The sequence below is a fragment of the Trichomycterus rosablanca genome, chromosome 14, assembly GCF_030014385.1.
Source record: "Trichomycterus rosablanca isolate fTriRos1 chromosome 14, fTriRos1.hap1, whole genome shotgun sequence".
NCBI lineage: Eukaryota > Metazoa > Chordata > Actinopteri > Siluriformes > Trichomycteridae > Trichomycterus > Trichomycterus rosablanca.
Window position 1 is genome coordinate 1,812,714 of NC_086001.1, and position 72,089 is coordinate 1,884,802.

The window sequence follows — 72,089 nt, forward strand, 5'->3', positions numbered from 1 at the left end:
CATTGTAGGCAGCATGTGCATGTGTGTAGAAATGTGGTGCATGTTAGGGCTGGGCGGTGTGACCAAAGATTTGTATCACGGTATTGTTTTTTTTTTTTTAAGATTCTGACGGTTTCACGGTATATTATGGTGTGTTTTTTGTATGACTGAGGCTGATTCTACTGTCATAAGTGCATAGAATATAAAACATTTTAATTTCAGCATGTATATAATGAATATAATGGTTTTGAGGACCCACAATATGACACAATATGATAGAATCAGGACACGTGAAACATTTGCAATAATTACAATTATTATTGTTTATTTAATATTTAAGTATTGTACAATGACCCTTAGCTCTCCCTTTAACAAATCACGTTTGAAAAGTGGACGACTTTAAATATCTCCACTTCCGGTAAGACAGACCTGTAATCCAGAGTTTTAATTATCGCTCCGAAAGCTTCTTTCCCGACTCGAGGAATCGTGTCCTTGCGTATGTGGATTGTTGCTGCGTTCGCAATGTCGTTGTGGCTCGACAGACCGTGCAGTATATTTTACAGTGTTTTAGTCTGTTCTAATCTGCCGACATGCCTCATTTATTTGGCAGGTTCTCCTGGTGCATATTTGGTCTCCCTCTCTTCATCCTCCATCTGTTTTTGTTTATTTTATTCACCATATTGAGGAAACCTCTCTCATCTGTTAACACTGTCATGCTAACTGGCTAACTGCTTAATCTGCACGGCGCTCCATAGCGCTCCTAGCGGCGAACAATATTATATGATCTGCGTTCTTTTGAAGCTACAGCTGTTGTATTGACTGTGCTACGGTATGGCAGTATATGTAAAATCTGTACCGTATGAGGAATCAAAGACCGTGAATGTACCGTCATACCGCCCAACCCTAGTGCATATCCATATAATCACCTATACAGCGCATTACAGTTGTAAAGATAGCCCACATGATCGTCGTATCATCAGAGAGAGCCCCAAAGTCGAGCTAAATCTTCTGTTGTGTGCATGAAGCATTTAAAAATACATTCATGCATTGATATTGGAAGCATTTCTACCTGCAGAGCCCTGTGTATTTAGCGTGCACATGCATGCACTGCATTCACACCTCTAAATCATCATATATGTAATGTAGCAAAATACAAATGTACTTTAGGATGGTTAAAAGTTCAAGGTTAGAGCATGTCTACCTGTGGAACACTCGGTATGTAGGGGTTATGCTGTATGTGTCAAGGTTCTGTGCTGAATGGCTTTGTACATATTAAACGGAGTTTCTCCATCGGACCTTTCTGCTATTGGCGTGATTACTAGCAATGCTAGCGTATGTGAACTCAATATTTAATCGTTTTGTAGGTCGTTGAAAGCCAATGTTAATTAATGACGAAAATAAATATATACATATAGTGTTGGATGCTATAGGTTGAACGATTTAATAATGCCCTGGTTCATAAACTATACTATGTAGTTGTAGCCTAGTGGTTAAGGTACTAGTAATTGAAAGGTTGTCACTGTTGGGCCCTTGAGCAAGGCCTTTAGTCATATTATTAGCCATGTATGTACAGTAGTACTACACACCACATACATTATATAACCAAAAGTAGCCTCATGTGGCCATGAGTATTTGTATAGTGTTGCAGAGTGTTCACAAGATTTTGAAGTGTGTCTGTGAGACTTTGTGTCCATAAAGTGATCATTGACCTGCAATCCTAAAGGTGTTTGAAAGGGTTGAGATCAGGACAGGACCACTGGAGTTCCTCCATATGCTGAAAGCATATATTGTTATATAGCTGTTAGCATGGGTGTGGCTGAAACACTTCAGCAGTATAGGCTGACCATATAACGTATATGTACTCATAGAGGTACTGATCAGAAAGGGATTTGTGCACATAAGTCTTTTAAAGCTTAATGTTCCTGCAGTCATGTACACTATTAAATCAGAACATTAGGGCCATCCACCAAATATGTGCATGACAATGCTTGTGTGATAACATTGGTCCATGTGAGGGTGAGGGATCTATTAAATGTTGGGCTGATGGTAGTTCCTCACAGTTCATGTGGTTCTTGTGTTGAATTAAGCAGATAAAATCAGCCAAATAATTATGTCCAGACAATTGGGTTGAAGTATCTCAGAAATCACAAGGGATGCTCATATGCAGGCAGCCAGGGCATCGTTCACTGATGCCAAGGAACATGAAGGCTTTAAAGCAATAAAAGAGCAACTGTGGCTCCAAGTGCAGATGATTTTAATCCTGGTGATGAGGTGAATGTGTCAGAACACACAGTGCATCAAACCATTCTGTGTCAAATTAGATAGATAGATAGATAGATAGATAGATAGATAGATAGATAGATAGATAGATAGATAGATAGATAGATACTGTATATTACAGACAGACAGACAGACAGACAGACAGACATAGATAGATAGATAGATAGATAGATAGATAGATAGACAGACAGATAGATAGATAGATAGACAGATAGAGACACATAGATAGACAAACAGACAGACAGTTAGATAGATAGATAGACAGACAGACAGAAAGACAAACAGACAGACAGTTAGATAGATAGATAGACAGACAGATAGACAGACAGACAGATCGATAGATAGACAGACAGACAGATAGATAGACAGACAGATAGATAGATAGATAGCCAGACACATAGACAGACAGACCGACAGACAGATAGATAGACAGACAGATAAACAGATAGACAGACAGACAGATATATGGATGGATGGACCATTATTGTCTATACTTGATGTTTATTTAATTTACTTTTTAAGGTGATGCACGCCTCATTACATTACACATTAAATAAAAAACACATATGGAAAATAAATTGTAGTAAGAATTAGAGGAACTTTAACAACCTTTTTTCTAAAAGAAATTGATTCCTGTATTTTGCCTTTGTTTAACATATATTTTTATAACTTTATCAAATACAACAACTATTATCAGAGAAAAAGACGTCTTTGGCTAGGTTTGTGCGCCAAAGTCTTTAGTGTGTCCCAAATCACATCCTAATCACTACATAGTGCACTCGGTAGGGAGTGTTGAATCGTGTTGAAGAAGAGATCGCGCAGAATATCCAACACCATCAGTACCTTTAATATTTATTTCAGTATGTATACTCTGCAAATATCCACATGATGAATGGTTGACATTTAAAGCACATATAAATTCGTTGTAGTGTGTGAGCAGTAGGAAGCTTGGTTTAATTGAGACACAGCCCACAGAGCTTGGGTTCAAACCATTGCATTTAAAACACCTGAGGTAGAATAATTAGCCCTGTGGCGATATGTCCCGCCTACTTTAAATCGTAATGTCCAATCAGAGAAAAGGAAAACGTGTCTGTGGTGTACTGGTTGGCTAATCCGTGTGGTCATTTATCTTCTGATTGGCTAATTGGCTTGCCAGTTTATTTACACGCCTGCGTTTTTTCCCGCCAAACGTTTCGTCGTTTATGGAGCTGCGTCTGTAGTAAAAGAGCATCTTCGCTCGACGCTTTTAAGTAAAAGGTAAGAAAGGAGAGTGGACTATTTTTATTTTAAGAAATTGCTTTTTCCTAGACGATTAAAGTATATATATATTGTTTTTGCCTGGTTTCTTTGCGTGTTAAGGTAGCACAAATGCTAACAGCTTACGTCATCGACTGTTTTAACGGTTTTATTTTTTGAATTCGGCGAACGTTTAACCTTATTATATGCATTTGTTTATTAATTAAAATCATAACATTTCCAGTGCTAATGATGTCTTTATTTTACAAATGCAATTGAATAATTTACTGGTGAGTCTAATTGTTAACCGAGGTGATATTTCTGATTTTCGGTTGGCTGTGTCCCAAATGCCTTTGTGCACTCTCTCTATATGCACTTTTGTGCTTGGTTTAAAATGGCGATCTGCACTTCGTGTAGTGCCCTAGATTATAGGGAAGCATATATTTGGAATACGACCTGCGTATTTACGTACGATCTGGTTAAGTTGCGTTTAATTGAAGGGACATTAGTGTTGTTCTAGATTTTGACATCTCTACTAAATTCTGGTTTGCTTTATTTAATTTTGGTGTACTATATTATGTGGATTAAAGCATTATATCCAGTTAAGTGTGTTGAACTCAGTTTAAGGTGGGGTGCAGCCCTACAAAGGTTCCCCTATTTTAGCTTCTCTGATTAGCTGATTTAAATCAGGTGTGATGAATAATGAATGCAGCCCTGTGACCCTTAAATAGCTGCTTTCTGATCCTCTGTGCTCTGTAACAGTGCTGTATGGGGTATAGTGTATTTGACACTATAAATACACAAACAGGTCAGTTAATGATTTAATATACACCGATCAGCCATAACATTAAAACCACCTCCTTGTTTCTACACTCACTGTCCATGTTATCAGCTCCACTTACCATATAGAAGCACTTTGTAGTTCTACAATTACTGACTGTAGTCCATCTGTTTCTCTGCATACTTTGTTACTGCCTTTCATGCTGTTCTTCAATGGTCAGGACCACCACAGAGCAGGTATTATTTAGGTGGTGGATGATTCTCAGCACTGCAGTGACACTGACATGGTGGTGGTGTGTTAGTGTGTGTTGTGCTGGTATGAGTGGATAAGACGCCTCACTGTCACTGCTGGACTGAATCGTCCACCAGCCAACAGCGCCCCATGGGCGGCGTCCTGTGACCACTGATGAAGGTCTAGAAGATGACCGACTCAAACAGCAGCAATAGATGAGCGATCGTCTCTGACTTTACATCTACAAGGTGGACCGACTAGGTAGGAGAGTCTAATAGAGTGGACAGTGAGTGGACACGGTGTGTAAAACCTCCAGCAGCGCTGCTGTGTCTGATCCACTCATACCAGCACCGTGTCAGTGTCACTGCAGTGCTGAGAATCATCCACCACCTACAGTGGTGTTCAAAATAATAGCAGTCCAACACCATTAACCTGATGAATCACTGTTTTTAGTAGAAGTGATATTTCTACTTAGCAAATAATTAACTTGAAAGTGTAGTAGAGTATTGAAAACAAAACAAACCCAACAATTAAGACATGCATGCCGTTCATTCTGAGTAATCGAAGCATTGATTGAAAGGGGCTTGTTCAAAATAATAGCAGTGAGGAGTTCAATTGGTGAAGTCATTCATTCTGCAGAAGAACGGGTGTCAATTTTGGCCCTTATTTAAGGTAGGAGGGGGGCAAATGTTGCACAGGTTGGTCATAGCGCATTTCCTTCTGAAATACTGGGTAAAATGGGTTGTTCCAGACATTGTTCTGATGAACAGCGTACTTTGATTAAAAAGTTGATTGTAGAGGGAAAAAACATACAGAGAAGTGCAGCAAATTATCGTCTGCTCATCTAAAATGATCTCAAATGCCTTAAAGTGACGACCAACACCTGAAAGATGCAGAAGGAAGCGTGGAACTACTGTTCAAAAGGATCGAAGAATAGTCAAAATAGCAAAGGCTCAGCCAGTGATCACCTCCAGAAAGATCAAGGAACATCTGGAGTTACCAGTGAGTACAGAAGATGATTAAGTGAAGCCGATTTACCAGCAAGAACTCCTTGCAAAGTTCCGTTGTTAAGAAAAAGACGTCCTGAATGGGTTAACATTTGCCAAGGAACACATTGACTGGTCCAAAGAGAAATGGCTCAACATTTTGTGGACTGGTGAAAGCAAACTTGATCCTTTTGGGTCTAGTGGACGTAGACAGTATGTCTGATGACCCTCGAGCACTGAATTCAAGCCACAGTTCACTGTGAAGACAGTAAAGCACGGTGGTACAGAATGATGATATGAGGATGTTTTTCATACCATGGTGTTACGCCTATTCATCACATACGAGGGATCATGGATCAGTTTAAATATATCAGAATACTTGAGGAGATCATGTTGCTCTATGAAGAAGAAGAAATGTCCTTAACATGGGTGTTTCAACATGACAATGACCCAAAACATCTTGGTTACAGACAAACAAGATTGAGGTAATAGAGTGACCAGCACAATCCCCTGACTTCAATCCCAGAGAGAACTTGTGTTCTGACGTCTGAAACACGTTTTTTTGAGGCAAAACCCAAAATGGCAGAAGAACTGTGGAATGTAGTGTAATCATCCTGGACTGGAATACCTGTTCAGAGGAGCCAGAAGTTGGTCGACTCCATGCAACACAGATCTCAGAAACAATTGTTCTGCCACTAAATATTAGTTCAGTCATTTAAAGTGAAACCTCAAACATTTTTTTCAGTTTATAGATAATTTTTTTTTGAGTTTTTAAAGAAAAATGCTGCACTGCTATTTTTTTGAACAGCCTAATATTTATTTTTCTTAACTTTCTGTAAAGGATGAACACAAACTGGCTAAATGTTGTTAATGTTTTGATTTAGAATTGAAAGTGTAGTATTTTCAGTGCATTTGCATTTATGGAAATAAAAGTTATTATAATGATTTTGTGCTTTATTCACTTTTTTTAAATCACTGCTATTTTTTTGAACACTACTGTAAATAATACCTGCTCTGTGGTGGTCCTGTGGGGGTCCTGACCATTGAAGAACAGGGTGAAAGGGGGGCTAACAAAGCATGCAAACAGATGGACTACAGTCAGTAATTGTAGAACTACAAAGTGCATCTATATGGGAAGTGGAGCTGATAAAATGGACAGTGAGTGTAGAAACAAGGAGGTGGTTTTAATGTTATGGCTGATCGGTGTATAATCGGTTTGTTAGAGGAAGTAGTTTATAAACTTTGCAAGGTCAAGGCAGCACTGATATCGAGCCCTCATTTAGGGCACACAGAAATCACACTGGCCTCCTGGCAATCAGAAGATTTATTTACCAATTACAGCACCAAATACGTTTTGTGTTAGTGTCAACAAAAGTATTATTACCAAAACGTTTAGGATATTTTTAGTATCGTTTACAACTTCTTTTTGGGTCACTTGGGTTAAATTGGTGCTGGGTGTATCGTTATACGGTGTCTTGCTGACCAACCTGCACCAACTCTTCCCTTCAGATCCAACAAGCTAGTGTGGGGTGTGCAGCATTCCCACTCGATGTGAGCCCTGTCTGAGATGGCTAGGTCACTGTGGACTGCCTTGCCTTGCCTTGCCTTGAACTCATTAAATAGAACTAACGAGCTGTTTAACCGTGCACGGATTGTCTTGAAACATGAATTATACCTTTATCAATTTAATTACACTCATCTCCTTTGTTTTAACTTCATGTTTTTATGCTTTATGTAAAGCACATTGAATAACCACTGTGTATATGAATACACAATACCAATAAATGTGCCTCGCTTTCAATAAAAATAGCCTTTCATGTTGCGTGTAGGAAAAATGTTCGAAGGCAGGTGAAAGTTCATCCATACAGCACTCGATAAATAGAATACGCAGTTTCGTCTAAATTTATCGCTGGAAAGTGTTAGTTTTGCTATGTGAATTTGATCAATATTTTACCCCGTATGTAAAGTCAGTCCATAGATGCTTCCTACTTAAAGTCAAGTAGTTCTTGAATGTTCGTGCTTAAACACAGATTTAGAGATGGTTCGGTGGTGGTTTTATTCATTTGTATTAAAAAAAGCATTTCTGCCGCTCGGGTGGCGCAGCGGTAAAAACACGCGCTGCAACCAGAGCTGGATGTCGAAAGAGCGTCGTTTCGAATCCAGCTCTGCCTTAAGAGGCTGGGCGGCTATATGAACAACAAATTGGCCTGTTGTTCAGGTGGGGGGCGGGACTTGAGACCGGAGGGGATACTCTCTCAGGAACGGGGCGGTGGCGCCCTCTGCTGGCTGGTCGGGGGCGCCTGTATGGAGACGGGAGGGGGTGCGGCGGAGTGTGTGATCGTCCGTGCACAGTACTCTGACGCGCTCCACTCGTCAAGTGTGGGTGATAAGACGGTCGATTGGCTGTGCACGTGTCGGAGGAGGCGTGGAACGGCCTCGTCAGCCCCCAATCAGGAGCAGGGACCGGTAGAACGAGAGATTGACTGATGGGATGAAAATTGGACGCGCTAAATTATAAAAAAAAAAAAAAAGAAGAAAAAAAGCATTTCTAATAAATTTGGCTTTCCAATAACTAGGGATGTAACGATACTCTACCCACGATGCGATACGATTCACACAAATCTTACAATTACAGACATTGACCGTTTCCTTTTAATATTTCTCTTAATAAAATATTGTATTTGTGCTTATCTTTTATTTTCTGAGGTAGGTGCAAACTATGCAAAACAATTCTGGTTTCACTTTCACAATTCTAAATATATATATAGTGCCAGCGCCCTCTGCTGTTTAAAGTGAATACCAATTCATCTTAAATGAATAACCGATTCAAATCGTGGCACGTGTGCACCGATTTTTAACTGTCTTGTGGTGCATCGTTACATCCCTACTAATAACCTAGATATTTAGTCAAATAAGCGTGTATACTAGCCGGATTCATGTCTTCACAGTGCCACTACATAACCAATGATGTCTGCCAGCCATTATACTGTACATATCTAGCTCTCATTTTTCCTATAGGTTTGCACTTACTTTACCCTGTCCCGTAGTGTACATGGACTACCAAAGAACCACCAGTGGTAGATGATTAGACGTTAGTACAACTGTTGCATCGACATGGTAGTATGTGTCGAGTGCAGCAGCATTATTAAGTGCATCAGTGCATTATTTAGAATAGTGCATTTTTGAATCTTCTCAGTAGTGGTCTTGGATCTATGAATGGATGGATACCAGATACCTACTGGTAAGATTTTACTGCTTATTAGACGAGAAAATATGCTCTCATCTGCTATAACACCAATCAACAGAGGGTGCTTTACGTAGTTCTTTTTAAATAAACCAATCTTGATATCTTATAACCGTGCAAAACGGGGAAAAAAACCTTGCTCAAGGGGCCCAACAGTGGCTGCGTAGCAGAGCCTGGATTTGAACTGATAATCTTCCGATTGATGGCCAAAAGCTCTACCCAGTAGGCCACCCTGTCCCTAAAATATAGTGTTTCCTAATGGTTTACAAGAAATACATTTTAAACATTACATTTTGGAATATTGGCTTTGCCAACATAAGCATTTGAAGTGCAATTGTGTGAGGATGTAGAATCTGTATCAGCAGGGCTAAAAACATTGTGCATCTCTCATACAAGGTTTGTAATTTTAAGCTTATAGGTGGTGAATGCAGCTGAGTACATCACACAGGTCTTAAGTCTGTCGTATTTAGATTGTAGATTGCATTAATAAAAACCCTAAGGTCGTAAGGTCAAAATGCTAGGACCATCCCTAAAAATGTACATGGCAGTGGGGACATGAAGGCTATGACGTCTGCTTCCTGACCAACATAAGATCTACTGTGACTCAAACTCAAGGTTTTAATGTGTCACAACACCCGATTCATCGTACCCTTCTGTGTATGGAGCTGCAGGAGAATCAAAGTGCCCATGCACCTCCTGTCCACCATCAAAAAGCACCTACGACGTGCATGCGGGCATTAACCTGGACATCGGAGCAACTGAAGGATGTTGGTCGTTCTGATGAATCCTATTTTCTTTAAGGTCATGTCGTGGGCAGGGCATGTGGTGGTGTTTACCTACAAAAGAGATTCACCAGGATGATCAGGCTTGCAATGTACAGAAGTACAGTATCCGCTGGTAACGTCCTGGTACCATCTGAAGGAGTCCTGTGGAGTCCATGTCTCAGTGGGTCAGAGCTGTTCTGACAGCCCGTGGTCCAAATGTTTTGGCTTGAGCTATTATAGATAGCCGTGTCTACCGCAGGATGCCAAGGGTCTAGTGTTTAACCTTGTTACTTATCGTCCAGGTGTATTGTAGAGGCCTGTGTCAGTCTTAGTTCACACTTTAGGGCTGGAAGAAACTTTTGTTAATAAAAACAAATAATTATGTGGCTTTTGCTCATTTAAGTGAGTCGAATTTGTGTTGAACTCTGTTCTATATTTAAGTGGAAATTATAGTGGTGCTTTCAGTGTTTTCCACTGAGTTTAAAAGCTAATGCCACAGCTCCGGAGTGCCCGTCTGCTTTTGAATTGAGTGTCTAGTTTGTGGAAGCGTGTGGTGATTCTTTCGTTATAAGTCTAGATGAGCAGTTTTTTTTTTTTTTTTTTAATGAACTAGGCACTAGATAAATCAGTGTGATGTCGCTGACTGCATTTTGCTAGGACACTGGACACACAAGGGCAGTGCCCATGGATGCTATACAGCACTGACTTCTGTCAATAAAAAAATATGTTAAAGAAAGCGCTACAGGTTGTCCTTTAATAAAAATGAGTAATATTTGTATTTTATGAGGGGGCGCGAGTGCCTGACCAGGGAGTGTGGCGGCATTGCGAGGTTTTTTTTACTTCTAAAACTAAAGCGATTCATTTTTCACCCACGGGAGACATAGCTCATTAGTCTAACTCTGGGGTTTTCAAACTGTGGGGCGCGCGAGTGCCTGTCTGGGGGGGGGGGGGGGGCGCGAGTGGCATCACGAGATTACTATTATGAACCGGTGGCACACAAGATTGAGCCGCGCATCATGAAGGGGAGGGGGGGGCGTGAGCCGTGCCTCACCAAGGGGAAGGGGGCGTGGAGGAAGCCGAGCTCGGTATCCGCGATCAAGCCGTGCTTCATGAAGGAGGGGAGGGGGGCGTGGCGGAAGGAAGTTGAGCGTGGTATAGGCAATTGAGCGCTGTCTCACCAGGGGGGGGCGCGCATGCCTAAAAAGGTTGAAAACCCCTGGTCTAACTGACCCCACACACATGCAGGTTAGATGTTATACAGTTCAGTCTGAAAAAACCTTAAAAATAGGACGAGCAGTGAAGATAAACCGCTGACAGAAGCATTGACGTGTGTGTGTGTGTGTGCCTTTAAGAGAGACGCTCTGTTCACAGTATCGATATAAGTGATTCATGAGTCGATTCGTTTTATGTGAAGCGTAAGTTCCTCTTCTCGGTTATCTCTCGGTGTTTACTGTTATTAATTAAATGTCGTGGTTTTAAATAAACACCAGCTACTACAGAACATTCTGTGTGACTCTCTTACATTAAAAAGCTTCATTACACTGATATTACCACAGATCTGTAACCGAGTCAGACTCGTTCCCTCTGTGGAGCTAAACGTTTTCTGTCAGTCAGAGCAGACGATCCTGAACTATGTACGATGCACAACGTTAATGATGTTATTTTAGGTGGTGAAGAGCTTTCACCATGGTTTCTGTACGATGGTTGATGAATGGTGATGTGATGGTTGGTGCTTCGTAGCTCAAAGTCTGGATCGATCCACTGAGCCGTTAAGCTTAACGCGGTCTTTATATATCACACCATCGGATCGGCTACATCTGGGAAATATCGCCGATCGCATATTTTGATTAAAAATCGGCCGATATCGTTTTATAGCCGATCGATCGTCCCATCTCTACTGAAAACCCGTTTAGACACGGTAGAAAGGACACAGTTTCCCTGGACGTTATTTGTACCTTCCCAGTCCTAGTACCTGGCTATTTCCTCTCTGCTCTGACTGGGCCGAGTAGCTGAGTCTTCACAGCTTCACAGAGCTTAGCAGTGGTAGGCTAGCACATTTGACCGGTCATTAGTCGACCATTAACTGAACCTTTTAGCACCCCATTAAAATATTAAATATTAGTTTTATTTAGTTTTATGTCAGCGAGGCAGCTCTAATAGGGCCGCAGCTAGTTCAGCATTTAGATTGTAAACGATTTCAGTAGCTAGGTTAGGTTACGACGTTAGGCGAGTCCTGCGGTTATATTAGGGTGTGGGGCAAAAACAAATGTTCAGCAGAGTTGAGCTGTGTGTTCTCATGACATGGCACAGAACTGAATCTCTTTCTCAGTGGTGCATGAGAAAGATCTGCAGCTCTGGCCTTCACATGGATATGAACCACATGTTGGAAATTTAAATGACCTTTTAAGTGAAAGCATTAATAAAACATCGTCGCCTAATGACATTTTTGAAGATGAATTTGCTGCTGTGGTGTGATTTATTTATTTATTTATTTTTGTATCAGGGTCTCTCGTACGTTTTGATTGTGGACTTGCTTAGACCCGAGTAGTGCCGGTATTTAAATAACATTTAAATTTAAAAGTGTCCCTCTGAATAGGGCGTGACACTAAAATGTTCCTAGGTAGCCTCCACATCTTCGTTGGCTCTAGTTTTTCCCAGAACTTTCCGGCCGTGGTGAGGGAATGATGGATGAATGTTGGTCTTGAGAAATTATTGAGGTCAAGTGTGTTCCTGCCTTCCGAATGCTGTAAGGTTTTTATAATGAAATTGGGGAGGAGTGTGGGGGGTGAAAGCTGGTGTTGAAACCGGGTTACTGTTGGAGGCCATGAATCTTTTTTCCCCTGCTTTTAAATCTATTTTTCATGGATTTCCAGGGTTCTCCCCAGTCCATTTTCTTTTTTTCTTTTTTTTATAAATTTAGCACGTCCAATTTCGTCCCATCTATCATCCTCTCATTAGTGCGGATTCCTGCTCCTGATCGGGGCTGACGAGGCCGTTCCACGCCTCCTCCGAAACGTGCACAGCCAATCGACCGTCTTATCACCCACACTTGACGAGTGCAGCGTGGCAGAGTACCGTGCACGGAGGATCACACACTCCGCCGCACCCCCTCCCGTCTCCATACAGGCGCCACCGACCGGCCAGCAGAGGGCGCCACCGCCCCGTTCCTGAGAGAGCATCCCCTACGGTCTCGAGTCCCGCCCCCCACCCGGACAACAGGCCAATCGTTGTCCATAGCCGCCCAGCCTCGACCGGTGAAGGCAGAGCTGGATTCGAAACGACGCTCCTTCGAAATCCAGCTCTGGTTGCAGCGCGTGTCTTTTACCGCTGCGCCACCTGAGCGGCCTCCATTTTCTTTGGAGACATTAGGGTTGGGCGATATTGCCGATTTTCATACCGTCATACCGTCTTCAGAAAATACCGCGTTATACGGTATTACCGCGTGGGGTTGCGGACGTCTCTCTGTTAGTAACGGGTCGTTCGCGAGCGATCCGATTCTACTGAACGGCTCTTTCAAACGAACCGAGTCGCATCTCTGGGAACCGTTATATATTTATATGTGTTTTATATGTTTTCATTTTTGCGCCGTTCTTATTGGTATCAGTACGGGGAATTAATCAGTCATAATAAAAGCTGTTTATTGTCGGAATTCAGATCCGAAACACTTTTAGTATCGCGACGAGTGAGCGCGACACACACACACACACACACACACACACACACACACACACACACACACACACACACACACAGATAATATTAGATTGTATAAACTTGCACAAGTGTGTTTCTTTTGCAAGTTCGGGCTTGTCAGTGAATGTAACCGTATTCGGTACACAGATGTTATATTGACATGCCAGCGTGTTGTGCCACCCCATCCCATAGTTTAAAGTGGCAAGATACTAACTGTTAGCTTAGCAGGCAAAACCCGATGGAATCGCTGTCTAAGTAGCGCGTTCGAATAACCTGCCTTATAATAAGTCATTGACCTATTAGAATCCTATATACTGAGGCAGCTGCCTGTGTAGGCAGTAAGACAGCAAGGCAGCTCACTAGGTGTTTGAACACACCCTATGTGAGCACCCCCACAACCAATCAGTGAGCTCCAACCGCCTACAACTCCCGCCCCTCCCTTATTGTGGATGCGCGCAGGTCTTAAAGTCTCCGTTTTCAAGGTGGACCTGAAGCGGAAATTTGGCGCTTCACATTTTTAAATACCGCGGTATACCGTAATACCGTCATACCGCCCAACCCTAGTACACATACAATCATTGGCCACTTCATTAGGAACAGCATGTTTGTACTGGGGTAGCACTGCTGTCTGCTTTGCTCTCAAAACGTCCTTAGTTCTTCCTGATTACCTGAATCATGCCGTAAATCTTTGCCTGATAGATGCTGTATTGCATTTGGATCTGGTAACTGGGGATGCCATTGGAGTATGCTGAACTTGCATTCATGTTGCAGAGGAAATCAAGGGTCATCAGACCAGGCAACATTTTCCCAAATGCGTGTGGCTTTGCCCACTGTAATATTAGATATCCTTGTGAGGTCTGTTGTAGCCCTTTCACCTCGAGCGTTCATTCTGAGATGCTTTCCTGCTCACTAAAGTGGTGCTGGTTGGTTCTTTGAGTTTCTCTTACTCACTCCAGTTGTTGCAACCACCAAGTATATATTCTCTATACTTTTTATTTGTATAATATACTTTATTTGGAATTATTTTTCGTCCCCGAATATGTCGTTTATTTATTCCAATTCATTTAAGTAAATCTCTATGCCACCCTAATGTGTATGGAGATCCCTGGTGGGCCTGGTTCCTCTCAAGGTTTCTGTCTTGTGATATTTAGAGACTTTTACTTGCCACTTATCTTTCGGCTGCTCATCTGCATTTTCGTTCATGATAAAATAGTGCAGTGGTAATTCTGTTTCTGCTTCCACAATCCTTTTAAACTGATCTGTAATTTATCATGTTTTTAAACAGATTGTAATACTATTAAGAGGAAAAAATAACTAACTTAAATTGATTACAGCGGTGCTCTTATCTGTAAAGCTTTCGATGGAAGCAGCTTTAGAGCCGTTTTGATGAATTCTGTGCCTTGGCATTCAGAACCTGTTCCATCATGTCTAATACCATCTGATACCTCGCCTGCCTATAACATCAGCTCAGCTGGTCATCACTTGTGTTCGGTAGCTTGCATGAGCCATGGCGAGTTCCCTGGACGGAAACGTTACCCACCCGAATCCTCCCGTTTATCAGATCGGATGCCATGTCCTGAACTTGTGATCCCACCGGTGTCGTTCACGTCATGGATTTCATTGACTGATGTTGGATACTGTACGTCTACCTGGAACCATCAACCTCATCCCACCCACACCAGCACCTATCTTAAATTAACCAAGAAAACTAGCTAAACACCGATCAGCCATAACATTAAAACCACCACCTACTGTCCATGTTATCAGCTCCACTTACCATATAGAAGCACTTTGTAGATCTACAATTACTGACTGTAGTCCATCTGTTTCTCTGCATGCTTTGTTACCCCCCTTTCACCCTGTTCTTCAATGGTCAGGACCACCACAGAGCAGGTATTATTTAGGTGCTGGATCATTCTCAGCACTGCAGTGACACTGACATGGTGGTGGTGTGTTAGTGTGTGTTGTGCTGGTATGAGTGGATCAGTTTTTAAACACCTCACTGTCAGTGCTGGACTGAGAATCCTCCACCAACCAAAAAATATCCAGCCAACAGCGCCCCGTGGGCAGCGTCCTGTGACCACTGATGAAGGTCTAGAAGATGAGCGACTCAAACAGCAGCAATAGATGAGCGATCGTCTCTGACTTTACATCTACAAGGTGGACCGACTAGGTAGGAGTGTCTAATAGAGTGGACAGTGAGTGGACACGGTGTTTTAAACCTCCAGCACCAGCACAACACACACTAACACACCACCACCATGTCAGTGTCACTGCAGTGCTGAGAATCATCCACCACCTAAATAATACCTGCTCTGTGGTGGTCCTGTGGGGGTCCTGACCATTGAAGAACAGCATGAAAGGGGGGTAACAAAGCATGTAGAGAAACAGATGGACTACAGTCAGTAATTGTAGAACCACAAAGTGCTTCTATATGGTAAGTGGAGCTGATAAAATGGACAGTAGGTGGTGGTTTTAATGTTATGGCTGATCGGTGTGTTTAACTGATGAACATTCATGTTAAATAGGATGGGAAACTATTTATTTGGCAGTGGAACAGCCGGAGCCGTGTACCGAGCGGCAGCACGGAGAAGCCGTTAGCCTACGTGCTGGGTGTGTGGGCGTGACATCGTTTGGCGCTTCTTTCCAGATTATTTTTGCATCGCAGCTTGTTATAACCCCTGCGGTGATGGCAAGAAGTGTGACCGTTTTCAAGCTTTTGGTCTGGACGGTGCATCATTTAACCCTGAATTCACTGTTCCAGGCTTTCTGCAAAAGTCATTTTTTAAAGGTCAAGATGTTCTGCTTTTTAAATAAATGGTTTCATGCAGAGTATTGATTAGTGTGGTCTAGTAAACGTTGTCATTTACCCAGTTTAATTGAAGGTAGGACTGCACCAGCAATTCTGATCAGTTTTATGTATTAGAATAGAGGATTTGAGTTCGAGTATGTGGACAGAGCACTAAACACTGTTTAAAAATCTTTCTTCTGCACTCATCCTACCAGAAATTCCGTTGTTGTCTGGCGTTTCATTTTATTCATTCATTCTTTTTCTTATCCGCTTATCCTATTAGGGTCCCAGCTTTTCAATGGCCGCAAGGCACACGGTAACACCCTGGACGGGACGCCAGTCCATCGCAGGGCACACACACACATACACACATCCATTCACCTACAGGGCAATTCAGTGTCTCCAATGAACCCGACTGCATGTTTTTGGACTGTGGGAGGAAACCCACGGAGAACATGCAAACTCCGCACGGAAAGGACCCGGACCGGACCGCCCCGCCTGGGGATCGAACCCAGGACCTTCTTGCCACGAGGGTGAGGCGACGGCGCTACCCACCGTGCCGCCTCCGTTTCATTTTAGTTTCGTCTTAAACATTTACTTCGTCTCCGTGCCTCTGAGCTTTCACAATATGGACCACGGAGCTTCTCCTCACCGTCAGAACGTTGTGGAGGAACAGCAGCAGCAGCGCTCGGAGCTGTTTGGGACGCTGCGTTTGCGTGAAGGATTTTTTTTTTTTTTTAAAGGTTTTGTCTCTAATTCTACGGATGTGTTAAGAACAGCATTATGATGGTCTCCAGTTGTTCTTAATGAACCCGAAGCCTAGCCAGCAAACGTCTTGTAGGTAGGCTAAGTTTTAATGCCAAAATAAGAAAATCGATGCCTGCTGTAAACCCAATCCATTTTGCAAAAAGATTCAAAACAAACTAATTCTAGACTTCGTTATTCTGCGCTGCAGCGCCTCGTGTCTCAGACCTCCTGCTACTTCCTACATTGTTTTGATTGCTGTGATTTAGAAGCCCTCCCATTCCTTACACTTTCTTTACACCCCCTTTAATTTACATCATTTTGTTGCCAGGAGGAATAGAGGCATGCTGTGCTCCGAATGAAGAAAAAAAGTTCCAGCTCTGTACGAGTTGTGAACTAAACGCCTCGACTAAACAAAAATCGCTTTAATTGAATTCTTTGAGTGGTGCAGATGCCCCGCTTTGATTCATTTATCTAATGGGATGCTCCGTGTCGTCCTTATGAGCCTAAATTAGTTTTTCTCGGTCATATTAAGTAAATGAAAATTAATTCCGAGTAGTTTAGGAGTTCGTTAAAAGAAAACATACTTCATTAATTCCTAATCGATGTGGCTATATTTAGCATGGATGCTGTCCTATAGCAATAAGTATATGCGCAAGTTTTATAGTCTTATAGTTTATCTGTCTTAGATTATTGTAGGGCAGTGGTAACTGGACTAGTAATCAAAAAGGTTGCTGGTTCAAGCTCCACCACTGCTGGGCCTCAATTGCTCAAACTGTTGTCATTGTAAGGCACTTTGGATAAAAAGCGTAAACTCTGATGCCGAGACTGCCCATGCAAACGGCTTTAGAAACAACAACTCGACCCGTGACCTTTGCTTCACTGAAAAGTGTGTGTTTTCAGGCTGGGTTATTGATATTTGAAGAACACCGAGTGCTAGGGTTAAGCAGAGCGTCTGTAATAAAATAATAAACAGGCATCTTAATATTTCAGTGTTATTTTCACTCGACGAGTGAGCATCCGACGCTGCCTTGGTGACCAAATCGATCCCAGCATTCATTGTAGAAAAATAAACACAGCTGACGGGGCGGAGAAACGTATTTATTATCAAACGTAAATAAAATATTACTGATTTTTAACTTGTATAAACTTGTGCCGAGTGTTTTTATTTGCAAGTTCGAGCTTGTCAGGAAATGTAACGGTTATCGGTACATGAAGGGAGATGTTATATTGACGTTAGCGTTAGCGCTGTGCTACCTCAGTTCATTGTTTTTAATGTAAATGCTAAACCCGATGGAATCGCTGTGTAAGTAGCGCGTTCGAATAACCTGATTTATGAGTTGATGACTTATTAGAATCCTCTCTACTGAGGCAGCCGCTGATGTAGGCAGTAAGGCAGCGAGGCGGCTCACTAGGTTTCCGAACACGCCCATAATGTGGCTGCTGACGATGAGAAAAACAGTAGTAGCTTAAATAACTTTTTCAAACGGACTTATCCGTAAATATTTAGTGCAAACAGTAATTCAAAATAAAATATAGCAGCTAAACATGAGTAATAAACGTGTTGCCATCGAACTTGTTAGCATAGCGAGCAAGTGAAGTACCTCCATGCAGCTGACTCTTCGGCTCGCTCCATGTTGCTGTTTTTGTTTGCGTTATACGCCGTGCGTCGGCAGCGCGTCCTGTGTGGGCTCGGCACGCGTCGCAAACGAACCAAAGCGAACGGATCGGACCCGTGGATCGGCCCGATTGTCCGATATCCGATCCATCTCATTTTGGTAATATCGGGACCGATATCCGATCTTAATATCGGATCGGTGCATCCCTACTCCAGGCGAGTTCATGTGGATATCGTGCACCGATCTCCATTATCCCCCGTGTCCTTGTGTGTTGGCATTAATCAGCCAGCAGGGGTCGTAATTTCAGCAGCCTGACTGGCCGTTAGCAGAGCTGAGGTTCGCGCTCACAAGATGTACTTGCACAAATCTGCCTTAATGTTTGAGGCACATTTTTAGCAACAGTAAGCCAGTACCTGTATAACCTAACCTGGTTTGCTTGGTTATTTTAAGAGCACAAAAGGAAGCTGTGGAAATGACTGTTGGATGAAGCGGTGGATTTCAGTAGGTTAGATTAGTGACGGGATAGATGAGCTAACTGAGATGTCTGAGATGTTTGCTTGTTGTTGTTATTTATGAGAAGTGTGTAGTATTTTATTTTGGGTCTCGGCCATCATGGGCCAGCAAGCAGGGAATGCAGGAAATGATTGAACTAGCATAACAACCGTATACCATAAGGACTGATGCTTTTCATTTGGCTTTTTATGCTAAACTTAGTAGCTGCACTGAAAATAATCGTGTGTGTTAATGCAGTGTTGTTGCGAGTGTTCGTGCAGCTCCGATACCACTTAAAGATCTGACCATCAGGGCTGATACTAGCATAGAACACCTCAGTGTTTCTTCCTCTAAGCCAGGGGTGTCAAACTCATTTTCACCGAGGGCCACGTCAACATTATTGTGGCCCTCAAAGGGCCGATTGTAACGTATCCTGCTGTGATTGCAGTCTGTCGTTTTTCTTGGAGGCTGAATTCTGCATTTATATCGTCCTCCTTTACCACAGACACGGCCTCATAACACAAGAGACGCACCGGTTTCTCTTCCTGAAGCACAAACTTGTTTTCACTTTCATTACATTTCCTCCTTCTGCTTCATTTTCTTATTTATCTTCTTGTACATTTTGGGATCATGTGTAAATATTTCTTAACATCATCTACTGGCGGGATGCGTCACTTTGCAGGTCACAAAATCAGCCTGCATTGTGAGAGATGCAGTTTAATGTAGGATTTTACAGTGTATTTTAAGACAATCATTCTAATAGTTTATCGCCCTTGCTCAGCTAGACAGACAGACAGACAGACAGACAGACAGACAGACAGACAGACAGACAGACAGACACAGACAGACAGACAGACAGACAGACAGACAGCTCTCTTCAGAACACAGTCGGTTTATTTGCTTCCCAGCTGTGTGATTCACTGTGTGCACCAGAATGAAGTAAAAATACAAACAATAAAAACAATAAAGAACTTAATACAGTAAAAGCACACAGCTGTAGTCAAGTGTTACATCTGGTACAATATGAGATTTAACCAAACGTAAAATAGCGCTAAGGAGTTAGCATTGTGTGTAAAGATACTAATTGCTATAGTAACGGTAACGATTGTATTTAATTACGGTGAATTTGTAACTAAAGCGCTGTGATATACTCACTAAACATTTACTAACAACTGAGAATATAAACGCCACGACTTACAGACGATGCTTCTGTATTATACTGCAAGATAATTATTTATATTTATTATTATTGTTTACGTTACTACCCGCGTTCTTTTGCCGTAAAAGTCACATGGCTTCTCAGCGAAGGTCAAAGTTAGTTGCCATGACTACGATGTCACGTTGTCTCTTAAAGGCGCCGCAGTCCCGTTAAATTATAAGCGCGTCTCTGTAACGACTCGAACCATCACAACAATCGTACGGTGGTTTAAGCTCTCGCTCTGGCCGGATCTGGCCCGCGGGCCGTGAGTTTGACACCCCCGGTCTAAAGCTTCTGCTGTGATAATAGTGACCCAGATAATCTGTTAGTACAGGACGCGAGTTCTAATAAAGTGCACAATTAAAGCAGCTTTGATCTGATTGACAGGGTTATTTACATATTTAGCATTTACCAATTTTATCCAAAGCGACCAACAACTATGACTGAATAAATAAGAAAGGCCCGACTTAGGGTCCCAATAGTGACAACGTGGTGGTGGTGCTTGAACCAGCAACCTTCTTCATTCGTGGACGTTACAATGCTAACTAATAGCATTGCAGGTTTCTTATACATACAAAAACTTCTTTTTAACAGCACCAAATAATACATCTTTAATTAAATATTAGTACAGATCGTAAGAAATGACTCCACTGATGTGTATTTGGGGACTGTTGAAAACTGTTGTTGGTTGGAGAAGCGATGATGCTTTTCACCTAATCGTTTCATTTAGCACCCACAGTTAGCCATTTATGTTCTAACTACATGCTCCAGAGCATTTGGGACAAGGGGGGGGACCAAAACGACAGCAGGTGAAGTGGAGTACGCATGATAACCCTAATGATGCGAAGCTAATACAAAACTACGAATGTGAGATTTGGCCAATTAGCCTCTCGAGGTTCTAATTTGTTTTCGGATCTGCCCAGCTAATGCTAGTGGGTAATGAAACATTGTTTAGCGTTTCTCTTCCTGAACTCTAAATGATTAGTTCATATCATACCAATGTACTTTTTTAAACTCTTGATTACAATTATTCTCGTTTATGCACCACCAGCAATTTACATTTAATTACCCCTTATGACGTCAGTCCCTTTGGTAGGAATTACAGCTGCTGGACTTGGATACATCTGTACAAGCTTTGGGCAGTTTATTCCATTCTTCATGACAGACTGTCTAAGCTCCATCTGATTGAATAGTGTCTGAGCTGCCATCCTCAGGTCTCCCAGATGTTTAATGGGGTGAAGGTCTGGGCAAGGATTTCCCTGCAACAGAGAAGTACACCAGTAGCACAATGCTACCAGCACCATGTTTCACTGTAGGGGTAATATTGGTCAGGTGATGTGCAAATGTTCATCTCATCATGCAAAACACTTATTTCATGATCTCTCATGACTACCAAGTCCTCCAGATCATCCCTCTCATTTATTTGAAAGGCTTCACTGAGTTTAGCTGTTTTCCACGAATGGTAATGGGTCATTTTTAAACCGTGTTGTCATTAATATGATTATCAGATCACCTTAATCTAGTTTATGTAGGACTGGTTGTTCATGTTTAGGAGGTTTTTCCATGCCACCGTCGCCCTCGACTTGCTCAACAATGGTTTTTTGGTCCGTTGGTCCTGGATTCTGTAAAGTTGCTTTGAGACAACGTCCATTGTAAAAAGCGCTATATAAATAAATTAGACTTGACTTGACCAGGGTTAATAGTCTATTATACCTGTGTACTGTAATAGAAGCAGTGGTTTACTATAGTTAGATCGTTGATGGTGGGGTGAAGTGCTGTATTGGGACGTGGAATTGAAGCTGCCAGTCATTTTTTTTAATCCCACGAATATTTTAGCTTTCTGATAAGCTGCTGTTATATAAGGAAAAACCGCCCATGTTTCGATCTCTGTTCAATTAAACGCTGAAATTAGAAACGGACACACGGATGTGAAGCTGGAGAAACCGAAGACTTATTTCCGTCTTTTTTTTTTTTTACCTAGTTCAGCATTTTATCTGGCTCACAGTCAGCTTTTCTTGTCCTTGAGCTATGTTGAGCATTTTCATAGGCTAAAAGATGATGCCTCCACGGAGCAAATTCATATGCTGGTGGATTGAATCGATTTTGCCCTCTCACATCCGTCAGGCATGGTTAAAATAAAAAAGGCCGTCATGTTGGTGGTTTGGGGGATTAAAAAAAACACTTATTACACTCGGCTGCGTCATTTAAAAATCACTCATCTAATTTTACTTACTGCGATTCCTTTTAGAACAATGAAGAGAGAATCTTTTTAGCATTTCTTACCTGTAGAACGTCCCTCCTTAAACTGCTCCTCAAGGGTGGCACAGTGGATCAGTGGGTAGCTCCGTCACCTCACAGTGAGAAGGTCCTGGGTTTGATTCCCAGGTTTCCGTGTGGAGTTTGCGTGTTCTGTAGGGATGCAACGATACACTCAATTTAACTGAAATTGAAGACAAATTATAACAGTTTCCTTTCATTATTTCTCTTAAAAAAGAAAATAAAATCCTGGATTTGTGCTTATCTTTTGTTTATCTAAATAATGAATGCGCTTTTATTTCTAAGGTAGGTACAAACTATGCAAAACGATTTTGAATTGAGCCCAATTTGCCTGGAAAACCCCGAATCTGGCAACCAGGCGTATTGCGCCAGTGACGTCAACCAGGCGAGGTGTATAACGCCAGCGCCCTCTGCTGTAAAAAGTGAATTTCGATTCATACCACATGTCAGATCGATTAGAATCGTGGATTATTTGAATCGGTTATTAACCGTCTCTGTGCGGGTTTCCTCTGGGAGCTCCGGTTTCCTCCCACAGTGCAAAGACGTGTGAAGAAGAGATACACGACTGAATAATCTTTAACCACCAGTCCCGTCATGAATGCAACCAAGCGATATGCCCAGTCGTCAAGGTCCAGCTGAAAACCTGCCTGAAATGAAGCAAAGATCAAGGGTTGTGTTCTCGATGTCGCACTGGACACATCAGGATGTGAAGCAATGAAGGATATTTTATTATTATTATTTTTCACGCTTCCTCTCCACCAGTGCCGATCCCCGCCCCCTCCGACACGTGGGCAGCAGCCGTACGCATCTCATCACCCACACTAGACGAGTGCAGTGCAGCTCAGCTCTGTGTACGGAGAGCCACACCCTGACCAACGCACTCTTTCCTCGTCTCTGTGCAGACGCCATCGATCGGCCAGCAGAGGTCATGAAAGTCCCACCCCTATATGAACAACAGGCCAAATCGTTGTTCGTGCGGCCGGCAGGCAGAGCCGAGACGCGATACGACGTGTTCGAGATCCCAGCTCCGGTATTCTGGCGTGTGTTTTTACCGCTGCGCCACCTGAGCGGCAATTAAGGACATTTTTAACCTGAATGAAACTGAAACTAGGGCTGCACGATATTTCGTTTCAGCATCGACATCGCGATAGTCACGTGGCGGGACGTGCGATGTCACTTGATGCAAATTAAATCGAATACGTCACGCTAAAACTTTTTTGCTGCTCGACACAAAGCGAAAATTCACACCGTTCACATTTTCCATGACGCATCTACACCAGTGTGTTCAACAACCCAGTGAGCCGCCTCGCCGTCTTACTACCTACACAGGCAGCAGCCACAGTAGAGAGGATCCTAATAAGTCAATGACTTAGAAGGCAGGTTATTGGAACACGCCCGGTTCCATCGAGTTTCGCGTTTAGCATCTTGCCATTAAAACCAATGGAATGAGGTGGGACGGCGCTAACATGTCAACATAACATCTGGATTCGCGTACAGAAAACTCTTGCAAAGAAAAACACTCGTTAAAAATGAATAATTATTTATTTACGTTTGAGAGAAGAGATGCCGCAGTGTATTCTGGGATTGCCTTCATCACTAAGGACGCGCGTTTTCGAGTCTCAGCATTGTGCTTAGTAACTAAGGCATCTAAGTAACTAAGAAATCTGGGATTTGGAACGGGTGTATATAGCTGCTCTTTTGTTTGTATAGTTTTATTTTAAATAATGTTACTACTTGAAGAGGTTTTGATTGTGAAATAAAATATTAAATGACCCATTTTGTCAATCCTGTTAATAATTCCCTCGTGTGATATTGAAGCTTTCTTAGTTTAATGCTCAGTTTCAACCCAGTACAAAGATGCAGCTGGTCATAATCTTTTGTATCTCTTGTAGGCATCACGCTTTCTCACAGATGAGCCCCTTATTTAGAGTAAGATACTGTACATGCATTATTAATATTATTAATAATGTGGTGAAAATTCCTGCATTTTTTTAATATCGCAATATAATAGCAGGAAAAAAAAATATCATGCAACCCTAACTGAAACGATAATAAATTTCCTATAACGTATACACACACGTGTAACCAAAAGCCCTAGCACATCCACGTATGTAAGTTATAAATGTAAACATGGTGTTAGAATGAATAAATGTCATTTCAGTGAATGGTTTTAGGATAACTAGATAATGTCATGTAAATGAAGACCACCTTCCAACCAGTGCGAGCGTAGTGAATTAGCGGTTCACTTACTTTTGTGCCAAAGTTACCTGCATAGAAATTGCAGTTTTTAATCTCTCTCTTTTATTTATCAGCGGTTATCGGCTTTCCCTTCATCTATGACTGCCTGTGAGCTCCCGAGACGTGCGTTCTAATGTTTTGGCTCATCAGCGGTCAATTGCATAGCATAAAGAATCATGGATGGCATTTGGTACTTACCTATGGGGATGTGTGCGTCTTAGTTTTAGTAACTGGTGATTTAATGTAATAGAAAATGTGCTAACCTTGATTTGTATTTTAAACATCTGCTGTTGTTTTAACCATCTTTAAATATGTTGTAGTGAAATATTTCTATTTTTTTATATCACACTATAATTCTTTAAGGGAAAAGTGTGGTTGTTGGGTTGTAATTTGGGGACCTATTTCCAGTCAGTGTCTCTAAATTGATTTAATAAATGAGGAATAATTTTTTTTTATAGCTTTTATTAATATATTTTACAGTGATTTTGTCAGTATGGGGTAAAATACTGCCATCCGTGATCAACCTTGAGTCCCCCCACAAACACACAGGCAATCTTGTGCTTCTATAGGTGCCCGGCTGGCTGAAAGCAGAGATGAGCTCTCGGCGCTTGTGGTCTAGCGTGTTTTACTGCTGTACCCAAGCACCTTATTATTTATTTTCATGCCGAAATGATATAGTAAGGTAAAACTCGGCTGATTTTATTATAACTACACTGTCAGGATGAGCTTTAAGATCTTAAACATCTCACTTCTCTGATATGTGTTACCGAGTGTAACCGGTTCCTCCTGTATGTGGGTCGTTTTATGCTCGTCTTACTGCATCACTGCAACGTTTACTGCAAGTCTTGTTAAATCCGAGTATGAAGGTTTGTTTATTAAAATCTGTTTTCATTTTAATAAACCACTGATTTTGATGTAGGTGGAATAAAACGTGCATCCTGCCAGCTTCAGATTTTGTATTAAAACTAGGGCTGTCGAAGTTAACGCGATAATAACGCATTAACGCGATCTCAATTTAACGCGATTAAAAAAAATAGTGCCGTTAACTCAAATTCTAGTTCATGTTGAGACTTGACTGGTAGAACAAACGTTTTAATGTCGGACTTGCCACCGTTGTTCATTTGCGGTTTGTTAAAATAATATAACTGAGCGTCGTAGGGATGCACTTGCATAATAAAGAAATAAATACACGGTATATTCACAAGTTGTCGGGAGCAAAACACTTTATTAACTTCTTCTGTTACGGCACTGAATACCGGAGTCAAGCACGCTAGTCCATGAACTATGGAAGCCCCAAAAGGGTCAAAACACACTCACTTCGTGTAGAAACGTCCACTTTTCACATTTCACTTAAAAATCCTTGTTTTCTATAACATTTACACAGATTTTATTTAATGCGATTAATCGCGATTAACTATATGAAATTCTGAGATTAATCGCGATTAAAATTTTTAATCGTTTGACAGCCCTAATTAAAACATGACCGAGATGTCGGTCACATCCTTTAGACTGGACTAGTGGTCAGGTCATGACCTGTGGTGTGTTTATACACTTTTATTCTGTGTACGTTTCGACGTGTTAACGCGTTAACTTGTTAACATTCTGCTCCAGCTGTGTTTTTTTGCAGGAAGTTAGATTGTGAATCGTTTAAATCTTGAGCTCTGAAGCTTTGCTGCGTTCTGTGTGTGTGTGTGTGTGTGTGTGTGTGTGTGTGTGTGTGTGTGTGTGTGCATGGTTGTCCCAGTTCTTGAAGCGAATCCCTTCCCCTGTGTCTGTCCTGATGTGATCTGTTCTGACGTTCGTGTCTCTAACACGGTGTGCTCTCTGTGTCCACGTTTTTGCAGACGGCATCTCCGAACTAACATGGCAGTCAGGCTGTGTGATGTGGCTTCTCTGCTTAGAAGTGGCTCGTGGGCGGCAGAGCCTTGGACTGGGGTCTGTGGGACTTTATTTACTTATTTCATCTATCTCATCTCTCTACTGTCACGTCATGCCAGTTATGGTCAATTTCCTGTGGTGCTCGGCGCATATCAGGCATTAGATCTAGTTTGGTAATAAAGCACAGAGGAAAACGGCCTGGATAAGTGTTCAAAAATTCTGTTGCTAGCATTTCTTTGCTTACTGAAAAACACAACGTATACAATTTCCAATGTTTAAATTGATATTTTAAGTGGTTGTAATACTCCACGACTGAACTGTTAGAGAAAGGTAAGTCTAGTGTGTGAAAGTCCTAGTCTAATGTGGTGCTATCGACCTGACCGGGTGTACGCCAGCGCAGTAGTGTAGTGTAGACTCTCAGGGGTCAGCATGAGAGTGGTGCAAGCGGCAGAGGATTCGTAATAGGCAACTGGAAGAAAAATTATTTATGTTATTAATGAATATATAAAATAGGTATAAAAATGACCAAGACTTCCAAAATACGACGTTTTTTGACGCAATTAAATCTAAAAAATCTTCTATAATTTGTTTTAAATGACAGTAGACTTAGGACTAGGGATGTAACGATATACTCTACCCACGATGCGATTTACGATACTGGGTTCACGATACAATTCTATCCAGATTGTTAAACAAAATTAAATTGAAGACAAATTATGACGGTTTCCTTTTATTATTATTATTTTTTTAAATAAAATAAAATGCCGTTTGTGCTCATCTTAATTTACAAAAACTATTGTATTTGATATTTGGTATTGAAGTATTTGTGCTGCTGTTTTGGTGCTGATTTAATTACTAGCATGTCGTGTAGTGATTGAAAAATGCGCTCATTGTTTCCCAGGTGCTTTTAGGATGACTTTCATGCTGTTCACTAAATAGTATATACTATATTTTAAGAGTAAATCTGTGTAAAATTAAATTGAAGACAGATTATGACGGTTTCCTTTTATTATTATTACTTTTTTAAATAGAATGAAATGCCGTTTGTGCTCATCTTTTATTTATCTAAATAATGAATGCCCTTTTATTTCTGAGGTAGGTACAAACAATGCAAAACCGTGCTTATTGTGAAAAACTCAATCCAACAAATCCAACATTAAATAAATAAATGAATAATAAACGAATGATACAAATAAAGAAAGTGTCCTCAAATAAATACATTTGGCTGGAAAATTCCGAACCTGGCAACCCTGCAGTGACGTCAACCAGGCGAGGTGAACAGTGCCAGTGCCCCCTGCTGTATAAAGTGAATATTGATTCATCTTAAATGGCACATGTGGTGCATCGTTACGTCCCTACTTGGGACGCAACCTATGTACCGCCGTATGAACAGCCTCAATGTGCTGATACGCCGTTAAAATCAAACGAACCAAACAAGACTTCATTTCATAATGTAAGTGAGACCTACATAAGTGTTAATAAACTCATTTGACGTGCTATTTAGTTCAGATGGTTTTGCTTTAAGAGAATCGGCACCTGAGGATGCATCTTAGATGTGTTAGGTAAAAATCACCTCTAGTCCATTACCCTGAGGTTGAGCTAGCAGCACATACTACTGTCATCTTGCTAAAGTGATCAGGGCGTTCAGGCCCCACCATCACCATCAAGGACAGGATGTGATTTTTACTACTGGAGGCTGGTTTGCTAGGCTGCGGTTTTTCCTTCTGGCTTGTTTACAGTACGTTGTTGTTATTATCTGGAGGCAGTATGGGGGAAATCCTCTGCATTTTAAATCCTAAATCTCAGCATCACTGGAGCTGTGGATACCACGAGACCCTGTTTTTATTTGGGTTCCTCTTAAAGCCCCCGTGTGTCTCTGTAGTTATTTATTTTGGAATTAAATGAGCACCTTGTTCAGCTCGATCTGTGTAAATAAGGTTGATCTTCAACATGGGGAAGAGAAGCAATCAGTTTATTTCTTTTCAGGCAGGCTTTTCCTTAAATCTCTTTAGGCTAATAAAACGTCGTTTGAAACGCAGTCTGCCAAATATTTCATTGCAGGCAGCGCCTACAGGCAAAAGTAATCCGTCTTGACTTTCAGCAGGTGATTGCTGCCATGGAAACGCAACTCTCCAACGGCCCGTCGTGCAACAACACGAGCAACGGTCCCAACCAGATCAACTGCCCGTCGCCGGTGGAGTCGGGCGGCCTCGAGGACAGCAAGACCAACCTGATCGTGAACTACCTCCCTCAGAACATGACGCAGGAGGAGCTCAAGAGTCTGTTCGGCAGCATCGGCGAGATCGAGTCCTGCAAACTCGTACGAGACAAGATAACAGGTACGTCTCGACCCGGCCGAGATCGTAGGCGAATGCGAGTTGGCTGTAAGGGGATTCACGCGCCGGTGAGCCCGCTTTTATTATGGGACTTGTGCTAGTTTAAGTTAACGACAGTCCAACAACAACACATCTGCGTTTGTTTGTTTTTTAAGGAAATGAAAAAGAAATGAGTACGAGTGTTAGTAAGTAAGTACGAGTCAGCTTAAGTGTTTAGTAAAGAGGTGATGAAGGTTTTTAATCGTTTTGTAAAGACAGCGAGAGACTCAGATGTTCGGGACAGACGGGGGAAGTTCGTTCCACCACTTGGGTGCCAGAACAGAGAAGATCCTTGATGCTCGTCTTCCTCGAGTCCTGGGTGGAGGCTCAAGTCGAGCGAGACTAGTAGCTCGGTACAGAGCGGGGTTTGATTAGACCACGAAGGTAGCTCGGGGCTGGTCCATTTTTGGCAGTGGGGTGATGTGGTGGCGTTTAGGTTGGTTAAAAACCAGGCGGGCAGCTGCGTTTCGAATGAGCTGCGAGGGTTTAATAGTGGACATGGGAGCTCCTCATGAGTGACCGGACCAGAATCTGAGCAGCTTCCATGGAGAGAAAATGGTCGAACCTTCCTGATCTTGTAGAGGAGGAATCGGCACCATCTTGTTATGTTGGCTACATGAGAAGAGAAGAGGTCGGCTGGTTATCCGATGTTGGCACACCTTCCCAACCGGACCTGCTGCCATTCAAATCGATGAACTCGGTGCTTTTTCCACACATGCTTCATTATATAGGTTCTGAAAAACCTCACAATTGCTGTAATACGTTTCCAGACACGTTTGTGTTGCATGTCAGTGGCGTCCTACTAAATTCTCGTGTATTTTAATAAAAGCGCCACATTAAATAACATGCATATTGAATTATGGGATAAATGGGAGCTACAGTGCACAGCACAGCCTACCTTAATGGGTGTACAGTACTGTAGCGCTGCAGTGTACAGGTAAAGGTTCTCAGATCCTGGTGGGACTGGCCGTTCCACATTCAGGATGGAGGAGACTATTTTGAGCAGAATTGGTGCTTACTAGGTGCCTCCTCCTGAACGTGGTACAGGTCTCGTCTTAAATATTCCAGCAGTGCCCGACACGATCAGATCCAGGCCCCGATGCCCCGATCCGTTCGTCTCCGATAGTCGTTCTGTATTCTGAGCACTGAATAATTATTTCAACCCACCGATCTCTGCCAAGCGAATAACCGTAGCGTTTATCTCAGCGTGCGGTCTTTCTCTGAGCTCTGCCTCGCATCCTCGGTGTCCTACATCAATGAAGCTGCTTCTCTCCTCTTCTCTTAAGAGAGACGGAAAGAAAGACCCACCGGAGTAAGTGAGGCGTAGAGGACCCAGCGAAACGTTCTCATTATGTGCTTTCTCTAACCGAGGACGATGACGAAACCTCCCCGCCAGCAAAGCAGATTGGCTGACTTCCTTTGAAGAGCCGTTTAATTGTTAAATAGCGCTGGCTTTGTTCTAGGCACTTGTTTCGTCTCCTACCCCCACACGGACTCGCCCGGCGAGCCATGAACTCTGCTCTTCTGCTCAGTAAGAGCTTGTATAGTGAGACAGGATGGATAATGGGATCCTACAGTAGGATTAATACTGTATGTTTATTAAATTGAGGAAAACACGTGTAAGAACGGTTCATTTTGCAAATATCGTGATTTAGATTCAAATATGTGTAACTAGATACGACTAAGTTAGGAGATATTGCTCATCACTGCTTGAGAAGCTTGAATGAGAAGGAACCATACCTAACACACACCCTCCGACGCATGTAGTAGCTACCTGCTTCTTTTTTTTCCACCTGCATGAATTATAGCAGTAACGAGGAATCCTTTCAACCCTCCCATCCATCATACATTCACATTTTCAGCATTTAGCAGACGCCTTACATTACAAAGCGACTTACATTACAGTTACAGTAAACAGTCTGAGCAATTGAGGGTTAAGGGTCTTGCTCAAGGGGCCCAACAGCAGCAACCTGGCAGTGGTGGGGCTTGAACCAGCGTCCGTTTGGTTACTAGTCCACACTAGGCTACTTCTTACCCATACATGGCCGATCATGTCCGTATAGGTACACGGCCGGTTGATTGAGCTCGAGATCTTAGTGGTGGGTGGGCCTTGGTGGTACACCACTACGCCACCTGAACAGCCCATTTTTGCCGTTTTAAATGGGCCGTATGCTGTAATATTTGTTTATCTAACGTTCAAGCAGATTTGCTATTTCCAAGGGAAAAAATCCAGTCAGAATTGATTTACAGATCCTTTGTGAAAGGTGATATATTTTAATATATTTCTGTATACATTTCGTCTTCCTTTAAATGTCCACGGCTGCAACCTGCTCTAAAAAGCTGGGACGGGGCATGTTTACTACTTCTGCATGTCCTGTAATCGTTTGGGAACCAAAACACCAACTGTTGTGTATCTGTCCGCTCTATTCTCACTCGATCGGGGTCGCTACGAGTCTGGTTCCACTGGTAAACACCGGGTGCAGGGCAGGAACGCCCTGGATGGGGTGCCAAATTGAATCTGTCTACATATTTCTGGTCATATAGTGCGCACATAGTGCGCTTTGAGACGATTACCGTTCGTACAAGTACAATAGAAATACAGAAGAAATATATCCAGCATGTCAAATATCTGGCAACGAGTGCTGTGTGGAACAGCCAATGAGAACGCAGGATACGGGGTGAGGGCAAACGCAGAGGAGGAGTGTAAACGGGTGGGACGGGGGCGTATTATAGTTTATATCAGAATACATCAGCGCACACGCACACAAGTTTTATACAGTATTTAGAACGATCCATGCTGGTCACGTTGCCAAATCCACTCGGATTCATTTATTTTTCCTTTTTGCTTTTACGCTGCACGTCGGCGCAAAAACTTTGATCGCTCGGTATTTGTTGACGTGGTATCGTTAAACCCCTCGTCACTTCTCGCGTCTGTTTTCGTGACGTAGTCTGGGAGAGCAGAGAAGCTCGCCCGCGATTCCAGTCGGTGATGGGGGGGGGGTTTCACACTAGACCATCTATCACCGACCGGAATCGCCGAACGCGAGCTTCTCTGCTCTCGCGTTCTCACTGGCTGTTCGACACGGCACTCGTTGCCGGTCGTGCGACTCGGATCCGGATATTTGACATGCTGGATAATATTTCCCCAGTTGGCGAGCGCACGGCGAGCCGCTCGGATCGAGTCGTTGAACAGTTCACACACGGCGATTAAGAGCCGAGTTTCGATCACCGAGCGAATGACGAGTTGCCCCCGAGCCGGCAAATCAGTCGTGTAGTGTGAACTTGGCATTGGGGTTTCACCTTCATAATGATACAGTACACGAATGTTGGGCCCTTCACCCCTGATGCAAACACACAGTTCACACTCCTAGTTCAGAGCTAAACTTTGTTTAGAAACAATAAGAAACCTGCTAACTCTTAAGTTGTACTCTTTACTTCCTGCTGATATTTGTTGTGCAAGCGAAGGCTGCTTCAGTGTCGGAGTCAGTCAGGTCGTCCTGTTCGCTTACATAACTGCCTGCCTGCATAATTTCTGTTCCAAGGCCTCTAAATGAAAATGAAATCTTTTCATATGGAGTCTCTGTGTCCGTTTGTGCATTAAAGTCTTGGCGTTTTTATTCCCCCCCCCCTCCCCCCTGTGCAGTACATCTCTGGAATCCGCCGCTCGTGTCTTTATTTAGCTCTGAACCCGGTCGAGGCGTTCCTCTCGGTTTCTCCTAGCTCAGCTCGTCGGTTCCCTCGTTAAAACACACCTCCGTTAGATCTCCCACAGCAGCGCTCTCAACGGCAAGCCAATTACAGCCAGAGCAGATGCTTGCAGTCGTTCTCTCGGCTGCGGACGCTCATTCCGTCGCTGTAATTGGCACTTCGCCGGTCGCTTTTGGCAAAAACGATGCATTTCCGTACGTTTATTTATTTAAAACTCTCAAGCTCTCAGTTTTGCTTTACACGTTTGGTGTTTGGTGCCTAGTGCCTAGCGAGTTCGTTGAGATGTGCGCGTGTCTTAACGACGTGCAGTTTCCAATGAACGCACGACCGGAGGGCGCACTCGGGGTAGCGCCAGCCTTATCTGGCACTCGGCATGGAACGCGACATGGACACCTACTGTCTGCTTCAGCATGAGCAGAGGAGGAGGTGTGTGCGTGCGCGCTAGCCTGCGGTCCGCCTTGGCCTGCTTAGCTGTTGTGCAGGCGGTGGAGGTCACGAGTGCGGTGGGGAGTTGGATGAAAAGATTGAACTGATGCAGAACTTTATGCTAACTGGGACCGAATACAACGCAAGTACACTCACTGTCCATGTTATCAGCTCCACTTACCATATAGAAGCACTTTGTAGTTCTACAATTACTGACTGTAGTCCATCTGTTTCTCTGCATGCTTTGTTACCCCCCTTTCATGCTGTTCTTCAATAATCAGGACCCCCACAGGACCCCCACAGAGCAGGTATTATTTAGGTGGTGGATGATTCTCAGCACTGCACTGACACTGACATGGTGGTGGTGTGTTAGTGTGTGTTGTGCTGGTATGAGTGGAGTTTTTAAACACCGTGTCCACTCTCTGTCCACTCTATTAGACACGCCTACCTAGTTGGTCCACCTTGTAGATGTAAAGTCAGAGACGATCGCTCATCTATTGCTGCTGTTTGAGTCGGTCATCTTCTAGACCTTCATCAGTGGGCACAGGACGCTGCTTACAGGGCGCTGTTGCCTGGATATCTTTGGTCGGTGGACTATTCTCAGTCCAGCACTGACAGTGAGGTGTTTAAAAACTCCAGCAGCGCTGCTGTGTCTGATCCACTCGTACCAGCACAACACACACTAACACACCAGCACCATGTTAGTGTCACTGCAGTGCTGAGAATCATCCACCACCTAAATAATACCTGCTCTGTGGTGGTCCTGTGGGAGTCCTGACCATTGAAGAACAGGGTGAAAGGGGGGTAACAAAGCATGCAGAGAAACAGATGGACTACAGTCAGTAATTGTAGAACTACAAAGTGCTTCTATATGGTAAGTGGAGCTGATAACATGGACAGTGAGTGTAGAAACAAGGAGGTGGTTTTAATGTTATGGCTGAACACAACTGAGCTTCATATCGGCTCGTCTTCATGCTTCACTTCATGAAAAATGGTTCGTTTTGAGGCCCCCACCCAGACCGTACTGGGGCCGAACGAACAGTATTAATGCTCATCATTTGCTCACACTTGCTCGTGTGTCCATCCAACCCTGTACAAGTGTCGGTTCAGACCTTCCCTCGTTTAATGGACCACAGTGGACCTCGGCAAAGGCATCGATTCGGTCCGATTTGGGAATCCCGAAAAGGCTCCCTCTCCCCGTAGCGGGCTTTCCTCTGTTGCTCTTTCTGCTGCAATATTTTGGATTCGGTGGCGAGATCTGGCACCCGGGTCCGTCTGCAGATCTCAGTCTGTGCTGATCATTAGAAGGTTTCGCTTCAGCGGAGGAGGCTCGGATGAACCCGACCGGCACGGTAGAAATCGCATCGCTACCATGTGGTGTGAAGGAGTGGGTGTTAAATAAATAAATAAATAAATAAATAGAGACGAAAATAAAGCTTATTATTCCTCGGGCAGACTGAAGGCTGAAATTATTCAAGGAGTGCGTGGTGATTTTTCAGGCGCTCCGGCTGGTATACAGACGTTAGAGTAATGGGTGAGAGAGATGTAATAAGCACACGTCCGCTTCATTTGTCCAGGTCAAAACATTTAACCTCAAACCGGGTTATTTATGATGAAATAAGACCTTCGGTGTGAGGTCTGTGCTGCTGTGGGTGTTTCAGATGAACCTCACACGAAGATTTCCAGCTGGGAGAGAGACGTGCAGTGCTCTCGTCGGATTTGTCTAAATGAATGAAAACCCTCGACCCCGTGTTTCCTTCTCCTAAGTGGACTCTGGGGATTGGAAGTCTCGGATTATGATTCGGTGTTGGTTAATTGGCCACCATCTCTCCCCCCCGACACAGCCATTTCTAAGTGAGCTGCATCGGCTAACCTTTATCCATCCTATAAAAATATTACTCCCGCCCACAGAGATCCTAATAAATGACTGAAACGGAGTAAATATAGACAGCGATGACCTATGCTGCGATTGGTCAACCTAAGTCGATGCATCGTTTATAAAACTATGTTTATAAACATAGTTCCCTCAGCACTTCTCGCTGTGTGCAGGACCCGAGTCGTATCTGGTCCGGTCACTGGTAGGCGGCATTAAGCGCCGTCTTAAAAAAAACGCCGTCTGGCCGCTCGGGTGGCGCAGCGGTAAAAGAGACGCGCTGCGACCAGGGCTGGATTCTGAGTACGTGGTATCGAATCCAGCCTCGCTTTACCGGTTCGAAGCCGAGTGGCTGTATGAGCAACGATTGGCCGGTCGCTCATGCGGGGGGCGGGACAAAGAACCGGATGTGGGTCTCTCTCCGTCGGAATGCGATCGCGTTCTCTGCCGGCCGATTGGAGGCGCTTGCACAGAGGTGAGGGAGGGTGCCCTTACGGTGTGTCTCTCCGCATGCAACGCTAGGTGGCGCCAAACTCGTCAATGTGTGTGTTTCGGAGGGGATACGGGTCAGCTTCAATCACCTCCGTCAGGGCGGGGTTCGGCATAGACCGAGAGGAAGCACGATGCTAATTGAACAATTGGATGCACTAAAAGGGGGGGAAAAAGGGGTTAAAAAAAAAAAAACGCCGTCTGCAGCAGTCAGAGGACGATTGTAGAGCTTTCAAAGAAAAGCTAAACGCTTTCCACGACCCAAATCATCCAAAGTTTGGTAATACTGTGCAGAGCTTTGATGGTACCACAGCAGCATGTTGCATGTCTACTGTATATTATCTCATTAAGCTTCTTAATCGCGGAGATCTCGGAATACCGTATTTTTTGAGCGAGTTCAGTCAGACCGCCGTGCCGCTCGAAGCGCAAAAAGCTTCTCGACAGCTAAAACATTGCAACAATCTGGTCGGGGCTGGCCGTATTAGGAACACACGCCTAAACAAATCAAAGTCTTTAAGCTTTAGGTCCTTCATTCTGTCGTTCTCAGTTTCTGCTGCTAAATGACGTGTTTATATCCGAACCGATGGCTGTGAAGACGGAACAGTGCACTGAACCGGCACTCGGAATCGGTATTAAAAACCATCGTGATGCTGTAATGTGTAGTTTAGTTTAACATTCCTACCCAGTACTGATTTATAGAAATAATAAACCTAGCAGTGAAGTTATAGTCGTTACAGAATTTATCGTTCAGCTTGATCTCATGTCTAGTGCTTCCACGTACAGTAGCTGGACACTTCAATGTGGAATGCGTGTCGCTGCGTTCCAGTTCAGCCCGTCGGCCATGGGAAGCCAGTTTTCCATTGCATGGTACCCTGTACTACCCTGCACAAGGGTACCAGTTATATTCGATCTGTGAAGCTGAGGGTCTGAGACCACTTTAATCAAATCTGTTCGGTGCTACAGTACGGGTCACTTGGCAGTAAAAACAACCACTAAATGTGGGATCATGGATCTACAGTACAAATGAGCTGCATTACCGCGTAGTGTAGAAGAATATTAACATGGTTCGAGTGCAGGATGTTTTGACTCAGAAGTGTTATTTTTTTTATCTCCTCAATTCTCAGCATGTATTGTATTGAGAAGATTGTAAAGAACGTCATTTTTGGACACGCGTCATCACGCCCACAAATGGCTAAACGTCACCGTTCTGTTGGTTTTATTCCAGGGCAGAGTCTGGGTTACGGCTTTGTGAACTACGTGGAGCCGAAAGACGCTGAAAAAGCCATCAACACTTTAAATGGACTGAGGCTGCAGACCAAAACCATCAAGGTAAGAGAAAACCAGTGGTGTTACTCCAGATACAAGCTGGAAATGTGGGATAAAACGTGTGTGGTGGGTCAGTTTTGTTCTGAAAACGACTGAAATAGTGTTTAAGGGTGAAGAGCTTCACTCACGTGTGTTTATACAGGTACTTTATTTTTATTTTACAGTCAAAATAATACAACATGGTCACTAATGCGCATTCATGACTTAGTTTGCTGCCGGTAGTTATAAGGGATGTGTGTGTGTGTGTGGTAGGTTTTTCTGTTTAAGTACACATCCTCAAGCGATCCATCTCCTTGATGATCCATCTCTATACATTTAGAAGTTGAGGGACCTCCAGATAACCCAAGCGTCCTCTAGATTTCTTGTCGAGTCCATGTCCGAGTGGTTCAGAGCTTTTTTGTTGTTGGCGCATTAGGTGGCCGGTGGTTCTAATGTTTTGGCTCATCGGTGTGTAGCTGAAATGCCCCTGCTGCCTTCTCAGGAGTACTCGTGTTCGCGTGCTGCTAATTGTAGGTGCGGCACGGTGGCTCGCGCTGTCGGCTCACAGCAAGAAGATCCTGGGTTCCATCCCCAGGTGGGACGGTCCGGGTCCTTTCTGTTCCTCCAACAGTCCAAAAATGTGCAAGTGAGGTGAATTGGAGATACAAAACTGTCCGTGAGTGTTTGATATAACCTTGTGTAATGAGTTCCGTTAAAATCCCAATGGACAAACGAACGAACGAACGAACAAACAAACCTGCTAGTCTCAGTACCAGATACCACAAAAATTGCTCTCGATTCCTTGTGGAGTTCACGTCTGGGTGGGTCAGAACTTGTGTCCTGATGTTTTGGCTCATCAGCGTGTAGCTGAAATTCTCCCGCTGGAGAAATTGTACTCGCACAAGCTAATCCCAGCAATGATTATATGCTGACCAGTGCAGGACTGAAGCGAAACTTTAAAAGGACTCGGATAAAGTGCATCCGTGTGGAGAACGCCGGACCGGCGAACGCTGAGCGATGGCGGTGCGTTCCCGTCACTATCTGCCCTTTAGGATATAAGAGAGGGGGAAAAAAAGCAGGGGAGCGTTCGGTGGAGTTTATCGATCGCATCTCCCTGCGAGGACCCTTTTTAAAGCTTTAATTAAAAGAGGACCGTTCTCATCGACGTGCCAGAGATTGTGGAGCAGAGCCAGAGTCTAGCGTCTGTCAGCGTTTTAATTAAGTTTAGTGAAATAAGCACGGCGCGCTCTTAACTAGCCAAGGCTGAACAGTACAGCAGATTGGTTCTACAGCTTATTCTAATATACACCTCCTTCCTCACTGGGTGACCTAAAGAATAATTTGAATAAATAGAATTTACACAAATTATACAAATACAATAACCAAATTAAAGTTCTTCATTATTCAGTCCAGTCTGTGATGGTCTTGTAGTGAGTTCTGGACATTTTACGGTACAAACACGCCAGGTTCCAGTCACATCTTCTACCTTTATGAAGTATAGACGTGCAGTTATTGATTTGCAGCCCACTGTTCTCCTTTTTTTGAACTTCCAGTCCAAGAAGAAGCAAAATGAACCCATTTCAAGCAAAAACAAAACTTATTCGCCGTGTTGACCTTAAGAAGGGGGTGTGGATGCTTTATGATGCACACGGTACATCTAAAATACCAAAAGCCTAAAGGGTAGCGGTTTTACAGCCTGGGTGCACGGCTGTAGAGACACGGTTCAGCCAGCCAGCAGGCTGAATCACACACACATAAGATTGTTCGAGTATCTAAACGACCACGTTCGTATTTTTATTCGTGCACTGCAGGTCCAGTCGAGCACGACAAACCCACAATGTGCAAAACTTAGTTTAGCGTGCTGGATTTACAGTTTTGTAGTCTGAACGTCTGATCTCCGAGGCCTCATTAGGCGTTTCTACATCAGATTGTTTCCCCGCACATCTGATTAGCCACAGGTTTTGCACTGGATGCCTTTCCTGACCCAACCTTCCTATTTATCTGGGCTTGAGATTGACAATGAGAGCGCATTGATTTGCACCACTATGATGGCTAGTGTTGGTGGGATCCCAACCACGAGCTTTTTCTTCTTTTTTTTTTTACCCCATTTTCCATTTTTTGCCCAATTTAGTGAAGTCAGTTTGCTTCTGGTACCCCTAATAAGGGCCCAAGTAGTGGGTGACTCCCTCCGGTGCGTGCGCGGTCTACTAATCCGTTCTCATACAACCACACATCGGTAGGTTTGCGCGCGAGGCCGGCTTCGTGCACGGAGAGCTGCGCCCACCTCTTGCTCTCTCGAAGATACTTCAACCCGGTTGTCTGGCCGTAATCGTTTGGTCCTCATCGAAGTCGGCCTGGTCTCAATGCTGATCGGATCTGCTGCGCGACGAGTGGTCACCATCTCCCAGCCCAACGGAATCGGCGCTTTAAGAAAAGACATTCAAACCGCTGTTGTTCAGTAACGGACATTCTTTAAGGTCTCGCAGCAGGAAGGTACTGGGTTCGATCCCCAGGTGGGGCGGTTCGGTTCTTCCCGTGTCCGTGTGGGTTTACTCCGGGCGCTCCGGTTTCCTCCCACAGTCCACGACTGTGTTCGATATAACCCTGTGTAATGAGTGACTACCGTTCCCGTCACGAATGTAACCAAACGGTGTAAAACATGACGTTACAATCCTGATAAACAAACCAACCTTAGAATCAGGACTATAAGAAGAGAGATTTGAACTGCTGCTGTTCAGTAATAGACAGTAGAGTGAGTAATAAGATGTATAGAGTAATAGACAAGGAGGTCCTGGGTTTGAGTCCCTGGTGGAGCCGTCCGGGATTTTTTCCGTGCCTGTGTGGGTTTCTAGAGTCGAGTCAAGAGTCAAGAGGGGCTTTATTGTCATTTCAGCTCATACTGAAGTACATACTGAAACGAAACGACGTTCCTCCAGGACCAGGACCAGGGTGCAACATAGAACAAAAAGTGCAAAACAACACAATATACACAGTGCAGATAAACAACCACTACAATAAATACAAAAAGGCCTAAAATAAATACAAAAAGCCATTTCTAATCTTAAAAGTAATTTAAGGAGGCAAGACTAGAGACAAGTGTTGGTCAGTACATGGTGAGGTAGAAAAGCATATTTCTGATATACAGTTAGCAGCGTAGGTTTTTTTTTAATAGCAGCAGAGATAAGAGAGTAAGGTGCAGAAATGCAAAAAAACTTGTGCAAATTGCAATATTGTGCAAAGATGCAAGTATGTATGTCAAGTCAAATTTATTTATATAGCGCTTTTTATAATAGACCACTGAAGTCGTGTCGTCATATTGTAGTCCACGCCATGTTGTTATGCCCATATTTGGTAACCCGAGTCTAAGAGAAATTTTGAATGGGAAATATTATTAATATATGAATATATTAATGAAGGTTTCGCATCCTGTATCCATAAAATTTTTTCCAAACTGTCAGGTTTTGTTTTGTGGCGATTCTTCTGTCTATTATCACTGGATGCTCTGAATTATGAAGTCGTTAAAGAGTCAAAATATGAATATCGCTACACGTGAGCTAACGCTACTGCGCACCGAATTGACGTCACTAGACCGGAAGCCTCTCAAATTGTTTTCCTGCACGAAGCAGCGCGATTCACCGGCGTAACAGTGCAGCGATATCCACAGGTTTTGGTTGATATTTTTAGTAGCTAGCTACAATAAAGTAGAACGCGAGGACGGTCGGGTGTCACGCCGTCGGTTGTACTCAACAAAAGCGGGCCGCTCGTTCCGTCGATTCGATCGGTGTAGTTCAGTGACGTCTAATGAATGCGCAGTAGCGTCGGCTTTCGAGTAGCGTTATTAGTATTACGACCCTTTAACGACCTCGTAATCCAGAGGATCCGGTGATGTACAGGAGGGAAATGTACACGGGACAAAACGTACAGGGTTCTGAACGTGTCTATTCAGCACAGGATGCGTTAGAGCCGGGACCGACGGACCAAAGAATTACCCAAGACTGAATGCAACCAAAGTGTGTAAAACATGACATTAAAATCCTAATCCATAAAATAAAGGAAGGGTTCACCGTTCTGATGTTTGTGAACAGAGCAATTCGCTTCCTGAGCAGCACCGGCTCACACTTTGGAAGAGGCGTCTCAGTCGTCCGTGTTGTATAAATATCTCCGTCTGTTCCGAAGCCCTCTCGGATAGACAGTTGTCGGGTGTGATCTCACCGTTAGCTCACGGGCTCGGCTGAGAAGCGCCGCTCGTCTTTCGCTTTTGTTGTCCCGTCAGAGCGTCGTGTCGAGGAATTTAATGCTAGTGTGGAATATTAAATCTATTTCACCGCGCCGGAGACTCTGAGGATGACATTGTTTAACTCGATTTAAAATACAGTGCGTCACAAAGGAGACGTTAAGAGCAGCGAGAGAATAAGCGCCTGAGAAATGCCGTCAGTCAGTTCTTAATTCACTTACAGCTCTCGCGTCGGATTGTTTCAGGCGTCCTACACTGTAAGAGCTATTGTTCAGAGCCGAACACAGGCTATTGTTGCATGTACCGGTACTGAAACTCCCTGATGCTTTATTCATAGTGCCACAATGCCTTTCAGCTACCCATAATGCAATATCACAGCTCATGTTCAGTTCTGTAAACCAGTTTTATGTGCAGGACCGTCGCAAACCTTTTCAATCTTAGTTGCTAAAAGTATTTTGCTCACTGACGACTTTTATTAGGGACGCTCGTTTACCTACAGATTTATGTATCTGTCCAGTCAGCCAATCATGTGGCAGCAGCGTAGTATATAAAATCATACAAGCATGGGCCTGTTGCTCTACAGAAAAGTGACCCGTGTGACTTGTTGTATCGTTAATGCCGTTAAGGCTGGTTCGAATGTGAGAGACTGCTGATTTTTGTGCACAGCAGTCTAAAGAATGTACACGGTGCGTACAGACCATGTGAAAACGCTGGTGCTTGTGTGCGAGGACCCATCATTGCTGAGCTCTCCAGCTCTCTAGTTTGACCCACACAGACGTCATCGGCTGTCATTCAGGCGACAGGGAAGGTTAAATGGTGTCCTCATTTCTGCTGCAAGTGCTGCCCCTGCTGGCTGGATAAGGCGCCTACAGTTGGGTGGGAGTAGTGTGTGTTTGCCAAACGGCGCTCTGTGAGCACTTCAAGTCTTTACAGAATCCAGGACCGACAGACTAAAACCCCCCTGTTAAGCAAGCCGAGGGCAACAGTGGCAGGAAAAACTCCCATACAATTACAGGACGATCAACGCTGTGTAAGGACCTGGTTGCCCAGAGTGCCTGTACAGAAAGTAGAGGAGAGCACGGATCAGGGCGTGGCTCTCCGTACACGAAGCAAATTTCTGACTGAACGGTTACAAATGTGAAAACGTTGGCGCTTGGGTGGCGCAGTAAACTGATGCATGAGCCCCATCGTTGCTGAGAGTTCCAGATCCTCCAGTTTAACCCACAAGGAGGACACGATTGGCCGCAAACCCACCGGAGTATGGGTGATGGGCGTGTCGGGTGAATACACACCCTCCTTAAACGCCGCCGGGGTCCCCACCAGCGAATTGGCTATGCTAAATTGAGGGGGAAAATGAAATGCATAGAAAGATAATCAGTAGTGCAACATCGCAAGTAAGATATGACTCTTTTAATACTCCATCTCTTGCTTGTCAAAACATGCGTCTGACCACTGGACGGCATAATGAATAATCTTGAGCACGAGTGTGTAGAGGTGCTAGTAAGCGGCATGCTGTGCTTTCAGGTGTCCTACGCCCGTCCCAGCTCCGCCTCCATCAGAGACGCTAACCTGTACGTGAGCGGCCTGCCCAAGACCATGACGCAGAAGGAGCTGGAGCAGCTGTTCTCCCAACACGGTCGCATCATTACCTCACGAATCCTGGTCGATCAGGTCACAGGTGAGCGCCTAAATCTGAATACAGAATTATTTATATAACATCCTAGAGCAGAGGCCTAAACTCGGTCCGTTAGCAGCAATGGCGTCCGCTGGGGGTCTCGTATGGAGCTTAATGCTGCATTTTTATCTTTTAAACTTCACCTGATTACATTTTGAGCCAGTTTGCCGCTGATATTTTCAAAGCGCCTTTAAAAAGATGAACTGTGTGTCATTTAAGCAATAGAACACTCGGGGTCGTGTGTTATCACGAATAACATCACGGCTGTGATTCGGTCGCAGTAGATCATCACAGCCGTGATGTTATTCGCGATAACACACGACCTCGAGTGTTCTATTGCTTTCATACAACAGTTTTTACAAAATAAAGAAAGAAAATAAATCAAAGAAGCCCTGAATTTAATAATAAATATGCTTTAATATTGACAATACCTTCCGCCAAAAAGTAGGACCACAACCAATATAAAGTTTAACACTACAAAGCAGACATCCCAAGTTGCAAAAACTCATTTCAGGGAGGTAAGAACAAGAAGAAGAAAAAGGTAAGAACCTCCGAAGGGAAAAAAAGAAATAAAAAAACCTCTTGCACACACCAGAGGATATACGGGTGATAACAGAACTCTTAGAAGCTGCTAACTGGGCTATTATGCTAACTGTTCGCGTTACAAACACATTAAAGTTCCCTACATAGTGCGCTAGATTGTATATCAGATCACGGATTTAAAACGTGATCGGGAGCCGTGTCGCCTGCGTGCACGTTTGTGTGTGAAGTATTATTGGAAAGAAATACAGGAGATAAACTGTTCAGTAGAGCTTTGTTTTATTGCATCCTTAAACTGAACCCACGCATGCGTATACGGCATCGAGCGTAACTCCGTATTCTGTGTTAACCCTTTAACGTCTTAAAGGCATATCACAACAGCGTGCGTGCAGCTTGTCGTTACTGGCAACGCGTCAGCGGAGTAATACCGTCGTGGTGTGAAAAGCCCGTGCTGTCGTCACGAATATCAGCACGGTTAGAAGGCTTCTCAACCAATCGGATCGTACGGTCGGAACTACCTGTTGTATGATACGTGGTAAACGTGACCCGGACAGAACGGAACTCGCTTAACGTGAAAGATAAAGCGTGAAGCTTTTTCAGCTCCCCGAGCTGCATGAACACACGTGAAGTAAATCCAGTTACACACGGATACACGTGGTATTTTAGAGTAGATCTGATGGTTATTTCACACAGATGTTCGTTCGTGTCGTGGAACTTTAATGATGTTGCACCGAGCGCTGAGCAAACCGGCTATCTGTGCCGAGAGTCGCGGTGAGAGCGAAGCGCAAAACTCCTCTCACGTCAATAAACTAAAGAAAACAACAACTGAGACAAACGTCTTATTATTACATTCTCTTTTTACATAAAAACAAACATCTGTAACAGCAGCACAAATGCTCGCACATAATCTACACGCTCCGCCATATTACTGCTGATATAACTTTCGTTAAGTAACGCCCCACATTCCAGACATTCGGTTTTACAGACTTTGTCCATTAAATCAAGGTTCCTCTGTATATTCTTTCATTCTTTATGACTGGTTTAACTCTAAAGTATGTAAATAGACACTCCGCCGCCCACCTGTCTTAAAAGCCCCACCTTTCTTTTGGAAGCCTTGTTTAAATGTAAACAAAGCGATGAGCGTAATTGACTTCTAACCTAGGATCAATGTGCTACAGAGCGGGAAAGGTGCAGCTGCGCTTGCAGGGCTTGGCGTGCTCGCCGTTGCAGTGCGTTCCGGTACTTGTTGCATCAACGCTGTGCGTCCTGTATACTGGCGGGACGGATATAACCGGATGTGGGTCTCGCTCTGTCAGAACGCGATTACGAGCTCTGCCGGCCGATTAGAGGCGCCTGCACGAGAGACGAGGAGGAGCTAGGTGGCGCCGAACTCATCAATGCGCGGGTGGCAAAGATGCATCCGGCTGCATGCAAAGATGCATTCGATCTCCTCGGTCAGGGCGGGGTTCGGCATGGACGGAGAGGAAGCACGACGCAAAGTGAACAATTGGATGCGCTTCGTCAGCTCACTTCAGGCCTCCTCTGTCTGACTCATAACGTTTCATAACGTGATTTTACAGTCAGTGATGGACGTTGTTTGAGGAGTACAGTGTGAAGGTTAACGTGTGACGCAGACTGATGATCCGTGCAGTCCGTGTCATTGTTTTGCTCTGAATAATAACCAGCACCGTCGCCCTGCTCTATTTTTAACCGAGACCAACGCCTCGCTGGAGCAGCTCCCGTACCCGAATGAGGGAGATGCACCCGAGCCCGAGGACATCAGAGGTGCTGCTGTTCGGTACCCCCCCCCCCCAACCGCCATCAGTCATAAATATTCATAGACAGATGAGATGTGAAATGGATTTTGGTGCGGTTGAAAGGCAGAGTGTGTAATGAAAGCCAGCTTCTCTCGCTCTCTCCATCATCCCCCCCCCCCCCCGAGGTGCTGGTTCTAATGCCCGTTACACACCGAGAGCTTTAAAACGAATTTACAGTCGGTCTGATCTCCATTTCCAACATGCCAAGTCTGTCTTCTGCTCTCTCAATCTCGCGTCCTGGCGCGCTCTCATTTCCCCGGTGTGTTATTACTCACGGCGCCCGTCTGAACTTTGGCGGCTGTAGAGAGAGCTAAGCGCTAGTGCAGCGCGTTAACCTCGTTCTGGAACCTGGCAGCCACGCGGCCTCCGGTGAAACGGGCGGCTCTTGAACCTGCAGTCGGGTCGCGCTGGCGTCATGCGGTTATATTACGCTGCGTGAACACGTGACCACGAGCGACCTCCTCTTTCCCGATTCTCGGCTGTTTTGTTCCAAAGCTCACACTAACCCCCCCCCTCCCCCACCGGTTTGTTTCCTCTGGGTGCAGGCGTGTCTCGAGGGGTGGGTTTTATACGCTTCGACCGGCGTATAGAAGCTGAGGAGGCCATCAAAGGTCTGAACGGGCAGAAGCCACCCGGAGCCACAGAGCCCATCACCGTCAAGTTCGCCAACAACCCGAGTCAGAAAACCAGCCAGGCTCTGCTGTCCCAGCTTTACCAGTCTCCTAACAGGAGGTACCCGGGACCCCTCGCCCAGCAGGCTCAGAGATTCAGGTAAGAGAGCTTCATCTTTAATTCCTTACATATCTACAGTATCGGCTGAATCCTGAACCGCTTTAACTAAGGCTGTCTTTACCAATATAAAATACACAGTGGTGCAGCGTGTAGCGCCGTCACCTCACAGCAGGAAGGACCTGGGTTTGAGTCCTCGACCAGAGTCCTTTTTGTGTGAAGTTTGTATATTTACGTTTTCAGTATTTAGCCGACGCTTTTATCTAAAGCGACTTACAGTACTGTGACAGTACACAGTCTAAGCCAGGGGTGTCAAACTCATTTTCACCTCAAAGGGCCGATTGTAACGTATCCTGCTGTGATTGCAGTCTGTTGTTTTTCTTGGAGGCCGAATTCTGCATTTATATCGTCCTCCTTTACCACAGACACGGCCTCATAACACAAGAGACGCACCGGTTTCTCTTCCTGAAGCACAAACTTGTTTTCACTTTCATTACATTTCCTCCTTCTGCTTCATTTTCTTATTTATCTTCTTGTACATTTTGGGATCATGTGTAAATATTTCTTAACATCATCTACTGGTGGGATGTGTCACTTTGCAGGTCACAAAATCAGCCTGCATTGTGAGAGATGCAGTTTGTTTAGGATTTTACAGTGTATTTTAAGACGATCATTCTGCCCTCACTAATAGTTTATCCCCCTTTCTCAGACAGACAGACAGACAGACAGACAGACAGACAGACAGACAGACAGACAGACAGACAGACAGACAGACAGACAGACAGACAGACAGACAGCTCTCTTCAGAATACAGTCGGTTTATTTGCTTCCCAGCTGTGTGATTCACTGTGTGCACCAGAATGAAGTAAAAATACAAACAATAAAAACAATAAAGAACTTAATACAGTAAAAGCACACAGCTGTAGTCAAGTGTTACATCTGGTACAATATGAGATTTAACCAAACGTAAAATAGCGCTAAGGAGTTAGCATTTTGTGTAAAGATACTAATTGCTATAGTGACGGTAACGATTGTATTTAATGACGGTAAATTTGTAACTAAAACGCTGTGATATACTCACTAAACATTTACTAACAACTGAGAATATAAACGCCACGACTTACAGACGATGCTTCTGTATTATACTGCTATATAATTATTTATATTTATTATTATTGTTTACATTACTACCCGCGTTCTTTTGCCGTAAGTCACATGGCTTCTCAGCGAAGGTCAAAGTTAGTTGCCATGACTACGATGTCACCGGTTAAAGGCGCCGGAGTCCCATTAAATTATAAGTGCGTCTCTGTAACGACTCGAACCATCACAACAATCGTACAGTGGTTTAAGCTCTCGCGGGCCACATAACATGACGTGGCGGGCCGGATCTGGCCCGCGGGCCGTGAGTTTGACACCCCTGGTCTAAGCCATTAAAGGTAAAGGGCCTTGCTTAAGGGCCCAACGATGGTAACCTTAACCACTAGGATACAGCTGCCCTGTTCTCACCGTGTCCGTGTGGGTTTCCATCGGGTGCTTCGGTTTCCTCTCAAGTCCAAAGACATTCAGTCAGGATAATTAGAGCTACTACAAATTGCCCTAAGGTGACCTGCCAGAGGTGTGAATCAGACCCACCGTGACCCTGACCAGGATAAAGTAGTGGTAAAACAAAAAAAAGACACTGAATGAATTAGAGATGCATGAGTACCGATACTGGTGTCGGGTATTTGCCCGATACCGCGCTCATTAACTCGTACTCGCAAACGAGGCTCCGATACTAAACATCCGATACCGTGAGCCTAGTGCACGTCGCTGCGTTATGCCCGGTTCACACTACACGATCTTCGCCCTGATTTTCGCTCGGCGGCCGGTCGGCGCTAGATTTGCCGGCTCGGGAGCGACTCGGCGTTCGCTCGGCGATCGAAACTCGACTCTCGATCGCTAAGCGTGAACTACCCAACAACTCGATCCGACCGGCTCGGCGACCGCTCGTCTAGCACGTCAGATATCCGATCTGAGATGTGCGACTGGGAATGAGTGACATGTCGAACAGCCAATGAGAACGCAGGATACGGTGTGAGGGGAAACGCAGGAGAGGAGTGTAAACAGGTGGGACAGGGGGATAATATAGTTTATATCAGAATACATCAGCACACACAAACACGTTTTACAGTATTTCTGATTTTATCGTTCTCTACAAAACCAACTCACTACAGAACGATCCATGCTATTCGTGTTGCCAGATCCACTCAGATTCATTTATTTTTCCTCCTTGACTTCATCACGTCAGCGCACAAACACTTTGATCGCTCGCTACTTGTTGACGTGCATTTTTGGACGTGGTATCGTTAAACTCCTCGTCACTTCTCACGTGTGTTTTTGTTTAAAAAAAAACGGTATTCTAAATAGGTATCGGTATCGGCAAGTACAAAAAATACACGCACTCGTACTCGGTTGGGAAAAAATGGTATCGATGCATCCCTAGAATGAATGTGGTCATGTGCTACTGTAAATAATAGGGTAGTAAACACAAACTTGGAGGCTTTAATTCTAATGCAGGTTCACACCATGTGCTGCTTCGTTCCTAAATATTTTACTCCCTGCGTCACGCGACGGTGAGTCTGCACGACAGTCGGGATTAAATCACATGAGCATTATTAATTCCTTCATCTCCAGCGTCTTCATGAGCCTTTACGGTTCTGTTTGGGATCAGCAGACCTTTACATTTGGCTTTAAATAATAGAACAGATGAATTGGGGTGGGTTTATAAAATCGATTTTTCGATCCGAATCGATCTTCATTTGAACGATCCGATATCCATCCATATAAACGCGAGATCGATCTTTTAAATGAGCCCCTTTCCACGGTGTACACGGAAAATCTGTTACCCCTTTTAATTTCGCGTGACCAGCCGCTGTTTTTTCGTGCAACGAGATCTGACCTGCACATCAGTTTATGCCCGGTTCACACTACACGATTTTCGCTCGGCGACGGGTCGGCACTAGAGTACATTTACGGTTCGGGAGGAACTCGGTGTTCGCTCTGCGATCAAAACTCGGGGAAACACAGGGGAGAGGTTGTAAACAGGTGGGACGGGGGCGTAATATAGTTTCTATCAGAATACATCAGCGCACACACAAGTTTTACAGTATTTCTGACCTCATCGTTCTCTAACCTCAAACTCACTATAGAACGATCCATGCTGCTCGTGTTGCCAGATCCACTCGGATTCATTTATTTTTTCTCCTTGATATTACGCTGCTCATCAGCGCACAAACTTTGATCGCTCGCTACTTGTTGGAGTGTATTTTTTTGGCAATGGTTTCATTAAACCCCTCGTCACTTCTCACGTGTGTTTTCGTGACGAAACGTAGTCTGGGAGAGCAGACAGACTCATCTGAGATTCCCCCTGGAGATACAGTGCCTTGCAAAAGTATTCGGCCCCCTTGAACTTTTCAACCTTTTGCCACATTTCAGGCTTCAAACATAACGATATGAAATTGTAATTTTTTGTGAAGAATCAACAACAAGTGGGACACAATCGTGAAGTGGAACGAAATTTATTGGATATTTTAAACTTTTTGTCCATAGGACACAATCAGTCGTACACTGCACAAATCTGGCCTTTATGGAAGAGTGGCAAGAAGAAAGCCATTTCTCAAAGATATCTATAAAAAGTCACCTGGGAGACACACCAAACATGTGGAAGAAGGTGCTCTGGTCAGATGAAACCAAAATCGAACTTTTTGGCCACAATGCAAAACGTTATGTTTGGCGTAAAAGCAACACAGCTCATCACCCTGAACACACCATCCCCACTGTCAAACATGGTGGTGGCAGCATCATGGTTTGGGCCTGCTTTTCTTCAGCAGGGACAGGGAAGATGGTTAAAATTGATGGGAAGATGGATGGAGCCAAATACAGGACCATTCTGGAAGAAAACCTGTTGCAGTCTGCAAAAGACCTGAGACTGGGACGGAGATTTATCTTCCAACAAGACAATGAACCAAAACATAAAGCAAAATCTACAATGGAATGGTTCACAAATAAACGTATCCAGGTGTTAGAATGGCCAAGTCAAAGTCCAGACCTGAATCCCATCGAGAATCTGTGGAAAGAGCTGAAAACTGCTGTTCACAAACGCTCTCCATCCAACCTCACTGAGCTCGAGCTGTTTTGCAAGGAAGAATGGGCAAAAATTTCTGTCTCTCGATGTGCAAAACTGATAGAGACATACCCAAGCGACTTGCAGCTGTAATCGCAGCAAAAGGTGGCGCTACAAAGTATTAACGCAAGGGGGCTGAATAATATTGCACGCCCCACTTTTCAGTTTTTTATTTCTAAAAAAAGTTTAAAATATCCAATAAATTTCGTTCCACTTCACGATTGTGTCCCACTTGTTGTTGATTCTTCACAAAAAATTACAATTTCATATCGTTATGTTTGAAGCCTGAAATGTGGCAAAAGGTTGAAAAGTTCAAGGGGGCTGAATACTTTTGCAAGGCACTGTATATGGTGTAGATGTGAAACCCCCTATTGCCGATCAGTCGTGCAGTGAGAACTGTACAGCGACCCGGCAAATCAGAAAGTCGTGTAGTGGGAACTTGGCATGAGCTGTGTCAGACATATAAAATAATAATAAAAAAATTTATGTTACTGTTTTTTTTATTAAATATTTATGTAAAAACATATTTTTAATAATGAGGGTTCTTTGTACAATTATCACATTCGTTCTCTGAACAGCTGCACAAATGTGTTGAATCGGAATCGAATCGATCCAGGAAATTAGTGGCGATACCCGGCCCTACAGATGAACGTCGTTCCTCCTGAATCGGTGTTATTCTTAGTTTCTTGTTCATTCCTTCCATCTCTGTCCGTGTTCTGATGAACGTTTGATTTCTTTCAGGTTGGATAACCTGCTGAACATGGCTTACGGAGTGAAGAGGTAAGTTAGAGCACACAGACGTCCTCCTTTGTGCTGTATATGCAACATGCTCATATAGGACAGGGACCCGCTGTTCTCGGAACAGCCCTCCGTGCGTCCACCCTCCCGATAGCACCGCTAACATCTGAACCCTGGACCTCCGAGCACTAGTATCGTACCCTGTGTGTAGAACTATGTCCTACAGAAGTGAAATAAAATAGTTCACGGTGGAAATACTATTTCAGGCCCGGGTTTGAGTGCGTGTCTACCTGTGGGTGTGTTTGTGCGTCTGTGCATGCTTGTATCTGCGTGTTTTATACGCGCTTCTACAGTGAAGCCCGAAATTATTCATACCCCTGGCAAATTTTGACTTAAAGTTACTTTTATTCAACCAGCAATTTTTTTTTTGACCAGAAATGACACAGGTGTCTTCCAGAAGATAATAAGACAATGTACAAGAGGCATCATTATGGAAAAAAATATTTCCCAGCTTTTATTTACATTTGAACAAAAAGTGGCATGTCCAAAATTATTCATACCCTTTGCAAACTGTCACAGTCTATGGGAAAATCCAAAGTTCTATACCATTCCAAATAGTCCAAGCTGTTCTAAAGCATCCTAATTACCCTGATTCATTGGGAACAGCTGTTTTAATCAACTCATCAGGTGAAAAACAGCAACTCTCTGCAGTTGGTTTGTGGACAGTCATGTCTAAGACAAAGGAGCTCACTAAGGACCTGCGGCTGTGCATTGTGGCAGCTCACAAGTCAGGAAAGGGCTATAAGGCCATATCTAAATGTTTTCAAGTTCCAGTGGCTACAGTGCAAAGTATTATTAAAAAATACAAGACGTTCTGCACTGTGGAAAATCTCAGAGGACGTGGTCGGAAGCCAAAACTGACACCTGTGCTGGCCAGGAGGATAGTGAGAGAGGTGAAAAAGAATCCAAGGATCACCACCAAGGCCATCCTGGTGAATCTGGGCTCTGCTGGTGGCAACGTCTCAAGGCAGACAGTCCAACGGACACTGCACACTGCTGGGTTCCACGGACGCAGACCAAGGAGGACGCCACTTCTCCAGAAAAGGCACACAAAAGCTCGCTTGGCCTTTGCAAATGCTCATCTGGACAAAGAAGAAGACTTCTGGTCTTCTGTTTTATGGTCAGATGAAACAAAAATTGAATTGTTTGGCCACAATGATGTATCCTTCATTTGGTGTAAAAAAGGAGAAGCCTTCAACCCTAAGAACACCATCCCCACTGTCAAACATGGTGGTGGGAACCTAATGATTTGGGGGTGTTTTTCAGCCAATGGACCAGGGAACCTAATCACAGTAAACGGCATCATGAAAAAAGATCAATACATCAAGATTCTCAACAACAACATCAGGCAGTCTGCAGAGAAACTTGGCCTTGGGCACCAGTGGACATTTCAGCACGACAACGACCCAAAACACACAGCAAAAGTGGTGAAGAAATGGTTAGCGGACAAAAACTTTAACGTTTTGCAGTGGCCCAGCCAGAGTCCTGACTTGAATCCAATTGAGAATCTGTGGAGGGAGCTAAAGATCAGGGTGATGGCAAGGAGACCCTCCAACCTGAAAGAGTTGGAGCTCATCGCTAAAGATGAATGGGCAAAAATACCAGTGGAGACATGCAAAAAGCTGGTCAGCAATTATAGGAAGCGTTTGATTGCTGTAATAGCCAATAAAGGCTTTTCTATTAATTATTGAGAAGGGTATGAATAATTTTGGACATGCCACTTTTTGTTCAAATGTAAATAAAAGCTGGGAAATATTTTTTTCCATAATGATGCCTCTTGTACATCGTCTTATTATCTTCTGGGAGACGCCTGTGTCATTTCCGGTCCAAAAAAAAAATTGCTGGTTGAATAAAAGTAACTTTAAGTCAAAATTTGCCAGGAGGATGAATAATTTCGGGCTTCACTGTATATACGTGTGTGTGTGTGTGTGTGTGTGTGTGTGATCTAATCTGAGACGTGCTGAAATAATTCATTCTCCCCGTGTCCGTGTGGGTTTACTCCGGATGTTCCGGTTACCTCGCACAGTCCAAAGACGTGCAAGTGAGGTGAATTGGAGATACAAAATTGTCCACGACTGTGATCACCTTGAGAACTGATGAACCTTGTGTAATGAGTAACGACCGTTCCTGTCATGAATGTAACCAAAGTGTGTAAAACACGACGTTAAAATCCTGATAAACAAACAAACAAACAATTCTAAATCCTGTATAATGATACCCTTGGATTGGGACGCATCCCATTTCTTTTGGCAGTCATTAGTACCATCGTTACTTAGCTTTACTTTCACATCACCACACCTCATGGAGCAGATGAAGAGGAGGCGTGACCTGTGCACTGACGCTCTGATCCCTCTGGCAGTAGGTTCTCCCCCATGGCCATCGACGGCGTCACCAGCCTGGGCATCAACATCCCGGGTCACGCGGGCACGGGCTGGTGCATCTTCGTCTACAACCTGGCGCCGGACGCCGACGAGAGCATCCTGTGGCAGATGTTCGGCCCGTTCGGCGCCGTGACCAACGTCAAGGTGATCCGGGACTTCAACACGAACAAGTGCAAGGGCTTCGGGTTCGTCACCATGACCAACTACGACGAGGCCGCCATGGCCATCGCCAGCCTGAACGGCTACCGGCTCGGCGACCGCGTGCTGCAGGTCTCGTTCAAAACCAACAAGTCGCACAAGGCTTAACTGTCGGGTGGGGGTGGGGGGGGGGGGGGGGGGGGGGGTGAAACGTGACGTACGGTTTAAATGTACAGCAAAACGTTTTTGCAGATCAGTGTTACAGAGGGAAAGTTAATCTCATTACTGTAGATTTATTTATTTATCTTTAGTTCAGGTCTTTTTGATTTGGGAATGATTGATTAGCGGCATGTTGAGTAACGATTGTGCTCTTTGTTTTTGTGCTTTACTTTAGTTCATTAGTTTCAATTTAAAAGGAAATGCTTAGTGTTGCTAAAAAAGATTCATAACGTTACACGTTTGATTTCTCGTCACTTCATCAGACGCCGAACTTTATTGTTTCAATATTTGGGGAAGATAAATAAATAATAAAAAAACACGTGAAAGACAAAAAAAATTCTTAAAGCGATACCTTGCCAAAGAGCTACGAACCTCTTTGATGTGGGTTTAAAAAAAAAATATCTATTTTTATAAAAAGAGGAAATTTGGAGAAACTTTTTACTGGTAACGGAACAAAAAAAAACAATATTTTGACTTTGAGAAATCTTCATACGACACCCTGTGAGCTTTTCCACACTTTTCCCGGTCCGTTTCTGAAACGATTTATCGACCGCAGAGATTCCTTCGAGTCTTCGTCTTCGTGCTCCGTGCTCGGACGGCGCGCCGGTTTTATTCCACACGCAGACGCGCACTCGCTGGTGATGAAGGAATCTGTGGGCTCTGCTTGTATAAGGCTGTAAAAGCAGACGACGCTTTTAGCCGCTAGAGGAAGGTATAAAAAAAAAAAATCTAAAAATAAAGAGTCGAGGGAGGAGATCTCCCCCGGCTGATATACTTAACTGTAAATACGTCATTATGTTGAGTAATATATGTAGCTTTTCTTCTCGGTGCTTTTATTTTCGGGTTTCTTTACGAGTACGTGGTCATTTCCGTTCACCTTCTGGCCGAGTGTTTTGCTTTGCCTATGAGAGTCGTTTATTCAGTTGAGAAACTTTATGCGATTATTATTTTATGCGATTATTACTGTATCGGATTCGTTGGTGGTTTTGTCTGTAGAAAGTCTTGCTTCTGAGAAATTCTAGGCACCTCAGTTGGTTTCTTTACGTTTTTTATTTATATCTATCTCTAGATATTTAGCATTAAATATATTTGTGGTAAGAATTACCCGGCCACAGTTTTGCAAAGGAGACGTTTTGAGATTTCTGTTTTCGTATTCACACGACACCTGATGTATATTATTATTATTATTATTACTATTATTACTATTATTATTATTATTAGAACCCGTTTTAAACGAACGAGAACATAAAGTCGTATGCGGCTCGTTTTCACCGCGGGGAGCCCGACTGGGCTCGTCTTCCGCGACTGTAGCAACGCACTGGCGTGTTAATTCTCCACTTTGTGTCGGAATGAAGCCCCGATCGGATCGCTCGGGGTTCCCCGGATGTGTGGCAGTGTGCTATGCATTATCGAAGTATTAGTTAGTTTGTTTTGTTTATTATTATTATTATTATTATAATTCTTTGTTTCTGTATTGATGAACTGTGACTTTGTGCTGCTCGGGGACGGCGGGTGCTTTTCTCGCCACACGCGACACATTTTCCTTCCTCGGTCTTCGGCCGCCGTGTGTTTTTTTTTGTTTTGTATTATTTTTCGTCGTTTTTTTTATCGGGGGCTCTTAGCGTGGAGATGAATTGGCTGCTAACGCGGACGTGTCTGAGCGTGGCGTGAAGGACGACCCCGTCCCCTCTGTAGTCTCAGTTCTGTAGTGTGGATTATTTATTTAAGGTTGTTATCTATAAGCTTATGCACAGCTGATTGATTTGTTTTGTTTGTTTTCTTTTGAGTGGGGGGGTATTGAGTATCTTTTCGTTGGGTATTTAAAACAAACAGTATTATTAGACGATGTACATGTTTTATTTTCCTTTGTGTTTGGAATACTTTGTATTTTTTCATGTTCGGTACATCAATAAAGAAAACTGAAGAAAGAGCTGATGGACGTGCTCATGCTGTCTTTATTTCACTTATTTTTCCTTCTGCTTTTTATTCCATCCAGTTTCTACATGCTTTTCTTCATCAGTCATTTCTTTTTATTATTATTAGCTTTGCCTCTCGATCTCATCATTGGTTTTGTCTCCCTATCCGATACCCCCATCACCTTTGCCTCCACATCTCTCCTTCCCATCCTCTTTACCTCTTTCTTCCCTACTATATCGCCTCCTTACCTGCCTTCCCCTATTTCCTTTGCCTCCCTACTCCTTTCCCTTATACCCTTTACCTTCCTGTTCCCTTCCCTCCTCCAATGCATTGTTAATGACCCAGTAAAAATGTACAGTGCTTAGCCGCCCACGTAGTCCGGTCATCCCGCCCTAGCAGAAGTATATCTGAACCGAGGAGTTCAGAATCTCGGCTCTAACTATCTTCCTATTTTTAAATGCTCCTATAACACCTTTGCCTCTCGATCTCATCATCGGGTTTGTCTCCCTGTACCTGATTGCCTTTCTGTTCACTATATTGCCTTACATTGCACTAACTCCTTTGCCTTCTTACCCTTTTCTCTATGCCGTTTATCTTCCTGTTCTCTTCCATTATCCACAGCATCACTATCGGCGCAGTTAAAATGTACAGCGCTTAGTTTAGGCTGCAGAAATGTGCTGTAGGGTTAGATTAGGGAGAGGGGGTTGGGAGTGGGGTTGTGTTGGCTTTTTTCAGAAGAGAAAATGTCATATTTTGTCTTCCGGTGCTGGGGGATCCCTGATTGCAGTCGAGGTGGGTATATTGCTGCTCGCGCCTTCAACGACACATCCGCAGCCCTTAGTGGAACCCTTTTTCGCCTCTCCAACTGCCAATCAGGGTCCTTACACAGCGTTTGAAGACCCCTCCTCAGTTCAGAATCTCAGCGCTAACCATCTTCCTATTTTTAAATGCTCCTAGAACACCTTTGCCTCTCGATCTCATCATCAGTCCTCTCTCCCTGTACCTGATTGCCTTTCTGTTCACTATTTTGCCTTACATTGCACTAATTGCCTTCTTCCCTACTGTACCGCCTCCTTATCCCCCTTATTTTGTCTCCTTTGCCTTCCTACCCTTATCCCTCCTCCACGGCATCATTCATGACCCAGTTAAAATGTACAGTGCTTGGTTTAGGCTGCAGAAATGTGCTGTAGGGTTAGATTAGGGTGAGGGTTGGGGTGGGGGTTGTGTTGGTACCAGTGGCATGGGTAACTTTGCATTAATGGTTTCCTTATACATGTCTGAGGAGTACAGAAAGTTTTTTATCAGGGACGTCCCGCTTCTTTCTATATTTTAATATGTTTTATGTGTTTTTCTCCCAATTTAGTGTAGTCAATTTTTCCACTGCTGGGGGTCCCTGATTGCAGTCGAGGTGGGTATATTGCTGCTCGCGCCTCCTCCAACCCGCGTGCAGCCCTTAACGGAACCCTTTTTTCGCCTCTCCATCTGCCAATCAGGGTCCTTACACAGCGTTTGAAGACCCCGCCCACATATTCCGGTCAGCCCTTCCTGCAGGCACTGCCAATCATGCCCGCTAGATGGCGCCCAGCCGGCCGGTGGCCCTGGTGTGCTAGCGAAATATCCCGCTGTGCCACCTGGGCACTGAAAAGGTGTTTTTACGTTGTGCTAAACCCCCTATCTGTATCCATTTTGCCTCCTTGTCCCTTTTCTCTCCCTATTCGCCTTCCTGTAATCCCTTTCACCATCTCCTAGTCATCCTAGACATCTCACTTTCTCTCCTTCTCAAGTTCCAGACCTTCCTAATCCTTTTTCTACCTCTCTCGACGTCTTTTTATGAAGATTATCATCCATGCACATGATGCCCCAACAAGTAATGATCATGTGGAGACTCGTCATCATGACGGACTTTGTTTGTGACTGTGATGTGTTGGATGTGCAACATCAGTGGCAGCTCAGGGGTTAAAGTACTGGACTTAGTTCGAGCCCCACCATGACAAGTTACCACTCTTGGGCCCCTGAGGAAGGCTCCTAACCCTCAATTTCTTAACTATAGAACGGAAAATCAGTGTGAATCCTGAGCTTTTTTGCTGCAATGAGACGCTGCTTCCACCTAGTGGTGATTGGGGACAATAACACCTGAAGAGTGTTGGAAATGTAATTGCTTTTGTAGCATCTCTAATTTTTTATTCTTTCTGTGCAACCCGGTAATAAATGACCCACGGACCGGTACCGGTCTGTGGCCTGGTGGTTGGGGACCACTGGCTTAAACCGTATTGAGTCACAATTGTAAGAGTAATGGGCAGCGTTCAGGATGTTTCAGGTTCTTAATAATCACGGTCATGCAGATTTTTACAGCTTCTCTTCCAGAAACGCTTAGTCATGAGCAGACTGATGAGAGAAACGTGTAGCTGGATAAACAAACCGTTACCGTGTGGTTTGTAAATCCGCTGTGTTTAAGCACTCCAGTCATCAGCACAGCGGTCCGTCTGAGGCGACTGGTGTAAAGCCTCTGCTGTGTGTTTTTGTGTTTTTTTTAGCTCGTGTGCTGGGTTTTTCTTTTAATTGTGTTTAGATGCTGCTTTACCCCCCCCCCCCCCCCCCCCCCCCCCCCCCCCGCCGTGTGCAGAAGAAAACAGGTAATTGTGTATTGATTTCTTTTTTCCACGCTCCACTTAAGGCTGTGTTTGCTTCACCTGGCTATTTATGTTGGGTTTTTTTGTCCTCTACGCGCGTGCTCAGATGCGTTCGGTTCGGGGTTCTCGTGGAGGCTGGAGAGGAAAAATCGGCTTTGATTTGATTAGGAAATGCAGATTATTCCAGGAAAACATCCAGACGGAACTAAATCAAAGCAAACCGTGATGATTCTGGCGAGAATAAAGCTGCAGAGCTGCGCAACTTGTGAACAAACGATTCTGATTGGACACAAAACCTTCATCTTGTAATGTAGGGATTGAGTAAACCAATCGGAATACTGTATCTTTATTGTCATTATACCAGGTGTAACGAAATTAAGGTGCAATACTCTACAGTGTTACAAAAAATACATAAAAAAAAACTAGAATTTACAAAGATTACCAATAATTTGCTATCACAAAATTTACAATAACAACGTTTCCCATAACTCTCCGACATCGACTGGGAGACAGTTTTTCCCACTCCTCCATGCAGAATTTCTCCAGCTGTGTGAGGTTTGAGGGGTTTCTTGCATGCGCAGCCCGTTTCAAATCCCCCCCACAGCATCTCAATACGATTAAGATCCGGGCTTTGACTTGACCATTCCAGAACTCTCCATTTCTTTTTTTTTTTTATTCCTTCCTTGGTGGATTTACTGGAACATTTCGGGCCGGGGTGAGACTTGTCCATAACAGTTCTGTGGGCTTTTTGAAGGCAACGAAGACCTGTGTCGGAAGCTCTCTATGGTGAAACGTTAGAACACCACCAGCAGTCTCTGATCAATGTTATCTGCTGTGCGAGTCTCTGCTGTGCCTTCTTTGTTAGTTCTGTGATGTTCACGCCACAGGTTAGGTCCTCCTCGATGTGAAATCCCAAGAGGTGAAAATCTGTGACCCTTTCTACACAGTCCCCATTGATGGTTATGGGGTTGAATGACCCTCCTCACCTTCCTAAAATCAATGACGAGCTCCTTCGTCTTTGCTGTGTTCAGAAGCAGATGGTTGTCCTTACGCCACAACGACAACCGCTCCACTAACAACCGCATTGTTCATACTGGGGCCCAAAATATATGTGGTTAATACATCAATAATGACTTTAAATGGCCCTATTTGGAGCTTTTCTTGTTAGCATCCCTAACAAGTCTGGCATGGTGGCACAGTAATCAGTCCTGCTGACCAGGGTTCGATCCTCCTACCGTTTAAGTTCTGTGTGGTTTTGTTTTCTTTATAATGAAAACATGCTGTCGATCAGCTCTAAATGAGTTCTCTGGTATCTGGTACCAGGACCTAAGGAGCAGAACTTCTGTACGTTGTAAGGTGGATCAGTCCACAAGATCTCCAGGGGTGTTCAGCCTGGTAGGGGTGCGCAAATCTAAGGTCAGCACACGGAAGGGGGCGCATATCCAAAAAGATTAAAAACCCCTGGGCTAGTCGACCTTCCGTTGCTTCCGTGTGCTCACTGTTGGAGCTTTTGGCCTCCTATTATGCATCGTCTCTGTGCGGCACCTCGACCGGCCAGTAGCAGCAGCAGTCAGGAATCCCATCAGCACCTCCCACCCTCAGACACAGCCAGTGTTGTCTGTGTAGGTGCCTGGCTGGCTAATAGCAGAGCCTGGTGTGCTGATACTGACTGAATTGTTTTATTTCACCAGAATTGAGACACACAAGCGAGATGGAACAAACAAGCTCGAGTCGGCAGCTCGTCCGGCTAAGCACCGACAAATAAAGTGGACAAACTTAGTTAAGTGAAGCCGACGTGGCCAGTGAGCGCAGATCTGATTCTCTTCCTACTGCATCCTGGTCCTTTTATTATTTACTGTGTGTGTGTGTCCTAAATGATCCGTTATCTGTGTTTGTGGTTGGATAATGACTTGCCGTTGCATCAGGGTCTCACTTTTTCTCAGTGTATTTTCCACTCATCATCTCTCCTGCAGAGATTCCAAATATGATGCTAACTGGCCAGCAGTGTGTGTGTGTGTGTGTGTGTTTACTACAGTAGAAGAGCAGGTCCTGGTTGCAATTCTGAGTGTTTATTAACAATAATAAACATACACGATCAGCCATAACATTAAAACCACCTCCTTGTTTCTACACTCACTGTCCATTTTATCAGCTCCACTTACCATATAGAAGCACTTTGTAGTTCTACAATTACTGACTGTAGTCCATCTGTTTCTCTACATACTTTGTTACCCTTTTTCATGCTGTTCTTCAATGGTCAGGACCCCCACAGAGCAGGTATTATTTAGGTGGTGGATCATTCTCAGCACTGCAGTGACACTCACATGATGGTGGTGTGTTAGTGCGTGTTGTGCTGGTATGAGTGGGTCAGACACAGCAGCGCTGCTGGAGTTTTTAAATACCGTGTCCACTCACTGTCCACTCTATTAGACACTCCTACCTAGTTGGTCCACCTTGTAGATGTAAAGTCAGAGACGATCGCTCATCTATTGCTGCTGTTTGAGTCGCTCATCTTCTAGACCTTCATCAGTGGTCACGGGGCGCTGTTGGCTGGATATTTTTGGTTGGTGGATTATTCTCAATCCAGCAGCGACAGTGAGGTGTTTAAAAACTCCAGATGCGCTGCTATATCTGATCCACTAACATCTACATGGGATTTTGAAAATAAAACTAAATAATGCCAACCAATGCAACACTCCTATTTTTATTTAGGCACTGACTCCCTGTAACTAGGCACCGCTGAGATTTGAACCCTAAACCCTGGATCCCCAGATATCAGGAGCAGTGAGCTAGTGTATTTTACCACTTTGCCATTCATGGTTTTGGAACAGCACTTGCGGTCAGGCAATTTTTCAGTAGCACAATAGTAAAATGAACATATTTTGAAGATATAAAGGAGAAGCACCTTCACCAGGGAACACTCTCCTAAAAATACAGTGTGTGTGTGTTTGCGTCCAGCCGCTGGACCTCTGCAGTCGTTTCCAGTGCACACAAACCCACCCACGCAGCGCTGAGAGCGAACATCCTCCCCTCCCGACGAGTGGATCAGCACTTAACCCGTGGTCAACTTCACACCCCCTCCAAAACCATCAGAGGGTACAGATCAAACGTCTCTCTTTTTTTTTGAGAGTGCCGGTGAGAGTGCGAGCCGTCGTCCTGGTCGAGTGTCCGTGTAACGTGAGCAGAAGAGCCGACACTTCACGTTCAGTACGTCCTTCACCAGACCGACTGGGACGGCCGGTTTCCGATAGGGAACTAAATAAAGCACAAAATATGATCCACTGGAGGCACCTCAGAAAGCTCAGAGCTTTCACGATCTATCAGAAGAGTCGAAGGTTTTCAAGCGTCCATCAGACAAACGGGAACAGCATGCTACGTCTCTCGCCATAATGACAAAAAGCTGAACGCTAAAAACTGCTAATCTTATACACCGATCCACTTACTGTCCACTCTATTCGACACTCCTACCTAGTTGGTCCACCTTGTAGATGTAAAGTCAGAGACGATCGCTCATCTATTGCTGCTGTTTGAGTCGCTCATCTTCTAGACCTTCATCAGTGGTCACAGGACGCTGCCCACGGGGCGCTGTTGGCTGGATATTTTTGGTTGGTGGACTATTCTCAGTCCATCAGTGACAGTGAAGTGTTTTAAAAACTCCAGCAGCGCTGCTGTCTGATCCACTCATACCAGCACAACACACAAATGTAGAGAAACAGATGGACTACAGTCAGTAATTGTAGAACTACAAAGTGCTTCTATATATAATATGATATACTGTATATACAGTATATGATATATATAATATATATGGCTGATCAGTGTATTTATCCATAGGCCATTGCTGCTAGATTATATCAATCAATGATGCAAATGACATCTACAGAAGTGTGTTTTGGGATCTCTGTGGCTGGACGAAACATTTTGATGGATGGATGAAGGTTAACATCAACTTATTAAGCAATCGCTGAGCAGCAGGGTGGAAATTTGGGGCATTTCTGGTCAGGTGAGCGAATCCACAGCATTTATCCACCTAAAAACTGGACTCATCTGACCGGAGCACACGTTTTCATTGTCTTTCGATCCATCTGAGATGAGCTCAGGTCCAGAGAACTGTGATTTGGTACTAATCGCTATCTATCCAGACTTGTACAGTACTATCACAAAACTAATCACAGTACTAATCATCATGATTGAGCTCTTTTACTTTTATCAGTGAGTCGGTAGAATCCGGATTTATTTATTGTTCAGATTCCGTATCTAAAAGGACGTCCATTTATCAGGGATCCATCAGTAACCAGACGGCGACTCCCAGTGAAACGCGCTCGGAACACTTGACGTGATTTGTTTTTCCACTGTCGCCGTTCATCCGTCCGCCCATCCATCCATCCATCATCCATCCATCCATCCAGTGACTGAGGAGAATTTCTGTAGGTCCACGTTTTCATCCATCCATCACTAATTAGACAGGTACGAGGAGCCGGCGCTGACATCCATCATCTATCCGTCATGAATAAACAGACAGAGATTGATTCAGACCGTCGCTCTGATCGAGCGCTCAAGGATTCCACACCTCGTTAAACTCGGGCACCTGATGCTAATGAGACTGTGTGAGTTTATGATCCGTTCATCAGGAAACAGCAGAGCTGTGAGTTTTTATCTGTCGCACCCATAGCGTCCACCTCAAGTTCCACAAAATTTATAATGAGTACTTGAGATGATGAGGTGTTGGTGCACTTTGGGTGGGTGGACAGACAGACAGACAGATGAACGGAGCATTAAATCATTTATCCACCCATCCGTACATCTATTTATTCATCCATCTGTCCACCCATCATTCCATTGTTCTATACTTCCAAAATAACCAAAACAAACAAACAAATCTATGCTTCCATCATCCATCCACCTATTGATCAATCTATACATCATTCCATCCATCCACCCATTGTTTATTCTATCTATTGTTCCATCCATCATCCACCCACTGTTCCATCTATACAACATTCCATCCATCCTTAGATCTATCATTCCATGCTTCCATCCATTCATCCACCCATCGTTCTATTGTTCCATCTATCCATCATTCATACAATCCACTGTTCCATCCATCCTTCTACCATCCATGCATTCATTCATCTATCCATCACCCATTCATCCAGCCACCTATCTATTGTTCCATGCTTCCATCCATCCTTAGATCCATCCACCTATTGTTTGATCTATACAACGTTCCATCCATCCTTAGATCTATCATTCCATGCTTCCATCCATTCATCCACCCATCGTTCTATTGTTCCATCTAGCCATCATTCATACAATCCACTGTTCCATCCATCCTTCTACCATCCATGCATTCATTCATCTATCCATCACCCATTCATCCAGCCACCTATCTATTGTTCCATGCTTCCATCCATCCTTAGATCCATCCACCTATTGTTTGATCTATACAATGTTCCATCCATCCATCATCTATTGTTCTAGCTATCCATCGTTCTTTGCATCCTTTGTTCCATCTATCCATCGTTCATACAAACCATTGTTCCATTTATTCATCATTCCATGCTTCCTTCCATCCAACCATTCATCCACCCATCGTTCTGTTGTTCCATCTATCCATCATTCCATCCATCCAATTATGCATTCATCCATCATCTCCATCATCCATTGTTCCACCCATCATTTCTTAGATCCGTCCACCCATCGTTCCACCCATCATTTCTTAGATCCGTCCACCCATCGTTCCACCCATCATTCCACCTATCATTCCACCCATCATTTCATGCTTCCATCCACCCATTGTCTGATCTATACATCGTTCCATCCATCCAGTTCTAGCTATCCATTGTTCTATGCATCCATTCGTTCATCCATCATTTCAGTCCATTGTTTCATCCTTCCATTGTTCTCTTCATCCACCCACAGTAATGTACCAGTAATTTTGTGCTCTTGACTAAACATTTATTATCAGTAACATTTGTCGCTTCATTTATTCCTCCTCCAACTTTAGAATCATTCTGAATTTTAAACAGATGATTCACGCAGGTCCAATTTTACCAGTCATGCGTGGATTCATCCGCTAATCCATCCGTTCAAAAACGCTCGCTCTAAAGCTAATAAAACTAAATACACAGGAGGAGTCTTGAGCCCGGTGTTTATCAGATCAGGGTCTCGTATCCTGGATTAAGCTCTGGATTCATTCACTCCTTCGCTGACTTCCTCTGGTATATCAGGAGAGACCAAACCAGACAAATTAAGCAAGAATAAAACCACAGCAAACCTCAGACATCAGCAATATTCTAACATTCTGAAGTGGTGTAAAATAAAGAGATCAGGAACGGTCAAGAAAAATCACCCAAAAAACACAATCCTAAGTTTGGTGTTTCTGTCATGTTCCATCACTGAGATCTGGCCTTTTTATTTCATCCCATTTAATGACTGGAACTTGTTGAATATAAAAGCATCAGATCTCAGCTTTGGAAAATGGTAGAAACATAAAAACGGCACCACTGTCTACGGCGTGATGTAAGGAATGTGTGGTGTGAATATCGAGGAGATCAGGAAAGGTCAAGAAAAATCACCCAAAAAACACAGTTGCCACTGTTGGGCCCTAGAGCGAGGCCCTTAATTGCTTGGTTAATATTCAGTCACGTGTAAAAATCACTTTAGATGTAAAAAGATGGTTTGGCGAGACCTGAAACCGACAGTTCACACCCAAAAGCTGAACTTTCTGATTCAAAGCATTATTCTATTTTTAGATAGTTCCCAAATTTAGTCATATCCGCTTCCCTGACTGCTGCAGACCCCCGAGTATCACTGTCAGAGCGGTATCGTGTTCAGAGAGTCACGCGCTACTATCCGTGAATCAACCTGCCAGCAGAGGTCACAATTACAGCAGCAATGAGGAACCAGTTCGACCAGCCCACCCCATCAGACACAGCCCTTCATGTCAGCTTAGAGCTCAACCTGAGCACCAAGGGAACGAGAATCCAGTCCTTGCTGTTTAGGAGGAATAAAGGTGTTGAACCACGATTAAATAAATAAAAACATGATTTAATTTATTTGTGTGTTCAGACGAACGTCTGCGATGAAGATCAGGTTTTTTTTCTGCTCATGAAGTGACACTTCCAGATGAATCCGAACCCGGTCCTCCGCAGTACATTATGATTCTGAACGCCGCCTGTCAAAGTGCTTTGTGTCCCTTTTATTCGATCGCTCTCCTTGAAAGCGCTCGGCGTCTCGTTCTGTGCCGGCGACCGCGCTCCCGCCGTACGATGACTGAGCGATGGCTCGTCACCGAAAGAAAGGGCCGCATCCCATAATGCTCCGCACGTCTCCTTTGTGATGGAGGGGTCCATCAGCGCCGCGGCGTCGATCTGAGATCTTCCGACTCCTTCCGAAACCCTCTCTTTGTGGCGGGAGGGAAAAATTATTGTACTCCCGGAGCGGTTCCTATAGCAACCCTTTCATCTGTCCACTCCCCTCCCTCGCTTCATTCTGCAGAGCAAAAGTACCAAAATATACAGAGAGAGAGAAGAGAGAGAGGAGAGAGTAAATCCTGTCTGACTGTGGACAGGAGATCCATTCTTGCTGGGTCTTCAGGTGCATTCAGGTGTTTTAGCCACACTCAAATCCAACAGGTGCAGTTTAATCGATAAGACTTGAGGAGTGGAGGCTGTTAAAACCGCAACTCTAAAAGCAATCCCCTCAGTTTCAGAATGGAACGTCTTATGGTCACTGGACTAGTGATCACAGGGTCAATGGTTCGAATCTCACCACTAATATGCCAATGTTAGGCCTCTAACCATCGATGACTTTCATTAAATCAGTCAAGTAACTGTAAAAGCATCTGCTAAATGTTATAAATGTAAATGTCAGGTGTCCACATACTTTTGCTATAAAACTTTTAGTGCTCCAATTATTTAGCTTTAGGAAAAACCTGAGCAAATAGTGTTCAATTAAAAATTAAAAACCTAATTAATAAAACAACCCAGCTAGTCTGAGGCTCAGGAATCAGAATCACATCAGGAATTAGAGACACCTAAATATGGAGGAAGGAAATAGCACAGTAGAGCATTATGGGATATACCGGATTCCTTATCATGATGTGAAAGGCACTACGAAGATGTTCCGGAGGATTCAGGATCAGTGGAACGACCATTTGCAGTCTCAGGTCCGCTGATGATGCCATATTATCAGTCACATGACCAGAAGAACTGCACAGAAGGTGGCGGAGAAGGAATTTAGCCAATGGAAAGTGATGATGAACGCTGGAGACGTCCTGGAGAACATGGTGGAAGATTGGAACAAGTGGACTCCATCATATATTTGGGAAGTCAAGAAAAAACAAGTCAGCGCTGCTGTGTCTGATCCACTTATACCAGCACAACACACACTAACACACCACCACCATGTCAGTGTCACTGCAGTGCTGAGAATCATCCATCACCTAAATAATACCTGCTCTGTGGGGGTCCTGACCATTAAAGAACAGCATGAAAGGGGGTAACAAATCATTTAGAGAAACAGACGGACTACAGTCAGTAATTGTAGAACTACAAAGTGCTTCTATATGGTAAGTGGAGCTGATAAAATGGACAGTGAGTGTAGAAACAAGGAGGTGGTTTTAATGTTATGGCTGATCAGTGTATAGTGTGCATTGGAAAACGGCTGCAAATCTCATGTAGGAAGATGATCACCACTGAGCGAGTGGACGAGACGGCCAGAACAGAAACGGCGCTCCTGAGACACGTTAAGTCCCAGGAGTTACGTTAGTCTGGGCGTTTGATGAGGCGCCCACATGCCCACACTGAAGGAAGTGTTATCGAGGCGACTCGAGACAGAGGGCGCTGGAGAAAGCTGACCCATCTGTGCAGACAACCATCACAAAGTGACGACAATGTACTGACATGACTGAAAATGTACTGAACAGAGATACAACATAGCTAAATGAGGGGAAGAGGGCATGACTCGGACGCCCTGTTCATTAGAAGCCTGATAAACAAAGAAACAACACGGAAGCTTTAAATCATCCAATCATCAGAGAGCCGAGCAGTACGCAGTGACCTTTACCCTCTCGCGTGTCTGACTAAGATTAGCCGTTCGCTAAGGTTCAGAATGCTAGCAGACAGCGCACACGGACGCACACGGCTGCTTATTTACACACACGGCACTTAATCAGCACATTAGCGAGGGGCCGGGCGCGCGGCGCTACAGGGTTAGTGAGTGAGGAACTAATTTGATCCGGCTGAGTGGAGCAACAACGAGCAGCGGTTCATCCGGTGATTGCTCGTTAGCGTTGGGCGGCCGCTGCAGGGAGAAAATATTAATTATGGTTCGTCTGAGGTAATTCTGTCGGAGGGGGCGCGGAGGCGCTGAACTCCATCCCAAAACGAGCGCTCCCCTCCTCCCGGAGCCGGCTAATTAAATCCCTGTGAGGAGGAACCATTCAGAGTGTAAGTACAAGTGAGTGTGTGTGAGAGTGTGTGTGTGAGAGAGCGGCTGAGTAAGAGTGAGTGAGTGAGCAATGGAGAATAAGTGAGGGAGTGTGTGTGTGTGTGTGTGTGTGACCAAGTGAGTGTGTGTGCGAGTGACCAGATAAGTGAGTGTGTGACCAGGTGAGTGAGTGAGTGAGTGTGTGTGTGTGTGACCAAATGAGTGTGTGATCAAGTGAGTGTGTGTGCGAGTGAACAGATAAGTGAGCGTGTGACCAGGTGAGTGACCAGATGAGTAAGTGTGTGTGTGTAAATGATTAAGTGACCAGATGAGTGAGTGTGTGTAAGTGACCAAATGAGTGTGTGACCAGGTGAGTGTGTGTGCGAGTGAACAGATAAGTGAGCGTGTGACTAGGCGAGCAAATGCGTGACCAGGTGAGTGAGTGTGCGAGTGTGTGTGACTAGGCGAGCGAATGTGTGACCAGGTGAGTGTGTGTGTAAATGAATAAGTGACCAGGTGAGTGAGTGAGTGTGTGTGTGAGTGACCGAATGAGTGAGTGTGTGACTAGGTGTGTGTGTGTGTGTGTGAGTGACTAGATGAGTGAGTGTGTGACCAGGTAAGTGTGTATGTGTGTGTCAATGAATAAGTGACCAAGTGAGTGTGTGTTAGTGACCAAATGAGTGAGTGTGTGACCAGGTGAGTGAGTGTGTGTGTGTGTGTGTGTGTGTGTGTGTGTGTGTGTGTGTGAGTGACTAGATGAGTGAGTGTGTGACCAGGTATGTGTGTGTGTGTGTGTGTGAATGTAAATGAATAAGTGACCAGGTAAGTGTGTGTGTGTGTGTAGTGAGCGCACGACCGCAGAAACGTGGCACGTAAATAAACCAGGCTGCTTATTCACAGCTTTACTCTGCAGCGTTCAGAATGGAGCTCAACTAAAACTGCTGTGAGCTTCAATCTATCAGCACTGACAGTGTGTGTGTGTGTGTGTGTGTGTCAGTGTTGATCCATCATGCTGGAACCTCCAGAGATTTGTGCCAGCAGAAATACACACACTATTCATTTGTTTTTTACACGTTTTAACACTCGGCTGGTGTGTGTGTGTTTTATCAGACGCTGCATTTCCATGGGTAGCGGTTCATGGAAGAGTGTGTGTGTGTGTGTGTGTGTGCGCTCTCTGGTTCAAATCTCAGCTCTGCTATTCTGCTGTCGGCCCGCCGGGCACCTATACAGACAACGACTGGCTCCACTGTGGGAGGGATGGCTGTAGGGGTTCCTTATAACTGCTGCAGTTACGCCCCCTGCTGGGGATAATGGGGATCAGTGCGTGACTCTCTGTGCGCGATACGGATCTCCGTATGAACATATGACCCCATCTGGTGCAGGTAAAAAGAAGCGGTCCGTACCGCACATGTGCTGGAGGGGGTGTGTGTTAGTCACGACCCTCCTCGGTCAGGAGTAAAGGTGGAATACGATCAGGGAATTGGATATGACCAACCCCCCTCCTCCCGAAAGCGTGGAAGATTGAACGTCAAGGGTTTTTGTAATGTTGAGCGCAGTTTAGTTTGAACGAATTCTTCCACGTGTCCTCCGAGTTCATGTGCCTGAAAAATGTGAGCATTTACATCAAACACAGACACACACACACACACTCTCTCTCTCTCACACACACTCTCTCTCTCTCTCTCACACACACACACTCTCTCTCTCTCTCACACACACACACTCCGGGGACGTGGCTGCCTCGGTGCCAGATTAATATCAGCGGCCGGCCACTTTTTCTCCCAGGATGACGGATGAGGTGTCCGGATAAAAAATGAACTTTATTTCCACCGCACAAACCATGATTCATTTTAATGTTCCACTGAACTGACAAGATTACACACCGTACACACACACACACACACACACACATACACACACACACACACCGCACACATACACACACACATACACACACACATACACACCGCACACATACACACACACATACACACCGCACACCCCTTCCACACTTTAAAACTAGTAACCATATTCACCACATGCACGCACAGGGCCAAACACATTTCATCCGTTTATTCATCATTTATAAGTAACTGTGTCAGCGTGGTCTGGGTCTCAGAGAGTTTGGTACCGCCCAGAATACTGGAGGCCCAAGTCATATCGCTATATTCGTGTTAGAGAAAGCCCACATGTATACAGGGAGAATATATATATATATATATCATCACAGGCCGTAACCACAGTCTATAACTCGCTCAAGTCGAATCTAGATCTTTAGTGCCTAGGCTCATTACAGAGCCACTAATAAAGCTAAATACAAGTCAAGTATTTAGTCTCTAAGCTGCTACCTCAGTCCAATGAAGTTAGAGTACAAAAGTGCTACTTGAGTACAAAGGCACTACAAGTACTAAAGTACTACTCAAGTACTACAATACTACTCAAGTTCAAAGGCGCTACTTCAGTACTACAGTACTACTCAAGTACTAAAGTACTATTCAAATACTACAGTACTACTCAAGTACTAAAGTACTATTCAAATACTACAGTACTACTCAAGTACAAAGGTACTATTCAAATACTACAGTACTACTCAAGTACAAAGCCACTACTCAAATACTACAGTACTACTCAAGTACTAAAGTACTATTCAAATACTACAGTACTACTCAAGTACTAAAGTACTATTCAAATACTACAGTACTACTCAAGTACTAAAGTACTATTCAAATACTACAGTACTACTCAAGTACTAAAGTACTATTCAAATACTACAGTACTACTCAAGTACTAAAGTACTATTCAAATACTACAGTACTACTGAAGTACAAAGCCACTACTCAAATACTACAGTACTACTCAAGTACTAAAGTACTATTCAAATACTACAGTACTACTCAAATACTAAAGTACTATTCAAATACTACAGTACTACTCAAGTACAAAGCCACTACTCAAATACTACAGTACTACTCAAGTACTAAAGTACTATTCAAATACTACAGTACTACTCAAGTACTAAAGTACTATTCAAAGACTACAGTACTATTCAAAGACTACAGTACTACTCAAATACTAAAGTACTATTCACATACTACAGTACTACTCAAGTACAAAGCCACTACTCAAATACTACAGTACTATTCAAGTACTGAGATACTATTCAAATACTACAGTACTACTCAAGTACAAAGCCACTACTCAAATACTACAGTACTACTCAAGTACTGAGATACTATTCAAATACTACAGTACTACTCAAGTACTAAAGTACTATTCAAATACTACAGTACTACTCAAGTACTAAAGTACTATTCAAATACTACAGTACTACTCAAATACTAAAGTACTATTCAAATACTACAGTACTACTCAAGTACAAAGCCACTACTCAAATACTACAGTACTACTCAAGTACTAAAGTAATATTCACATACTACAGTACTACTCAAGTACAAAGCCACTACTCAAATACTACAGTACTACTCAAGTACTGAGATACTATTCAAATACTACAGTACTAAAGTACTAAAGTACTATTCAAATACTACAGTACTACTCAAGTACTAAAGTACTATTCAAATACTACAGTACTACTCAAATACTAAAGTACTATTCAAATACTACAGTACTACTCAAGTACAAAGCCACTACTCAAATACTACAGTACTACTCAAGTACTAAAGTACTATTCAAAGACTACAGTACTACTCAAATACTAAAGTACTATTCACATACTACAGTACTACTCAAGTACAAAGCCACTACTCAAATACTACAGTACAACTCAAGTACAAGGGCGCTACAAGTATTAAAGTACTACTCAAGTACAAAAACGCTACTCAATTACTGAAGTACAAAGGTACTAAGCGGCTACTCAAGTTAAATCTTACTTAGAACTAAAACTCAATTTAATGTCAATACTGTCCACTGTTACAGCAAACTCTACTAGGTCCAACACTGAAGTCCATAAGCATTTAAGTACAGAGGTAACTCAGTCCAGACTAGAGTCCAAAGTCCTGATCATTTAATACTCAAGTCAAGAAACAGTCAAGTGTTTTAGCTACGACTTGAGTATGAGGTCCTCTTCACGTCCCAACGTTCATGTACCATCGCAGACATTTCAAATCACAGGTCAATGAGCCATTCAGTCAAGCCTGCACTCAGCTCGAGATCAAAGTCGAGATCAAAGTCAAGATCAAAACCCCAAAGTCTGCACTTAATTCAGTACTCAAAAAGGTTTGAGATCATGAGACCCTGAACCTGACCACACACACACACACACACACACACACGACCTTGGCACCATGAGTGTGACACCAAACGCTGTTTAAGAGTAATAAATGAGACAGATACACTCGAAATGAACACAGATGGCAGCGGGTGGTGTGTGTGTGTGTGTGTGTGTGTGTGTGTGTGTGTGTGTGTGTGTGTGTGTGTGTGGACAGGGGCTTCTGAAAAGGTCAAATGAACAACATAATCCACTTGCTCGTCCGGCCTCGAGGGGGAAGAATAAAATGATAATGGAGAAAGAACAGAACATATCTCAGAAGTGTACAGACGTGTTAGCGGCTCGTTTTCTCCTTCACAGCAAAGCTACAAACGCTGTACGGTCAAAATTATTCGGACGCCTGACCAGGAGCTGGTCAGACGTCCTGCTCCAAAAACAAACGGTTTGTCTTGATTTAAAGCAGTCATGCTGGAACAGGAAAGGAGCTTCCCTAAACTGTTGCTGCAATTTTGGAACCTAGCACTGAAGTACGTTAAGTCCAGCGAGTTAGGTTCCCTTGACTCTAGCTACTTACAGCAGGAC

At 43.9% G+C, this 72,089-nt stretch overlaps 1 protein-coding gene across 5 annotated transcripts; it reads left to right on the plus strand.

Annotated features, from left to right (window-relative positions):
• Nucleotides 1–3,451: 3,451 nt before the first annotated feature.
• Nucleotides 3,452–53,249, plus strand: elavl2 (ELAV like neuron-specific RNA binding protein 2). 5 transcript variants are annotated; one of them, XM_063008175.1, is made up of 8 exons: nucleotides 3,452–3,516; nucleotides 26,398–26,488; nucleotides 28,533–28,770; nucleotides 36,528–36,631; nucleotides 42,366–42,519; nucleotides 45,419–45,644; nucleotides 50,506–50,544; nucleotides 52,922–53,249. In XM_063008175.1, exons 2-8 carry the CDS (start codon nucleotides 26,417–26,419, stop codon nucleotides 53,247–53,249), a joined length of 1,161 nt encoding a protein of 386 aa, XP_062864245.1. In that variant the 5' UTR covers nucleotides 3,452–3,516; nucleotides 26,398–26,416. The 5 variants fall into 5 exon arrangements, with proteins under 5 accessions (XP_062864245.1, XP_062864247.1, XP_062864246.1 ...); XM_063008177.1 differs by having other exon boundaries at nucleotides 52,925–53,249; XM_063008176.1 differs by having other exon boundaries at nucleotides 28,536–28,770.
• The last annotated feature ends 18,840 nt before the right edge of the window (nucleotides 53,250–72,089 follow it).

Coding starts and splice junctions, on each gene's coding strand:
- elavl2 (XM_063008175.1), top strand. CDS start 26,417: ATGGCAGTCAGGCTGTGTGATGTGGCTTCTCTGCTTAGAAGTGGCTCG. Junction 26,489..28,532: donor CGGCAGAGCCTTGGACTGGG/GTCTGTGGGACT, acceptor CTTGACTTTCAG/CAGGTGATTGCTGCCATGGA. Junction 36,632..42,365: donor TGCAGACCAAAACCATCAAG/GTAAGAGAAAAC, acceptor CTGTGCTTTCAG/GTGTCCTACGCCCGTCCCAG.